Source organism: Squalius cephalus (genome assembly GCF_949319135.1).
Source record: "Squalius cephalus genome assembly, chromosome: 6".
In the NCBI taxonomy this organism is placed as follows: domain Eukaryota; kingdom Metazoa; phylum Chordata; class Actinopteri; order Cypriniformes; family Leuciscidae; genus Squalius; species Squalius cephalus.
In genome coordinates, this window is record NC_137127.1 from 8,309,209 (window position 1) to 8,370,156 (window position 60,948).

Below are 60,948 nucleotides of genomic sequence, written 5' to 3' on the forward strand. Positions count from 1 at the left end.
GAAATATTAGGGGTGTGCAGTCATTGTCTCTTTACAGTATATATGTGACCCTGGATCACAAAACCAGTCTTATGTTGCACGGGTATATTTGTGGCAATAGCCAACAAAACATTGTATGGGTCAAAATTATAGATTTTTCTTTTATGCTAAAAATCATTAGGATATTAAGTAAAGATCATGTTCCATGAAGATATTTTGTAAATTTCCCACCTTAAATATATAAAACATTTATTTTTGTGAATGGATGCAGCACTATCGCCAATAGAAATGGACAACTTTAAAGGCGGTTTTCTCAATATTTCGATTTTTCTGTACCCTCAGAATCCAGATTTTCAAATAGTTGTATCTTGACCAAATATTGTCCTATCCTAACAAACCATACGTCAATGGAAAGATTATGTATTCAGCTTTCAGATGGTGTATAAATCTCAATTTAAAAAAATTTACACATAAGACTGGTTTTGTGGTCCAGGGTCACATATGTGAAACGTTATTAGCAAGAAACGTTATTAGCAGGATGGTAGAAATCTGCACATTTCTTGTCTGTTCCACCCACTGCCACTTATACCAACGACGTAAATAAGCGCAGTTACAATAGCTTAATATTTGTGGGAGAGCGTTGCTATAGAGAGTGACGATATTGTATTGCAATAGGTAGCACTTCAAAGTCAATACCAAATCAAAACTATTTAGCACATTACTTGTGATTGAAAACGTTTAATGACAAAATATGGTTATGGTTACACTTAAAATAGTTACAAAATAGATGTATGAGATGACGATAACTTATACCATTAATCTTACCCAGCATGTAAATGTTACCTGAGAGAGAGAGAGAGGGAGGGAGGGAGAGAGAGAGAGAGAGAGAGGGAGAGAGAGAGAGAGAGGGAGAGAGAGAGAGAGAGAGAGAGAGAGAGAGAGAGAGAGAGAGAGAGAGAGAGAGGAGGATGTAAAGAGAGAGAGCCCCAAGAAAGGGAGAGCCAGAATATCAAAAGACAGCTACAGTTTCAATCTTCTTTTATCCTTTCCCTGACCATGAGACTAAAACCCAAATGTGAGTCATTTAAACTGACCAATCAGATAATTACACTTCCCCACCGTACTAAAGGTGTGACAATTCATCGACCCCCAAAGTACACACAGGCCTAGATCACTGTAAGCCCCTTTCACATAGCGCGATGATCCCGGAAAATTGCCCGAACGCCTTCTGTGTGAACGCAAACACGACCCGGGATTGATGCCGGCATGGATGCCGAGTTGGGGACCTAGTAACATTGCCGTGTTCAGTCCCGGAACGCGCGCTGTGTGAACAAAAGCCGTAATAATGCCGTGTCGTAGTGATGACGCTGAAGCCGGGATCGTTCGCCAGCTGTGAAACGGTACGTAATGCGCAAGTTTATGATCGAATCAGAGAAAAAAATGCACAATTCAAGCGTGATTTCTCGAGAGAGAATTCGCTGCTCATAAGCAAACTTAAGACGCTGCTGAGACATTACAAGTCACGTCGATGTCACGTGTCTTTAAGGGATTTTTACGGTTGTGTGTGAACCGTAAAATCACTCTGATTCCGGAAAATCACTGTCAGTGTGAATGAACCTAAAATCAAACGAACCCGGGTCAAATCCTGGGTCACTTTATCCGTGTATTTTCCGGAATCTCTGTGTGAAAGGGGCTTATCAGAAACCTCTGTGCCTTTAGGAACTCCAAATGGTCCTTGTGGTAGAAAGAGGGGGTGGAAACAGTAAAGAAAATATCTTGGATTATTTTCAATCCTACATTAGTACAATTATAGCACAATCTTTAACCATTAAATGAATGAAAGTTTCGCCAATCATTATTATATATTCTAGCACGGATGAATGTCTACCTGTCGCGATAATATAAAACTCTCCTGATATTGTAAGAATTACAGAAGAGTAAAATAAAACATATTTTGTTACCTTTTTGGAGCTTGGAATGGATCAGTTTGAGCAGATGTTTTAGGGGAGCGCGGGGCACAACCTAACGCGGGGTTAAATGTAACATGGACCTTTTACGTAGTTAGTCAGGGTCAAGCAGGTTGTGTTTCCGCTTATTTTCTCTCGCTTTCTCCCGCGGATTTGTGGAAAGTTTTGATAAGATTTCATGAAGATTCTGGACAAAGAGTGTTTTGACACCATGCAAGTAAATTTTTTCATCATACATTTTTTTTCGGTTTCTGAGTTGGTATAGGTCACCAAATCTAACTTTATATTACCTTAATCACTGTCTTGGCTAAAACATAGACCATTTTGAAACATCAGCAACTACTAGCAAATGTTAGCTAGGCTTAAAATATTTTTCACACAGCGGGATAGTTGTAGCACAGTGTTAACAACTAAGCCGCCAAACGATAATGAAATGAAAACAGGGAGCCACACAACTTTTCAGGTTTGAGTATTTATTTATATATTTATTTTGCCACATTTAACTTTCTTGGACTTTCACAAACAATGTTGGAATTTAAATGTCAAAGTATTTTTTTTTTCCACATTTGTTTACTATGCATTGATCACTTGTTTATTTCTCTTATTTCTCTATTTAATTTAATACTATTTAATTTTGCATGCAGCTGCCACACACAAATATAATTAAATTGCAATTACAATATTTGATGATTTTTATTTATTTATTTCAAAGCTGTGCTGCCCTATCCATGATATTGATCCATAAAAGAAGGATGATTTGATGAGGGATGGATGTATGGATATCTATATACAGATGTACAAACAATATCAAACTATACAGATAAAAAAGTACTGAATCATGTGTGTTACACACAACCCCTCTGTCTGTTACAATTAACCCCGCATATAAGTTGTAAGTTGTAACATTTGCACTTCTGTCACTTTCAGTGCAACTGTGCGAAAATGGTAGGTCCTAGAAAAAAAACTTTAAGTGTTCATTTGTAGCAGAGATGTTGCTTGTGTAAAAAAAAAAAAAAGATTAATCTAACTTAATTATTTTTTTAATAATTGAGCCAAAATAAAATGTGTTAGGTTGTGCCCCGCTCTCCCCTATACCATCATCACTGTCCTCGTCAGAGCTCATTTCCCAGTACATTCAGAATCTGGCTCACATTCACGATCTCAAACATATTCTCAAAACTATCATTTGCAACATCTTCAAAATCAATATTTTGATCGCTGACAGCTTCTACACCAGATCCACCATCAAGTGACAGAGACACTAATATTTGATTGCGTTCAGTACTTGCTAAATCGCTAAGCCATTTCAAGTTTTGCTGATACTTCCTATTCTTTTGTTTTCTGCCGAGATGAGTGAAACGTCACTTCATACTTGGGTTTTAGACATTGCCACCTTACGGAATAAAGGTGAATTGCACTTATTCATTCATCAGAGATTTAATTATTGTTGTGCAGAAAAAATATACTTACACTGTTACACACCTCCGTGGTTAGCGACTCTAAACAATTGTTTTTTTCTTACAAAAAAATGAATGGGAAAACAGGCATTCTTTTATCATTTTATTATTATTTTTTCTTGTTATATTGTTTATAATGCACTGATTGAGGAATACTAAGATGGTTGATGACTAACTTTAAAAAATGAATGAGGAGGAGTGTAGTGAACAACGTCCCGGGTCACTAAAGACCCGAGTTATGCATTTAAGGGTTAAAAAAGTTTAGTTTGTTCTGAAAATATAATGTGCAGCTAGAAATGTGCAATGTATATTATGATTTTTAAACCTTAAAAATAGCACAATATGGCCACTTTAAAACTTTTACAAAGACATTTTCCACAAAAGGTGGAAAATATATATGATATAGAATCTTTATTGTTACTCTCGAAAAGTTAGATCCACACAATAAAAGGAGATGCAATGTGCCATCTGATTTGAATTTTGCACATTTTCAATCATGATGACTCAAGATTGCCTATTCAGAGACATAATTTTAAAAATATTGCTTTGTCCTTGTGCTTGTTGGATAATTAGTCATACTGTATATGTGCCGTATAACACCCCTGGAGGGAAAAAGTATTTTTTTTTAGGATAAACTACCAAAAGGACCCTAATGTTGTAATCCAATGCAAAGTACTTTAAACGTCTAAACAGTCAGATCTCGCCAAGCACTTTGCACATAATCAGAAACTATAAAGAAAAGAAAGAAAGAAACAATCTGTTCCAGTATGTTCCCAGACAACCTTTCTCCAACAGAACATGAGATGTTCCACTGTAACAAATTCCTTGTGGTTGGCTGGGCTACAGAAGACCATTGTACCAGCACTGTGGCCAAATATCTACTATCTGCCACCTGTAAAACCCATATTGAAGCAACATGTGGTCAAAAACTCAACTTTTCATTTCATGCCATGGTTGCCTGAAGGGATGATAAACATTACACAAAAAGCAGTATTCCCTTTGTGATTTAAGGCTCTTTCCTCAGTCCCTCTGTGTGATTATTCCCTGAAAACAGCCTTTGTGCTTGATTCCCACACATGATATAAATAATATATCTGTGCTTACTTTAGGTGACACAGTATGAACATACCGCTAATGGGGAACTTTCAGAGAAAACAAAAAGGAAGGTCATAGAGCAACACAAAACGGCAACTTAGCTACTATTATGGGTTCTGAGGCCAGCCTCAGTGGATTACATCATTCCATTGTTGTTATGAGCGGGACACATATGATCACCGTTCATTTCAAAAGGATGTGTGTCCGAGCCAAAACACAGTCTTGTTCCATATGCATCCTGTTGGATCCATGTGTCCTTCGTATCATCTCTCATTCACTTTGTTCCCCAGCCACTTAATGTCGATATAGCATTCAAGGTTCAATCCATTCACTATTACTATAGCTGTTAGCAGAGAGATGGTTCTCATATCCTGCTTGGACTCTGTTGAAGGAGCGAAAGGGTTAGGGGTATTATTTAGCATGGGTGAATTTAGAATGGTGAACAATGGCAAGTCTTTTGGCTTGTACTTAAAAGCAAAATCTATAGATCCATCACAAATAGAACTTGGAATTAAAGGAATATTACGGGTGCAGTACAAGTTCAGCTCAGTCAACAGAATTTGTGGCTTAATGTTGATTAACACAAATGTACACAGCACTTACAATGGAATGTAAATGGGGCCATAATTTAAATATTTGATCAATTATCCCACAAAATTGGCCCGATTTACTTCAATAGTAAGTGCCTCAATGTAACACTGAAATAAAATCAAATATAAAATTAGATGAAAAACTTAAACTTAAAAAAAGTTAACTTATTTTATTTTTAGTTGGTTACCAATGGTAAATGTAAACTTTTTGTTTAATTACTTAAACTAAAAATAAATAAATCTAAATAGAAATATATATATTTTTAAACTAATAAAAATGACAAAATTGCTTAAACTAAAATTAAAATGATAACTGAAGATAAAAGCTAAAGATAAAATAAGACAGGGATACTTGATGAAAATGAAAATTTTGTCATTTATTCCTCTTCCAAACCTACTGTATAAGACTTTCTTCTGCGGAAGACAAAAGAAGATATTTTCAAAATATCTTTTCATCTATGAGTAAATGTGGCTTTTGTGTGGTAGAAAAGTGGAGGAGGACAAGAAAGGACACAAATGAAGAGAGAATCCCAATCAGAAACATGATGAAAGGCAGAAAAGAGGACGCACTAGAGGACAGTGGGGCAGACGTGGTAGAGGGCATCAGTCTCCTTTACGGCGCGATCACATTTCGGCATACACAGGATGAGTAGCCCTTCAGGTGAGCGCGGTTGTCAACAGAGACAAACTGCAGCTCTTGGGACTGCCCCAGATCTGACAAATTATCCCCCTACATCAGTCACCTCATTTGATTCTACGAAGCAGCCTGCGCCCTGCTCAGGGTCACACCAAGCAGCAACCACAAGCTGTTCATCTCCAGGTGTCCATTAATGATGTTCTCCTTGATGCCACTCTCAAGCACTATACAGTGAAGTGTAATGCCTCACTCTGCTAATTACGAGCGAGAGGACAGGAAGTGTGAAATTCACTAATGCTCCGCTAAATGTCAAACAGTAAACCGCTGACTCTTTATTTGTTGTCGAGGCGTCTCATTTCGCTCGAGAACTGGTGTTGGCTTAATGCAAATGCTGCGGGAAAGTACGTGTAGGAACGTCTTTGAAGTCCAGGGCTGTAGGGATAGTTGACAAGGACAGGAAGATGGAGGCGGAGTGAGGGGGAAACTGCTGAAAAGCTCCACCCCTATTAGCATATCAGACTCATTAGCATCCCACAGGCAAAGACCCCTGGGAGAAAATGAAGCCATCTTACTGTGAAATCTTATCCTCCCAATCTAAGCGCACTCTCCATATCCTTCCCTTCAGCTGCACAAAGTAGGGCGACCTGTAGCACGCTTCAGAGCAAAGCTCCCTGCGTTTTGCATGAGTAACTGCCCCCCTCTCCATTAAGCTGTTAAGCCGCACAGTCAATTATCCTGGCTCAGGGAGGCAGCGGTTCATCCAGAGCCGGAGAAAACGATATGCTTTGGTGGACGAGCAATGAGAGGGGAGGGTGCCGTGAAACTGCATGTGTACTCGGGCCAAGTGATTTCTCACGAGGAGAAGGTAAGGCAATTAGATGCTTCATTGCCTCTGGTGTTACATAAAATCTAAGGAGGATAAAAATGAAAGGCCATAATAGGGACATTTTGAACTATTATCACTTGGCTGTCAGATTTAGTGCCATGGCGAAGGAGCACAGTTCCCCTTATAGGTCTGCCCTTAAAAACCTGGGTATTGCCACTTGCAAAGTAAGACATCAAGGGAATAGTTCACACAAAACGACCCTGACGTCATACCAAAATTTCCGTTATTCCGTGGAAATATATGTATCCGATGTTGCTCTTTTCCAAACAAAAACAATAAAAAATAAACAAGGGTTGAAAGCTCATAAACAAGCTCAAAAATGCACCAGAAATATCCATAACAATATTATTATTGTTAACAAAAACTAGAACAAAATTGAATGAAAACTATTTTGTTAACTGAAATATGATTAAAAAACTAACTGGGAAAAACTGAAACTAAACTAAAATACATGACTCCAAGACTCCAAAAATTTGCCCACAAATTAATTTTAGTTTTTGATAGACTGTATATTATAATGCTTGAAACCTTACGACATTAAAAATGAAAATGGCACTAAATTGCAGTGAGACATTTTACCTTTTTTCTTTACATAATAAAAGTTAGCACAATAACTTTGGCAGCCCTAAAATACAAAACCAAAAAAATCTAAACCTAACAGTGAAACCTAACAAAATTGAAAAAGCTTGAGAGCTTACATTGAAGAAAAAAAACTTCAAAACAATAACAGATACATTTTCCAAGTCAGTTTGAATATGCAAAAGCGGCAATATGTTCTGTGAATAATTATTATTTGGCATGTTTTTCTTTCAAAAGTATTGTATAGCTTCAGATACAATACTTTTGAAAGAGAAACATGCCAAATAATAACTATTCACAGAACATATTGCCGCTTTTGCATATTCAAACTTGGCATGGCATCTTTTGCAAGACATGTAAGAGCCAATGTCACTTGGGATCACTGCCATCAAATCTGAATTTATGCAAAACGAATTGGTATCTTATGGCTTTATGGCTTCAGACAGATATAAAGAAATAGGTTATAGCTTGCATGGAGTGCTTTTTTGAGCTGTGTGAACATGTGGGGTAAAAATAACAACAAAAACATTTTAATATGTAACACTCACTTTGTGTGGCATAGAGAAAACCAAAATCTACAAAGCTCCTATTCAACCCTTGCTCTGTTAAACAACCTGTGATGCACATCTGGACAGGAAGAGGTATGATTATTTAACAACAGGCGGAAGCTGTCCATCTCTGTGGAGACGACTCGGAGCACAAACCACAAATGGCCTTTTTTTTCATGTGGCGACTGTGAAAAACGCCACTCACATCTGAAACATTTCCATTTTCCCTTTCTACAGCAGACATCTATGCCACTCAAAGCCGCCGTTTCCCTGGGCTATGACCAGCAGCTACTGGTCCCATTCTTACAAAACACTACTTCTTCACCCCATACCATTAGCATATGCCATCCACATGGCTGCCAGGAAACAAAAACTGCACTGTAGTCGACTCGTGCTTTTGTTTGAAGCTGCTTCAAAAGGAATGAGTGTGGATTTAGAGTACAATGTGGAAGCAACCCATTTAACAAGCTTCCCCTTGAGAATAGAATAGAAGGGGAAAACGTCATAGCCAGAAAATCTCCTAACCCCTGTACGCAGAAGAGACCTTCAGAGTAAATAGATTTACTAGAGTGCGCCGGCTCACCATTATGCGAATGTGTATGCTTTGGAAGTGCGGGGAAGCATGCAAACACCACGTGAAAAGAAAGTTATTTAACATTTCTCAAATATATGTACCTCAGATTTTGCTGTAATTTCACAATCTGCAAACCCTATACTTAGCCTAATGCAAAAAGTGGTTGTGGGTTCTTAAAAGGCAGCAATGTTTTCCCAGGATGTCGCAGATAGCCCAGCGCATAGATAATCAGCCTGGAGCAGTTACTGTAGAGAAATCAAGACAGATTTGAGAGATTAAATGTGAACCTAAAGAAGAAGAAAAAACAATCGTAATCACAAGTGAAAGAAAGAGCCATTAAATGGTAACCTTTTGAGCACATAACTACAATGCTGATGTATAATAATGAGAGCGTCTAAAGGTGGGCGTTTAAATGAGTGAGCGCTGTCTAAATCAATAGGGTCTCATCTTAATCAATAGGTCTTCAGAAGCAGAAACGCTGTGAAGATGAGATCACAGCCACAAACAGTTGCATCCCTGTGTGGAGAGAAAACGCTTGAAGTCAAGATCTGGACATGACCCCGCAGAGGTCCGTACACTGGGGGCCTATGTCACATGTGTTAATGTCAGCTTAGCTTACGATAAGATCATCTTAGGCTACAAGCTCCTCGGTAGAACTAGAACTACATGTGACTCGCAGCTTCACGCCAAGCAAAGGGCAGCCATGCACATGTTTCGAAGGGGAAGAGAGTTGAATACATTTACACCTTGAGCAGACTGAGAGAGAAATAGTAAGTGAATTGGAAGGAGATTTGTTACGGTTTGCCAATTTTGAGCAAAGATCATGAATGCTTATGTTACAGGATAATTCTGAAAAGTCCCTTCAGGTTACTCTTTCCAACTGAGGAAATGACTTTCTATAATCATAAATACACAACTTTAGTACTTTAGAAGGATTGTTTTTTTAGTAGGGGAGAACGGGGATGGTTGTAATATGGGCGAGTTTTAACACTTTCTTAATTTAGCCACTTAGAAATTAAATTAGTAGGGGTGTGACGATATCTCTTGCCACGAGATCTCACGAGATTAAAATGTGACGAGATTTCTCGTCAAGGTGAAAATCTGTCTCGTGATATTGCCATGATGGAGTGTGAAGGTGAAGTTAGGATAGAATATGTCACAGCTACATTTACATTATGCCTCCACTGTCATTTTGCTTTTTATAGAAATAGAAACCCAGACAGCAACATAGTGTCGGCCCAGATCTGGACCACATCTGGTGCATGTGGATTCAACGCGTGGGCCGGATCTGGGTCGACGCTATGTTGCTGTCTGGGAACCATTTAATTCAGTTGGATAACGGTTGCTTCAATTCCATCCAGCTCATCCAACACGGGCTGCAGAGTTGTATGGCGGAGGATTCGTTGTACAATAGAGCTTAAGCATCTGACACCTTATCTTGTTAAATGCTCCCTATTCACAGATAAGCGCGATCATGAAAACGCGAGCGCATTCCAACGCTATTTCAATACCCCGCATTTTGAAAGCGGCTCCCTGATGCATGCGAATATCTCCCAATATGAAAGCTAACTTAGGGTGGGCTGTGTAGTTGTAACCATCTCTTACTGTAGCTCTGTATCATACTTGAAGAATGAGTCTCTATTTGCTCTTTGAATATTGAGATTTTGAGTACTTGATTATGGTTGCAATTATTGTTTGCACTTAATGAGACTTAGATAAAACTTATTTTTTGTTTTATTTATACTGTTTTTATTTCTATGATCAATTTGAGGAAAGGAGTTCAGTTAGGAGGTCAAAAGTTGTAGAAGCTCATAAATCATTTACAGTTCTAAGGTCTGAAGAGACTCATGTGAAATCATACAGGAGAAAAGCCTGTCAGTTGGGTTTGTGGCAAAACCTTTTAAAGTGCTTGTATATTGTTGTCTTTTACTGCATATGATAATTCATTCTCAGAAAGTAGAACTGAAATGACATCCATTACAAGATGATTTGTTAAAAACATTTCAAATGCACCTGCAGACTATTTTTCTAGTCATGTATTTCGTCATTGAGGATTTCTTAAAAAATACTGTGTAAAAATCTCTCCTCGTCCCATTCTCGTGAACTCAATCTCGTGTCTCGTCTCGTGAGCTAACTGTCTTGTCACACCCCTAAAAATTAGGTACAGGGATGAAATCGCTATATTGCTTGACCACAGATACTTGTAAGTTTCTGTGTACAAATACAAATAATTCAGAGTAGAAAATCAAAATTTCACTTCAGGGACATTAAATGGCAGAACTGATGTCATCTGAATTGGTTTTATCATTTATATAATATTTACTCAAACCTTTCACCTCAATGCTAAAACAAACCAGAAATATCCTGTCTGAGCAGAAAGGGAAGGATGTAACATTACTTTCTGTATTTACTTCTGCAGGACAAAGATTAAAATATTTAACACATTTTTTCAATTAAAATGAAAAAAATAAAATAATCTAAAACAGCAAACTAGTTGGAAAAGTTGGGGGAGGGATTAATGGTGGTTAGTAAAAAAAAATATATATAAAAATAAAAAAGGGAAGTTTCATTAACAAAATGAACGCATGTACAAAATGTTAACAACGGGACTCTTTGAACCACACATAAATTCACACTATTTAGAGATATATTGTAGAAGTGTTACAACCATCCATTGGTCTCCACCATTGCAGTTATTATTTCATACCGAAAGCTTCTCAAAAGCGCAAGTGAGCATTTATAAGATGCCTCAGAAACGCTATTGGGTATCAGGCCTTTTTCAAGAGGCGCTCTAATCAATCAGACTGGGTTTGCCCTTCTGGAAAGACAAGCCCAGTTTCCCTGCACTCATCCGTCACAGACAGCCTCTGCTTGTCTACTTGGCTCTTTTCACACCATTTCTCTTTCTCCTCCGCTACATGATGACTTATTATGTTTTCCACCGGCTCGATTTCCCCCTTCTCGTTGTTTTCACTTTCCCTCTTCTTGATGGAGAGTAACGATAGCCTTCTCTCTGATTTTTCCATCTCAATAGCAGGAGAACGAGCTCCAAATGTCTGGCATAGACTCAACCGGCAAAGAAACCTCAAGAGCTCGGCACACAGAGGGCTTTTAATCCTAATTTCTCCCTCCAATAGGCCTCTTCCGTAATATTCATCCCGACAGAAAAACATCTGCCTCATCAAAACACCTCTAGAGATGGAGGAATCAGTTACATTCAAGGGTGTTTTTGTTGAAGCTAACAGTGGGTGAGGAAAGGCACTTCTCAGCGGTTTCACACACAATTATCCATCCAAAAACTGTGAGGCACGCTTGAGCGAAGACAGCGACTGCCTTCTAAGATGTGCAAAAGGAACAGAGGTAATATTACAATGACGGTGAGAAGATTCTTTACTACTGAGAGATAGTAGTAAGAGCATAACAAGACATTTTTTTAGAAAGCAAACAGTAGAAACCACAGAGTTCACGTCGTTTCCATGGAGAATCTGCATCGCCTGGTTGATGTATATGATGTATATTAATCTTATTCTGATGCGTACTGGCATATGCAGAGATACGGTTCAGTCATTTATCTGAACATTTTGCGTGGGAACAAAAGAACAAAACAGTGATGAGAAGGGACTAGTGAAAATACTAGTGAGTCATATGTTAACAAAAAGTTACCTTATACTCAACAGAGCAAATGTAAAGCTCTGATCTGGATGGTAGCCTACGCCGTGCGCCGTGGACAAAAACAGAGAAAGGTTGAACGCTGAGGGTCCATAAGTTCTTTTTGGCGATGCTCAATCTTGTTCCTGCAGATCTTCTGTTTTGTACATTTTTCGATCACACCTTAATCAAACAATCATTCATTAAAACAAAATTGCAGGCAGGCATGTTAGTGCAGGCTGAAGGAAGGTGGATCTCTGAGAACATCAGTTGATGTGTCAGTTACTCTGCATAGTTACAATGTACACACAACTAAATATTTGAGCGTTGCACCATTAAATAAACGTAACTCATATACATACTTGTGGAATTCTACAACCAAATAATTAACATAAATTGATTTATTATATCTAAAATTTTACATTTCATTATTAAATTCATTTATTTTATTTTATTTTTATTTGATTAAAAAAATATATTTTAAAACGTTTAGAAATTAATACATTAATACATTCTATTTTTAATAAATTTTGCTTATAAAAACTAAATGCAGCCTTCATGAGCATAAGTACCACATATTAAGTAAAACTAAATAAAAATAATACAAATAAACATAATTTCCAGTTTTTCGATACCTTTCTTGAATTCTTCTTATTTAAATAATAATTTACATTAAATATGCTAACTAGATTATATACAATGCGCCAAAACATTACTGTAACATGTCTGGTCTTTTCTGTGTTTTCATTGTGTTTTTAGTTCTGCCCTCTGTGACCTAGTTTCCCTGTTGTTGATTAGTTAAATTGTCGTGAGAGTTTCTATTATCTGTTACGTGACAGAAGAATGGACCTAAAACAGTTTCTTTGGGGAGTCTTTCCTTTCTGCTTTGTTTAGATTTTTGTTTTCCCATGGACCTTCCCGCAGTCCAGCTTCACTGCTTGGAGCAGGGAGACCGTTCACTGGAAGAACACTTCAACCATCTGGCGTGCCTTATGCACTACCCTGATCGCTCTGTGTTTTTTACCACGCCAGCTTGAGCGAGTGATCGAAGGCCATGATGGACTAGCTCGAACCGAGGAAGAGGTCGGAAGCCCCGGAGCCCGTTCCACATCACGTGTCTGACCAGGTGACCTGGATCCACCTCTAGCCTCTGGGCCCATTGCTCCACCTCGGCCTGTCGACACTTCGGCTTCGCCCTGGCTCCTCCATCCCTCGGCTACACCAGAAACCATCAGCCATACGGCTCCACCGGGCTCCCTCGTCCCTCTAGCCTCGCCTTGGTCGGACATTGTCCTGCCTGCGCCTTCGGCTCTGTCTGGCTCCGCCCTCCCTACGGCTCCGCCTTCATCCTCAGTCACACCAGCTCCGCCTCTGTCCTCTGGTTATCCAGCCCCACCTGTTGTTTATTAGTTAATTCATTTCTATTCAAGTTTTTATTATCTGTTACGTGACAATTATGACCTGTCTTAGGTGAAACGAATATCATTGATCACCTTACAAGGCCACATATTAAGGTCTGGGTAGATTAGATGGTGAGTAAACAATTCTCATAATAAATATGTTGGATGCAGGAAAAATGGAAAGGAATAAAGATCTAAGCGACTTTGACAAGAGCCTAATTGATTTGGCAAGGCGACTGGGTATCTCTGAAACGGCAAGGCTTGTGGATTGCTACTGGTCCACAATGATGAGAATCATTCTCTCTGCTCTGAGCCAACAGAAGGTCTGCTGTGGCACAAGTCACACAAAATGTTAATAATGGTTACGGGACGAATGTATCACATCAACAGTGCTTCGCAGTCTGCTGCGTATGGGGCTGCATAACTGCAAACCAATCAGAGTGCCTATGATGACCCCTGTCCACCATTGAAAGCGCCTACAATGGGCATGCGAGCATCGGAACTGGACCTTGGAGCAGTGAAAGAAGGTCGCCTCTTCCAATGAGTCCCATTTTGTTTTACATCAGGTGGAAGGCCATGTATGTGTGCACCATTGACCTGGGGAAGTGATGACAATAGGCAATGTTCTGGTGGCAAACCCTGGGTTCAGCCATTCATGAGGTAGTAAATTTGACACATTCCTCCTACCTAAAAATTTTTGTAGACCAGGTACACCCCTTCATGACAATGGTGTTCCCTGGTGGAAGTGGCCTCTTTCGGCCTTCAGGGGTCTTCAGAGTCTATGCTTCGGCGGGTCAGCACTGTTTTGGCAGCATGTTACGTAGGTGTTCATGATGTTTTGGCTCATCTGTGTATGTATTGTCTTTGAATGGAAATTTCGATTATTTATTATTTAAGGAAAAATAAGTCTGAAACTCCAACTGTTCAACATACACCACAATAAAGGCAGAAATGATTTTCTACAACTACACATTATTTTACAAAAACTTGTTTGTCTTGAATGCAGACTATACCATTACAATGCACCTCTGGCTCTTTAGATGTTACCTCACTTATACAATGTGATGAAACCATATCAGATACAGACACATTTTCCATGGAAGTTTCATGGTTTGCCGCTGGCTGATCCCCAGTCGGTCCTGTATCAGACAATCAGATGGCTAACAAAGCCCACAGCAGAAAGCCAAATGCAAATCAAAATAGAGAATAGCACATATGAGGAAAAAGCAGCGCAAAGGAACCGACCAACAGAAGGATCAACAAGCGTCTCTCTAGGAAGGCCCTGCAGGTTTGTCATGCCCAGGAAAACAAGGGTAACGTGAAGGTCGTTTAAAGAGCGCCAGGCTGTGTGGTGCTGGAGGGGAGCTGGGGGAGTGTGTGCGGGGAGCCTGGCTGTGAATGTGTGACGCTGGGTCTGGTGCTCGGGCGCTCTCCCTGGTGCTCCTCATCAATCTCTCCCCGTCCGTAGAGAGCCTCTCCTGACCCACATAGCAGCCCTACAGCAGGGATGCCCCTTTTTTCTATTATTGATACCTCTGCATCACACAACTCCAGCGTACATCCAGCACCACAGCAGAGGAGTCTCAAAGGTCAGAGAACCCCATGCAGACTTTTAGCCTGAAAGTCTCGCCCATTGGCTATGTGACGTACGAGAATCAGACGGAAACATCACGTCATATCTGCACATTGTCTACTCAAAGAGAAGTATTCCTTAAAAATGGATTGTTTAGTGATTGTTTAGGTCAATAAAGCATCAGTTACATCACGACACACTTCGTTTTTCATACAATGGCAGTCAATAATCACCAAAACTTTTCAAAATACCTTATGGCTACACCAACTTTTCTTGAAGTAGTTTTTTCAAAAACCATATGAAACAAAAGTGAATACAAAGATTACATTGCTGTGAATGTGACACATATGTTATACTAGTCTTAAAAGATTTTCTTTTCTTTATCATGTACACTCCTATTTCTAAGTCCTAAAGGTGTGCTCCACAAGTGATGCTACTTCAAAAATGGCATCTGCAATGCTTAGAACAGCATGCTTCTTTTTAAAAGATAGATAGTTGTCTAGGTTTTCTCTCACCAGTCATTCAATCTGGCATATTAGGTAAAAAAAAAAAAAGCATGCAGTTTTCGCCAAGGTAACAAATTAACCCAGCCTCTCGAGAACGCTCAATTTCCTTGGTAACACCATGCAGTTGCGACTCTGCTCTGTTGCCACGCATAGGAGGTCCTAATCTCACCTTTCCCTCAGATCTTGTTAAACAAACTGACTGTAAAACTAAACCAGTTGCTGAATGTTTTCCAAAGAGAAATGAGGGGAGAAGAAAAAAGATATTTTTTTGCGCCTAAGAGAATTCCAGCACATTTCCATGGCCGAGGCAAAGCAAACAAAGTTCTATGAGCCAGCCTGATGGTGTGGCACAAGTACAATAAACTGCAAATTCCTGGTTCCTTCAGCCTCACTCACATCTGTCTGTGGCTAACACCACAATGACACAAGGCCACGAGGACACAAGGACACAGAACTCACCGGCCCGGTCCTGGACGTCTGCCTCGACGGGGATTCAGATAGAACAAACACTCAAAGATGAAGAGCTCCTTGCTCTGCTGATGTTGCTGTTAGACTTGCCTGAGGTGTAGAATCAGCTGGCTGGCTCTCTCAACAAAGCCCTGCTTCAGTAAACAAGCTTCTACTTGCTGACAAGATGTTCACATGTGCACTCCTCCAAGCATGTTAAAAGTATTTTTTTTACAAAAGCATTTACATACAGAGAGAGAACAAAACACAGTGGCTGGTTTATTGCGCCATTGTTGCCGTACAGGAAGACAATGGCACCTTGAAAGCTTGTGCTAATCTTCCATTCTGACACGAACCAAGAGATGGAGTTAGGAGCTTTGGTTTGGAAACAATTGGGTATTTGTTCTCTGCTTATATTTCAAAATTTAGGATATGGTTTTAGGAGATAAACAGAACTCGAAGATTCGGGAAACGCAAAAAAACAAATGGAGTTTGAATGTCGAACTATTGCAAAGCTTTAAAGCTGGAATGGAATTCTGGCTTTGCGTGGATAAAAACACAGCTTATCTCATTGTAGCTATCACAACCATTACTGCGAGCAGCCTGGCAGGGTTGGTGATTTTGTTCCTCTTAACTACCTCTTCACTTGCACAAACACCTTGTTTAAAACATAGGGTAAAATGTTGCACGCTTGCTCTGTGAATAGCAGTCTTTATCAGAAGTGCAGCAGCTGTGAATGCATTAGCATTCGTGCTGTGAGTCAGAATAAGCCACCTTTGTTGAAGTGTTAAACCACTTATGCAATTTTACAGCCAACTAACTGTGCTCTCGTTCCAAAATTTGGTTGCAGTTCATTATGAATAATCATAAGATTGAGATCGAGGAATCGTGGAGTGATACGAGGTCAGTGCATTTCACAGTCCTCGCTTTTGTTTCGCTTTAGGCCAGAAAATATTTTCTGTAGTGCGGATGGCTTTGCTTCTGTTGAAATTCTAAATTCCATACATTTTGTAAAACTAAACGGCCTCATGAGGGCGAAATAAAATAACATGTTACATTTCAATAAAATTAGTTACAACAATGTATGTTCTATGATGTTACAATATGACCGAGTACACTAAAATCTTAGAAGCCTAGAAATTTCTTCTCATAAAAGAATACTGCTATACAGTACATACAGTAAAACCTAAATATTTCTTATTCATAATAACAACAACATATAGAACTGCAATAAAATAAATCAAAATAAACAGACATAAAGCTTCAATATACAGTAAGCCTCTTTACAGTCTTGATGTACATAATACTAATAACATAGAAATTTAATGCGAATAAATGAAATAAAATTCAGAAATAAAGCTTAAAGGAGAACTCCGGTCAATTTTAACATTGAGCTCATTTTTTTATAAATTTGGAGTGCTGTCAGTACAGAGAACAACGACAAAAATCGGTGTTGCCTACACCGTGTTATCCTCTTTTTAAAATTTGCACCCTGTTGACTTCAATGGGGCAAGTTTTAAACCTGCTTTTAGCCTCTTAACATCCTTGATGTGTCATTACAAGTGCACAGCCACGTGAGTGATTCCTTCAGAGTGAACACGGGTGAATCTGACTGCAGTAGATGAGAACGATATGAATAAAAGTGAAGTTAATTCAGCCAGCGCACATACCTGTATTTACTTCCTGTTTTCGGTCAAAGTCCATAGTAGTCGATTGTCGAGTTCACGCGCATGATAGGTAACTAAGCAACAGTGGAGAACTCGACAATCGACTACTGTGGACTTCGACCGAAAACAGGAAGTAAATACAGGTATGAGCGCTGGCCGAATTAACTTCATTTTTATTCATATCTTTCACATCTACTGCAGTCAGATTCACCCGTGTTCACTCTGAAGGAATCACTCACATGGCTGGGCACTTGTAATGACACATCAAGGATGTTAAGAGGCTAAAAGCAGGTTTAAAACTTGCCCCATTGAAGTCAACAGGGTGCAAATTTTAAAAAGAGGATAACACGGTGTAGGCAACACCGATTTTTGTCGTTGTTCTCTGTACTGACAGCACTCCAAATTTACAAAAAAATGAGCTCAATGTTAAAATTGACCGGAGTTCTCCTTTAAGTTTACGCCTCTTTACAGTCTTGCTGTTCATTACCTGTCTATGTTTATTGTACTACTAGGCTCTATATCTCACACTTCAGTATCAAGTTCCTTGTTATTTGTCTATTAAATGTTTGTGCCCTAATGAAAATTAGGAACAGATCTGTGATTATTATTATATTACTAAGGTGAACTGTTGAAACACGAATAATCTTCAGCCACATAATATCGGGCCAATTACTTAAGAACATAAATGTGGATAATTAACACAGAGTACTTCTGTTCAAACAAACTCGAGAATACCCATCCACCAGTATCCCTAGGCACAATGCATTTCTAGTATAATATTTCTAATATATATTAGAAATTAAACACAGCTAAGTTATTACATCCATACAGATGGTTTATGAACACCATCTAAAGTAGCATTTAATGTCTTTGTTGGGTAGGTTAGTTAGCCTTTGTCATGCTTTTTAGTAAAATACAGCACTTGAAGACTTTGAAACTTTGAAGCAAATTTGAGACTGTGACCAGACTACTGTGTGGCATGTCAAACCACACGTTTATCACTATCTATGCCTCGATCAAAGTCATCATGTAAAGACTGGGTTTCAATTTGAATCCAAAGATGTAGGTAAAATGTGTGTAACTTAAGTAGGCAGTGTGTCTAAGAGACTTAGACACACTGGGGGAGTCTGTAGAAATGTCCCCTTAACTCACTGCCACGTGAAGCTACATAAAGCATCAACACTTATCCACAGTCCTCATAGTTTCTGTAATGTCATAATGTCAGAAAAAGCCAGAAATGCTTTTTTTCCCCTTGGCCCTGTTGTCAAAGTGGCATTTGTTAAAGAAAATAATCTGTCATTATTTACTCATCTTCATGTCTTTCTTTGTGGAAAATGTGAAAATGGTTTTGGAAGAATGTCTTGGCGACTTACACCTGTTATTAAGGCCTCTTTTACACCTGTATTAAGATGAGGTTGGGTCAATCGGATCACAAGTGGACAACGATAAATACAGGTGTAAATGGGGTCTAAAACGTTTTGAGCTTGTCAAATCGGTAACACTAATACACTAATACTAATAAACGGCCAATGTCCTAATATGCATGATAATAGCGATTATTGGACCCTATAGACTAAAGTGTTACCATTAATTTAAGGACAAACTATTTCTTAAAAGATAAACAACACAGAAGGCCATCTAGTTCAGTGAGATTACATCATGATCACCCACTCTTGAAGATGACCTCACTCTGCTCACACTAGCTGCCCAGGTCAATGAATCAATTACCACATATCAAGGCAACAACACACTGACACAATGACAGAAGAGGCAAAAATCGAACGAATTAATGGAAGCATCTTCCAAACAAATAAGGTTGAAGGTCAAAGGTCAAGATGATCGTATCCAGCAAAAAACACACAGAGAATAACTTAATTGTTGTCTGCTCCTCATAAGATGCATGATTCAGGTTGTCTGGATTCCGAACGGTATAACCTCTTGAGCACAGTCAAGAGTCTTGAGGTATGAAGGGGGCTCCTGAGAGCCTGTGTCAGCTGCTGGTCTCCTCCATCGTCTCACGGCTGTGCAGACACGAGCAGATGACTCAGAGCCCCCAGACACAGCCAAGCCTGAGGTCTCAGACAGACCAACCAACACACATCCTTCCTGAGAAAGACCTGTACACACACACACACACATTTCTGCAAACAAGGCTGGGCAAATAGGCATGCACATGTATGCATGCACACGCTCTGGCACCCAACATCGCCCCTCGCCCTTTTTGTAGTCTTCGTATATCTGGTTCTGCCTTTAAAAACATGATGCACAGAAGCACCTCTATACATGTGGATTTCACATTGTGCAAAGCTGCTAACTTTAAATGCATCTCTTCCATTCTCCTGACAATCTCCATTTTCGAACAGCAGCTGTTGATCAACACTTAACTACACATCTGCACGAAAGATCAAGACTGATTTGTTCACTTTCATCTGAAGAACATATTTGCAAATAAGGCTATTTGCTATTTTGCTCCTCATGTTGTCTTCATTAGTAAGGACAGGTTTGGGACTGGGACAGAGACAGACAGAGACCCCTAACATGTGACAGGAGTGTGAAATGAGACAAGAACTGTTAGGTGTGAGGAACACAAAGCTGTCGTGCCCAGTAAGGAGGAAGAATTCTCCTGTTATAGTTCATATGTGTTTTGTTCCTACAGATATATACATATAAATTGTGGTCACTAAAATGTATTACAAAGATTTATATATAAAAAAAAAACTTTTATTTAGCAAGGATGCATTAAATACTATAAATACTTTTAAATTGTTACAAAAAAATGATAAAAATACTTCAAATAAATGCTGTTCTTTTTAACTTTTTATTCCGTAAAAGGATCCTTAGCATCATATTCTCCACAAAAATATTAAGCAGCAAAACAGTTTTCAACACTGATAATAAAAATAAATGTTTCTTGAGCACCATTAGCATATTAGAATGATTTCTGAAGGATCATCTGGAGTAATTCAGCTTTGCCATCACAGGAATACATGCATTTTAAAACACATTACAAAAGAAAAAGGTTATTTTAAATTGTTATAATAATTCACAATATTTGTTTTTATTTTTATCAAATAAATGTAGCCCTGGTAAGCATAAGAGATTTTTTTTTTTTTTTTAAATGAACGGTAGTGTATATAAAATATATTTTTAAATATTTTAAATTGTTGTGAATACATAATTCATTTCATAATACAATTCAAATTCTGGATTTGTCAGTATTTGGTGTGTCCAATTTTGCTTTAATGACACCAGCACTCTTCAAAATTGATTTATTTCACATCATAATGTTTCTTTGTTTAATTTTTCAGAATCCTACAACTTTTCAAGTTTAAATTAGAATTAGAATTTTCAGACCTTTATAAATGAGTTCCATTAGTGTAAGCTAACAGTGTTGGGGGAAAGTTACTTTTAAAAAGTAAAAGTACAGTATTGCGTTACTCCCTAAAAGTAATTGTGCTACTTAATTTCTTTTTATAGAAAGTAATGTGTTATGAATAAGCCTCAGGCTGAAGGAAATGCAAATTCACATCTGTACAGGAGAGGGTGCAGCTCAAAAAAAAAAAACCTTTCAGCTGTGCTGCCTTTCTGGATTGCTGAAAAATAGGAGTTCAACACTCTTACATTAACAATAAAAACGTAAAGTGAAACCAAATGTAGAGGAATTTTTACTCATTTGTATGGCTGAAGGTCAGCACTGTTAATAAAGTGAGATTAAATACATAAAGTATATTTGTGTAATTTAGCATATTTAATTATTGCAGGATTGTATAATATTCTGAGTTTGCGTTTCACTGTTTTAATTCATTTTGAGGAATTCTGAATCTGTTTTTGTGCAAGTGAGATTTTGTGCATGCTCACATTTACTCCTGATTTCTCTCAACATGGGGACAGGAGAGCTGTCAGTTACAAAGTAAATTGCGTTACTTATTAGAAAAATAATAATAAACTCAGATATTTTGTTATAAATTTAAAAATAATGCGCTACTAGTACTTTCTTTAATCTGATTACGTAACTCGGATTACTTGTAATGCATTACACCCAACACTGGTAGTGAGGTAGTTACATATTGTTGTTTAATAATTCGATTCAAAACTGTTTTATGACTATAACAACCTCTGTGCTATAGAACGCGAGTGCTGTGCTGTGGTTTTGCTGTTCATTGCCATCTTCTGGAAAGCCTGATCCTTTATCACCCCCCCCCCCCACCCCCTCTCTCTCTATCTCTCTCTCTCTCTCTCCCACTCGCCCCTTTTGGACGGCAGCCTGACATACCAGACCCTGTTCGTTAGCGCATATTTTTACCCGCCGTTACTAAATTAGGAAGCCAGTGAGCGAGAACTATGGGTGTCTGCCAAGAGGAGAATAAGCAGGGTCTGCTGAGGGCCTTGCCAGCCCAGCCACCAGCATCAAGAGCCACTTAGAGCTCTCCGAAACAAGAGCCCTGCAGGAACGAAGGCCAAGCAAAGCTCCAGGATATCCTGGCCAAAAGACCAACCAGAACAAACAAACAAGTATGCTGCACTTTAATGAACACCTTTTCCACTGTCAAGGATGGTCATTATAACAAGACAAAGAGCTAGAGTTGGTCACAGACTATTTGAATATTAAAGTATTTATGATAAGCAGACAAACTCATTTAAATATTTTATTTCTAAGGACACTAATTTGAGTGCTTTCATAAATATTTCTAAGCCAAACACACTGAAGTAAACACCATTCACTGACAGCAAAAATGCCCCCTCTTACAGAGGAGTCTAAACTTTGACACAGCCATACACACATCTACACGCCAACAAGTAACAAAGCGTTATAAGTGGACCTCATTACCATTCGGCCAAACAGTTCATGGTCATTATATAAGGTGGAGGTCTGGTTGAAAAATTAGGCCTTGACCCTTTTATTCCCAAAGAGCTGAAAACAAGTTCCCTCTCATCTCGTTCTTTCTCTGTATCTCTCTCCCGGTGTGTGTGGGCGGCTCTCTTCAGTGCAAATCAATACTTCTTCACTTCCCATAAAACACTCACTCCCTACAGGTAAGACAGCCTTGTCTTTAAGGCCTTTGGAGGCGGTATAGACGAGACTCGGTGCATGTACAGGAATGACCGGGATCGAGACCTCGCGACCTGAAATAATCATAAAATAAAATCAATAAAACATGATGAATATAAAAGAATAGATGATAAGATTTATGAAAATGTATGTCTTTACACAATGTATGCTTGTTTTATCAATGAATGTTGGGACTAATGGTATATTACACTGAATATAGTATGAATATATACAGATAAAATGATTATTCATAGAGAAAAGGAGAAAGAATGGACAGATGGAGAGTGAGAGAGCAGTTCTCTTCTCCTGTCCTAGGACTATGTCACTTTGCTGTTGGGTAACAAAATGCTATTGTGAATCAAGGAGGACAGGACAAAATAGACTCCACTGTGATCTATAAATATCCAAAGAGCCAGGTCTAGTCCATGGATCTGCTTAATGGATCAATCAGGAGTATTGTACACTATATAAATAACAGCCACTCATTCCTGCTGGGCTGATCACTTCTTCATCGCTGCTAATACACTGACATCTAGTGGTATATAGAGTTATGCAACTCATGTCATGCCTGAATGTTACACTGAAAAAATGGTAACAGATGATACATAAACATTTAAACCAACAAAATTCATTTTTATTGGTTAAATCAGGTAGAAGTAGTTCTTTATGGCTTTGTACAATTGCAGTGTGTTCATACATTTTCTTTTAATGTTAAGATACAGAGAAGACACACACAGTATAATATAAAAATATATACTTGGGTTGGGTTTTCATGTTTTATGGGGACAATGATTTTTATACTGTACAAACCGTATCCCTAACCCTAAACATAAACCTACCCAGCACAGAAAACTTTATCATGTTTAGATTAAATAATAATAATAATAATAATAATAATTTCATAGTCATTTACATTCATGCATTTATAGTCCTTCTGGAATTTGAAAAAAGTTAGATATTTTTCTGGCTGCCCTCAAAGTACAGTGCTGCACAAACGAAGATAATAATCACACCAAACAATTAATAATATTGCATGATTGGGTGCTTGCCTTGCATATACATATTTTCTGAATCCTTGAAATGATTCCTTTCACTGCCTTTCACTAGCACAGTGGCTACAGTGAAATGAGAACATAATAAAATAAAGATGAGCTGATTTTGCATCTCTGTTTTGCTGCTTTATTATTTTTATTTACAAATATCCATCTCAAAAGACTTTTTTTTTTTATTCTTTTATACCTTTTTTTTGTTTTTCTGTATGAATACAGTGTGATGGCAGCATGACTACTGTCTTTTAGAGAAGAGGTCAGGATGACTGCAGGCAATGAAGTGGCTGGAAAAAAAAAAAGAGTTCCAGTCCATAAAAACAATTATTACTGTTTTTGTAAGAGCCAAAGATCAAAGAATCAAAAGCTTCTGTTCCCATTTGCAATATTTACTGCCTAAAAGCTTTGTCAGATGAAGAGTGCACAAATCACATTGGTTCAAAGAGACTAAAGATCAAGCAAGTTTGTTGACAAAGACTATTAATAAGATGAAGATACTCTCCTCAGATCAAAAACATGGAACCATAACATACTTTAAGATAGTATCCATATGAAAAATACCATCTATTGATAAAGCGTTCATCTTCTAAAATCTATATGTATCGCAAACTTACTAAACTTGTGACACAGAGAGTGTTTTGATGCTGTGTCTGTGTGGATGCTTGACTGAACAGTCGGATTCCTTCAGGCAGGTTGTGGAGTGTAGATAAGAAACAGCTCCTTAAAACAGTTGAAGCTTACAGCCACAGTCCCGGGTGAAGAGATCTCTATTAGAATTGGAAATCTGACTGGGCCAGTCAAGGCTTGACCCAGATAAACAACAGTGTGCTTACAAGAACACAAATGTCTCCAATAAGACCCTATAATACAAAATTGAATAAGACGATTTTACTATTTTATGTATCCAGGGGATTTATTAAATAAACATCATCACTGCTCTAGTCAGGTGCATACAGACTTCAAAACTTTATCATTCAACGGAACATCAATCATTTTTTATGCATTTGAAAAGAGTTTCTATATTGAGAAAGCGAGACTTTATAACATCAAAGTTATGCGTTCATTGAAGTTAATAAAGAAAGTTGTAGCATTTTACCTCATACCGGAGGCTGACAAGAAATGTTACGTTAGAGTAAAAGAGTTTTCTCACATCAGAGTTTCCTCTATTTTTGCAAAGGCACAGGAGCATCTAATGGGAGTCGTAGACTTTTAAGATATAGGCAAGGCAAATCCCAAATGGTGTTTTGTGCTCTTGAAAGGCATTTCGAGAATGTTTCAAACGTGTGTATATTCAACTACAGTAAGTGAACTCTAACTGAATCCCTTCACAAAGGGTCCTACAAATCTGTGAGCGAAGGATACATGCGATGTTCACTTCAAGGAAGTAATTGGGCCAGAGAAATCAAGTTTATATTGTGGTTGAACTTCCGTTTTTGCGGTAGCTCTGTATATTTCAATGGCATCGCTGTCGAAGAGTACCTGTAATTTGCTGGTGAAGTGGATTTACTTATTTTAGAGTTAACGAAAGTTATTGTAATGTTTGAAGTGGATGTCATAACAAATGTCAGTTAGACCGGGAAGATTTTAAAACGAGCGGATCATTCATAAATCCGTAAGATCTTACCTTCATGCTGTGGAAATACGCTATGAATAAGTTCCTGTTGTACGTACAGCTAATAGACCTTATTCAGAGCGGCGCCATGACAGGTATGAAAGTGAGGCAGTGAGGGATAGACCTAATGTGTTTTCAATGGCATCTGCTGTAAAAAGCTCCTAGATCACTTAGAATTTTCCACATATTTTTTTGTCTACTGAAATTTCTTCAAAAGATTTTTTCCAGTGTTTCGTCAGCAGAACAATCCAATAACACATTAAATAACAGTACAACACTGAAGACATGTATGTCTATCCCTCACAACCCTTACAAATCATAGATGACGCTGCTGTAAATTATAGGTCTATGGGGTGATGGGCGCCATTGTCATGGTAACATTCCAGGTGAAGATAATTAGGAAATTATGTTGTCTTTAATTGCTCCCTTCACCAAGTACGTACGTTCCAAACGGATTCATAGGGTGCTTCTCGATACTCAAATGCTGCATCCGAGGCTTCGTCCTTTGAAGGGTGCATTTGAATTGCACATCATTATTTACAGCAGATTCTCATGATTAAAATTAGTCAACAATATTGACATTTATTTTCTAAAAAGTTTTCTGTCAAATGATACCTACCTTTTGACTCTTAGTGGAGCGGCTAAGTGCTTATGTTTCGTTCAGTTTATGATACAAGCGTGAAAATTGGCATGAGCAAGTCTCCATGGGTCACTTGACAAGAAAATTGTCCGAGCCACTTGAAATTTCAAGATGGCGGCCATTTTTCAAGATGGCCGACACCTTAGTGGAGCAGTTAAGTGATATAGTGGTTTATTTGGTGATACAAGCATGAAAATTGGCATGAGCAGTCTCTGTGGGTCACTTGACAATAAGCCACCTACAGCTACTTGAAATTTCAAGATGGCGGACATTTTTCAAGATGGCCACCACCTTAGTGGAGCAATTAGGCTTAAGAAATCATTTAGTTGGTGATACAAACATGAAAATTGCCATGAACCTAATTGCTCCACTAAGGTGGTGGCCATCTTGAAAAATGGCCGCCATCTTGAAATTTCAAGTAGCTGTGGGTGGCTTATTGTCTAGTGACCCACAGAGACTGCTCATGCCAATTTTCATGCTTGTATCACCAAATAAACCACTATATCATTTAACTGCTCCACTAAGGTGTCGGCCATCTTGAAAAATGAAAAATCTTGAAATTTCAAGTGGCTCGGACAATTTTCTTGTCAAGTGACCCATGGAGACTGCTCATGCCAATTTTCATGCTTATATCATAAACTGAACGATTATATCACTTAGCCGCTCCACTATCTCCTTGCTTTAGTTTTGGAGTTATGAGTCTTTACTTTTGTGTATGTCACTCAGAAAAAACAACTCTAAAAATGCCTTCAGGACTTTAGGGGTTAATGAATAATACTAAATAACTGTATTTGAAAATGTGTTTTTAAAATGTAATAATAATAAATACAAAATTTTGCCATTGGACTGCACACAAACACACACACTACAATGAGCGAGAATACGGTTTGTAACAAGTTTATTAAGAAACAAATCAAACATAACACTTCAGTTAACAGTCCTCCTCGCTTAAAATTAAAAACAGAAAAAGAGCTAAAACCAAAGACCATATAAAAGCATTCCCAGTTCCTTAAGGGGCCAAGGGGAAAATGAAAGCAATATCAATACAGAAATACACATTTCATCATAGCGGAACCTGATAATGAAACAAAGGTATACCTGCATCAATAACTTAAAACAATTAAGAAAATAAACATTTTATTTTATTAATTCATTACAAAAAAAGAGCCATCCACTACCTGGTGTGTATTTTGCCTTAATGCCAGCATTAAGTAAAGGGATGAGAGAGAAACTAATAGAAGGCCAGCAAAGGGTATTTCTCTGATAGCATAAGACACACCTAGAAAGCAGAGAGTTGATCTGCAGGATTCAATTAAAGCAGGATTCTGTTTTGTGGACTCTGGTTTGGCATCTTCAAAATATATCCAGACCTCAATAACCTCCTGGTGCCCAGTCTCTGACCATTGTGTGGTATAAAAGCCCACTCCAACTATATAAAGCTTTAACGTTCTACTAAACCAGCATTAGCTTTCCCTCAACACTCAGACAACATGAACCTGCTCTTTATAAATAAGCTCTCATTTGTGTATATTTGGTTTAAGCTAGAGGTAGGCCGTACCGTCTGACTTCAGCATCCCTCCCAAATAATAATTCTTGACCCATAAATGCGTACCCCACTGACTGTGGTAAATAAAACAAAAAACATACACATGAAATGACGAAATTATGTTAAACATTGATTATACAAAATCAATTGTCAGAAGAGGTCAATTTACGATTGCTTCCATTTGTTGTTCATTTATGATAAAGAGTACCTTGAGCAATTGGTTTCTAACCTGCATGTCTTTCCTTTCCTACTTACTTTTCAGTTCATCAGAAACTTTCCCTTAAGAAATAACATCTAGGCAACCCACACATACACATGACTGTCCCAAAACACTACATCATCTCAAACAGGGCTTTCGTCAGGGAGGGGGCAAAACCGGGACCTTCCAACAAGGGGACGCACTAAGGTCCTCTATCTGACCTGGTGGAAAATAACATTCTGTCACAGGATCTGTGAATTCATGATTATATTTACTTGCATATACAGTACAACAGTTAATGTTCAGGAGCTTTAGATCTGTCTGGAAGTGACTGATATATGATTTACAAATATCACTGTCATTTATTCTTTGGGTCTCCTAGGGTCATATCTGGCATATATTGCAAATGCATTGTTTATAATGACAAACAACTGCCTAAATTCCCCAGGTGGTTTTATATTAATGAAAGGAGTTTTCATGTCAAAATATCACTAAAATCCAATGAAAAAAAGAAATTTAAATAATGAAGAAGAAGTGATATTTGGTGAAATGAAACTTTCTCCATTTTGGAGAATCATTTGAATTTTTTTTTTATTCATTTTTAAGAAGTCCAGAGTAATATGTAACAAAACACTATGAAAAGCCTGCTTAAAACGAACTAAATGTGTCGAATATTGACATTAATGACAGAACAAGCAGATGTAGGGTGAAAAACTCTCATTCTTTTTGTGTAGAGCGCACTAACACTGACCTCAATATTCACTTCCTGCTGTTTGAAGCATGTTTAAACCGACTGTCACAGGAAGAGAGTGGAAGATAGAGCACATGGAGAAGAAAAGACCTCCTCATCCACAACATCAGCAGCCTCTTTCTAGATTTTTCTTTATAGACATCAAAAAAGTTCTATTCTACTGCACAAATCTACCTAGCAACATTTACTAGCTTCTCCTACGTACAGTAGCACAAAGACGGACATGTTTATATAGAGAGGAAATGAAAATACAAAAAGTAAACATCCTGACTTTCACACACAATACGAATAAAATAATTGAAAATGCCATTTCATTACAATAGGACAAAATAAGATGCCTTGCATAGGGGGGGGGGGCGAGAGCAAACATAGGTAGGAAAACCATGCATACCGAAAGGCGATATGGGGGACTTAAACTGAACGTATCACATAGTGCAAAAATCCCAAGAAGAAACGAGGGACTGAATCAAATGCGAATGAATCTCTGAGCCCAGCCCAACCCACCCAGCCCCTTCACCAGGCCGTTTCCCCAAACATCCCCACCGGTGTGGACTTTGGTCTGTCCTGTGATAAACAAGGCATCAGGAGATGAGATTGCTGTGGTGATGGAGGTCTTGTGACCCCATCCCTGCCCACTTTGGTGAATGCCGCTAGCGCATCTTGTGATCATCAGTGTTGCCCATGTTGGAGCCAGGGCTGGGGTCCTGCTGTCGCCTGGGCTGGGTCACACACACAATCACACATGCAAATACGTGCACAAACACCCACGCACCCCAACAAACAAACCGAGACAGAGACAGAAATATAGTTAAAATGGTTGTGCTGCGATTGACCGGCTGACACGTTGGTTCTCAAACTAGAAACACGATCAGAGTAAATGGTTGCAGCCCACATGCAACTGCATATACAATAACAGAGTCAGATATTAAAAGTTTAGGATCTTTAGATCTGTCTGGAAATTATAAATATATGATTTACAAACATTACTTTCTTTTAATATTGCCATTTATTTTTCAGGTTGAAAATTTTTTATTAGTCATTTATACAGTGATTTTATATTGAATAAAGGGAGTTTTATGTCAAAATCTAATCAAAAAGGGAAATTTTTGAAACTTTAAATGATCGAAAAATGTAGGGTATTAATTTGAAGAATCCCAGAGTAAATTAGAAAATGTAGCAAAACACTGTGAAAAGCCTGCTTAACACACACACACACACACACACACACACACACACACACACACCAGGACAGAGACAGAGTACAGTTATTTTCTGACAAACACAGGATGAGTAGAAAAGTTTGCAGCCACGTGTAATTGCTTTCCGTGTCCAGCAGAGGACGGCAGAGATCAACTTCAGTCTGGACACTAAAAATTGAGCTGCTTTTTTTGGTTGAAGTGGCAGACATTAGTCATTAGTCAGGGGGAAGTCTTCAAATCACTAGCTTTAAAAATAAAGATATGACTGATGGCCTTGTCACAGATACATATGTTTATGTGCCTATGTCTAAATCTCTCCCTGACATAGATGTCTGAGCACAGACAGAGCAGACGGACAGACAGACAGGCAGACGGTGAGAGAAAGATAGACGAAGAGGCAGACATAGTGTATCTCACATAGTGTGAGGTCATCATCCATGGAAGCGGCGATTATAGCACGCTCTAACCCTTGAGCTACGCAATGCTGTTTTTACTCGACCCGACGCCTGGGAATCCCATCTTTAAGCGTATCCATTAACAGATCAAGCTGTTATAGCTGTCATACGCACCGCACAAAGCAGTCTGGTGTAAATAATAAGCATTATCTAGCTGTTGACAATTTTGGTGAACTGCACAATTAAACGTATTTGTCTCTGCTTGTTATTTATCCACTAAGTTTGCAGTCAATTAGATATATTTGTTAAAGAAATTAATACTTTTATTCAACAAGGACATTAAATTGAGTGTGACAGTAAAGACATTTACAATGTTTCAAAAGATTTCTATTTCAAATAAATGCCGTTCTTTTGAACTTTTTATTCATCAAAGAATCCTGAAAAAAAAAAAGATCACGATTTTCATTAAAAAAAATAAAAAATTAAGCAGCACAACTGTTTTCAACATTGATGTTTTAATTGTTATTTTAAATTGTAACAATAATAACAATTCACATTATTATAGTTTTTACTGTAGTTTTGATCCCAAAACAATCACAAACATTACTATATAAATAATAATAAATATAAATAATATAAAAATATTTATAACACTGTATTATTTTTACTGCTGTCAGATCAATTAATCACAATTAATCGAATCTAACATAAGTTTGTGCTTACATAATATATGTGTGTATGTATATATATATATATATATGTAAATATAATATATTATATATATATGTGTGAGTGTCAGTGTATATATACATATACACACACATATACACATATATATATATATATGTATATGTATAAATATGTGTATACAGTATATACACACATAGACATTTACGCATATAAAATATATATAAAATAATATATATAAACACAAACTTTTATGTTATATGCGATTAAGTAAAATGTACCTATTTGACAGCACTAATTATTTGATATGGTTTTTTATATTTTTAAACAAATGTGAAAGGTGACACAACAATGCTTCACAAAGCTTAAACCAACATAAGCTGGTTTGTTGGTCTTAGCTGATTTCAACTGGTCTCTTAAGTTGTTTAGCTGGGTGGCCAGATGGTCTACCACCTTAACCAGCTGAAAAATACCAGTCATCACACCAGGCTGACCAGACCAGGCTGGACCAACAAACCAGTTTAGGTCTGAGTTTAAGATGTTGTTTTCAGCAGGGCAATAAATAATCTAAATGCTGCGCAAAAATAAGAGCACAAATCAAACTGTAGAAGATGTCACATATATCTTTAGGGCTTTATAAAGCACAAAAAGCATTTTTATGTTTGCTGCTTAGTATTTAAGCTTTGAAAAAGCACGTTTGTGTGGATGAGAGGACGAAGCATCGATCATACGGAGCCCAGCTGAAGCACTCTCCTGTACCACAAGTCAATAGTGCTTAGATTCTGCTGGGCAGACAGCGCTGCTAATGAAAAAGATCAATACTAATGATATATTAATACTTTCACTGGCCCAACATCACTCATCCTCTAATCCCACCTGCAGTAAAGGCCTGGGTTTCATGAAAAATGGCCTATCTATTTTTCATCCATCTCTTTACCATCTATCACGCAGAAGGCCATTACCCTCTTCGATATCTTTCAGCTTTGATTCGCCCCCTTGGACTCGCTGCGTACACAAACAGTGACGGAACCGCATTAAGACGGAGGACAAATAAGTGCGTACGCAGAGCGAATGTTCCCCTTTGTCTCTTTTCCAGTGAGGTCGTAAGTGATTTTGAAGTCTCTAAATGCATTGTTCGCCTTTTAAAACAAACCTGGCCCACTTTCCCAGAAAACACTGTCATTCCGTAGATCCAGACTGCTATTTTTCTGGTTTTTATCCAATTACAGATGATGGAGTTTGACCACAGCTATGCGTGAAGCGTCGTATGTAGCGTGAAGGCTCGAGGTTCGATCCATGCACAAGGATTATTCGCTTTCCAAAAAAAAGCAGTTGAAAAACAAGCTCCGAGCGAGGATCAGACTCCACACTGCTGGGATGAGAAAGCATGAATTATAGAATAATTACAGGGTTTCATTTTCCACCGCTCACAGTGACTTTGAGCTTTGAGGGAAAAATATTTGGCCCGTGAGTCACAGATCGCCTGACTGCAATGAGTAAGAAATTTGATTTTCATAAGCAGCCAGATCTATTTAAAAAAGAGACCTTGGCGTGATTGATTTTGGAAGAGAGGATGAAGAGTGTGTAAAGGAACGCCTGAGGGTGTAGATTAGGAGGGAGGAATATAAAGGCGGCGGTTCATAAGGGGAATCTTTCTGGTCATGTGCTGCCAAGCTGTGCCTGAGAGCTCCCAGAGGGCTTTGCAGCAGGGGAGTGGGTGGGCGGGGCAGTGAGGAATCTTGGGATGGAAGTCTGGTCTCCATTACAGAGGTCTGAGAAGAGCGAGCTGGGGGTCTCTCACGCCGGTAGTGTTTTTTGCACTTACAGTATAAGACCAACTTTGGTTGCTTATAGAAGCCCGAATTCCCACTTACACACACCTACATGTAGGCTACCTACTAACACATATAGACACAGTAAGTAAATACACACACACACACACACACACACACACACACAGAAGAATGCATAAAGACACAGAGGTGCTCTTTCATGCACATGCTCTTGTGAAATACACACTCATGTTCACACACTTACAGACACAGACACGGTTTAGTGCATGACACAAGGATAGAGAGAAGCAGAGGAGACAGACCCTGGTCCTTGAAGGCCATCAGTCCCAGATTTTTGATGCCACAGGGTCCTAAAAAACACAATTTGGTTTTCATCTTAAGAGCGCAGTTTTGATTGATTGTAGAATGATTATATTTGAAGACTTACAATGCAAAGACACTTCATGCACTAAGCCATGAGCAAACAAGTAAAGGACTTCAATAGCTTACACGTACACAAACTCACATGGAGTACATTTATGCATGCATACATACAAAATACTAAGAAACACACATGCCCTCCTTCATTATGCTTTTGTTCTGAAAAATGTATAGTAAACAGAAAATCAAGGCAGCAGTTCACTACATAAAATCCTAAATTGTTGTCTTACCTCCTGAGTTATTAAATGACTGAGCTGTGCCATCGGCATCTGCTAAATGACAAGTGATCAAATCAGTATTACCCCAGACAAGCTGTTTAGCTACGTCAAGAGCACTCAAAACATGCAGGGAACAGGGAACAGACAGAAATGATGTGAGGTGGCACTTATTTACCTGTTCCTGCAGTGCAATTTTGAAAGGAAACAGAATTTGCAACTACCTTTTTTGACGTACAAATTCCAAAGTAAAATAATTTTACAGACAGTAACTTTCATGATAAAATGCTTTTTTTAGCAATTTCTTTTAGAATTAATTCAATTCTTTAGGTTTAATAAAAAAAAATGAAAAGGTCAAAAACAAGATCAGGAACAAAAAAAAAAAAAAAGAAGAAATTCATGAAAATTAAAGCTACAATATGTAATTTGGGTCGCTAACCTCTTACAATAACAAAGGCGTAGGTTGATGACGCAGTGATAAGCGGAATGATGGGACTTGCTGTTGGATCTAATAATGTTTATGGATGAGTGAAAACATTCATGTTTTTTAACATGACTGAGGTATGAAGCAGGTCGCGATTGCTAATAAGAGACAGATATCCGCGGAGTCCAGCGGATATAAAGGAATAAGGACATTTAATTCTACCGAACTACACGCAACTGCTGAATTAATACTCACACAGGTCAGTTTATTTGACGAATTAAACTTGTGAGGTGACGCAGCACTGTTTCACTTTGGTCTAACGTTACACTATCATACTAAACAGCATTTGAGAGTGTTGAAAGTTATAATGTTATTCTATGAGTTAGTTTGTTGCCTATATGAGACTAGCAGTAAGCTAGATCAACATTAGAATAACATACTGATCATATTCTAACATTTCATCAAGTTGAGCTATATAACATTGATTTGTTTTATGTGCATTTGCTAACCTGTCTAATAAAGTACATAAGAGCGGCGTCCCTGTCAAGTCGTGACTCGTGAAGCTCTGTCAAGTCCAAGTTAGTCGCGGATGTGGAGCTCTCAGCATCTTGAAAAACGCCACGCTGATATTGATCCTCGTTTTAGTTCTCCTTTTGTCCCAAAGTCTGCTTGCAATGATCCATAATGTTTGAACGAAACATCAACAGCGTGCCGCTAGACGTTACGCACTACGCAGTTGTCCACGTCTGTCGCCATAGTTACTATGGCGTAAACCAGGGATAACGTGGATATTACTTAGTTGACAGGCGACAAGTGAACAGGGACGGGCACTTTTTAAAATTGTGAATCTCTCTGAATTTTCACATTTTTGGAAACATTTAGGATAATGGAAGTACACAATTGAAAGAAATATATAACACTGTGCAAGTGGTTTTTGGATATTTTGATACAAAGTTCTTACATATTGTACCTTTAAGTACATAATAATATAAAAAATATATATATTTCCATTACTGTAATGTGGAAAAATGCATAATAAATAAAGTTTAATTAATAAAAATACATTATATGTTTATTTGCTCTGCCTTTATGATTTTCATTTGATTAAAAACACTGCCCTACAATAGTTCATAAAAATATTACTTACTGAAATCATCATCGAGAATAATAAGAATTACAACAAACAACAACAACAACAACCTCAAAAGTAAAATGTCCGGATACATTACAATAATGACATATTTTGGGGAAAATGTGCTCTTGTCATGAATAAATAATGTGGCAATGCAGAAATGTCCTAATAATAGGCCTCATTTTCAGGTTTTTCTATTATTCGATGAAATCTGATCTAGACATGATTTTGTGAGATTCACTCTACCACTGGCTTGACCCATAAGAAAAGATGCCGGTGGCACCACTTTATCATCTCTCGGCTCAGGAGATACTAAAACATTTTTTAGTGAACTGCTCCTTAAAGCATCATATATTTTGGTAGTGGCTGTCAATCAAAATATTAGCAAGAGGAATTAGGTAAAGATTATGCAAAAAAGCACATACAGAAGTATTGTACATGCACAAGTGGAAAACACATGTACACATTCACGCGCAGACACACACAAACTAGGCCCTACTGAGCTCCGTTACAACAACAACAAAAAAACGATTTTAAGCATGCACTAACTGATCGAAACTTCACACACTCATACTGTACACACATCCTCACTCACTCCAGCTCTCACCTCCAAGTCCTCACGGTGCGAGCGATCCCTGTCCTCAAAATCACGAGTCCTTCTGCGGGCTTCCTCAAATGCTGCTTGGGCGAGAGCATCCTCCTGCTGTATAAACACACAAAAAGACAGGAAGCCAGGCGGCGGTCAGTCATTTCTGATGCACATTTGAGGCAGTTTGACAACACAAGGTGGTTTATCTGTACCTGTGCTCTCTCATCATCATATTCCAGACAACCCATCCCATCCAGACGCTGAAGATCAATCCATCCTTTCCAGATCACACACACTCCATTCAGGATCATAGGAGCCTTCAGGTACACCTGCACACACGCACACACACTTAGTTATTATGGGTATTATGACATACACACACCAGCACAATAACAACAACGATAAAAAGAAAAATGAGATGGAATCTGTAGAATGTGTTGCATTTTCTGAGCAGATTTAGAAGGGGAATTGGAAGAATTTTGGAAAATGTCCTAATTGCAGAGAGACATCTCATTTGTTTAGTCTGGATCTATTAACTTGATTAAGTATTCAATTTACGATTCATTCTTTTATTAAAATAATGAAATTCTTGAGGGGGAAAAACATATTGAGTAGTATGGCACAATGCTTTATTATTTATTATTTCAATAATAATATTATTATTATTATCATTAAATGTAAACTTTTGTTGAAAATGGAACTTGGCGCATGCATTTTAAACTTGGCTTTTAAAAGATCTTTTCTTTTCTCTTTTTGTGCCACTGATTCATCTAACAACTACAAGACACTACAGATATAATTAACTCTCCAGTAAATCCATCTTCTCCACCTACACAGACACAACAAGCGCTTGGAACAGGTGAAATGCTATAACCACCTACTCCACAGTTGTATCCGCTTATGAAAACCCCCTCTCAACGTCACACCTGGCTGTGCAATGGTTCATTTGAATTGTAAAACACTTTGTGAGCTTTTCAGTGGAAGTCACTGCTGGAAACGGCCTCAAAACTGGACATACATATATAAACATTTAACCATTCCAATTTTTTCCGCCTCTTCCTGTCCTATCTCAGTCTCGGCCCAGCCAATGTCTGTAGGGCAGCCTCCAATGTTTGCTTCCTGCGATGAGAGTGTTTATTTATAGAGGCCAGCGTAGTAGAGAGTAAGGGTACACCGATGCAGAGACAGGCAAAGCCTGTCTGAATTTATTTATACTGAGCATGGCCAACGAGTGCACACGGCAGCGCAGGCGAGCACATGATTGCATCCGTGTGTGAGACTCAGATGATGGGTGGGACTATGAATAAGACAAGGTGGACAAAGAGTGAGAGAGATGTTGAGAATGTGGAGACAGGGGTATATGACTGTCTGTCTGGCTCGGAGCCACAGGAATATCACATCTCTGCCACTGAGGAATCCAGGCTGAGACAAAAGTGTGCAGTCTGTCGGTCTGTGGGTGCTGTTTATTTCTGTAACTGCAGTGAAAGAGGCCAGCTATAAATGCATACGCATATGCACGTATCCTCAGCGTTACCCGCCAAAACCAGCGAGCCACCCGAGTCACCAAATAAGAGCGAAGTTCCACCGTGCTGCTCCAGAAAAGTCGAGAAACACAGGAACACTGCGGTGTGTTGTTGGATACTCAAAGTCCCCCGCTGGGCGCTGGTGACTGCTGGAGCGACCTGCCAGACAAACACACTCCGCCAAAGCAGACACAACATGAGCTTTGTCGGACTTTACTGCCGTCCTTTAAGCATCTGTGTGTGTGGAGGAACTGCTTTTGGAGTCAGTTCAGAGGGTAAACTGCTGTCTGCCCTGGTTTCATACCCACTAAATTCACCACATCGATGTGAATGTCGTCTGGCATAAATATAGCTCACCAATTCATTTATCAAACACTAACTTTCCTATTTGAGAAAAAAGGTACATGGTTTAATAAATACACACCACACAAAGAAGTCTCTTATTATCACTAATTCTGAATTTATATGATCAAAACTACAATAAAAACAATAATACTGTGAATTATTATTACGATTTAAAATAACCGTGTTGTATTTTTTTCCTGTCAAATCGATTAATCGTGATTAATCGCATAACATAAAAGTTTTTGTTTACATAATATGTGTATGTTTATATATTATTATTTTTATGTATATCTAATATATAATATTTATGTGTGTGTGTGTGTGTGTGTGTGTGTGTGTGTGTGTGTGTGTGTGTGTGTGTGTGTGTGTGGCTGTGTATATATACATATTAGGGCTATCAAACGATTAATCGCGATTAATCGCATCCAAAATAAAAGTTTGTTTTTACATAATATATGTGTGTGTATGGTGTATAATTATTTTCTATATATAAATACACACACATGCATGTATATATTTAAGAAAAATTTGTTATTTATATATAAAATATTTATATATAATATAAATTATATATAATATAAATATATATACACAGTATATACATGCAAATATTTGAATGTGAATAGCCTATTTAATCATATCATTGTCACAGTTGTTGCAGTTCATCAAAGTGCTTAGACTCTTACAGAATTGATGTTATATAAACGTGAGTCGGTCATGTGTCAACGTGATGGTTGCATCAATGATGATATCTGAACGATCCATGTTTTCAGATTAGTTTCCATAAATGATCTGGGTCTGCTCATGTTATTTCTATCCTGAATCCCATGTTAGTGACGAGAGAAGATTATTAAGAATATTAAGGCATCATTAAAGCTGTTACTCATGTTAACTAAATTGACTAAAACAACTACATTTTGTCAAATATCCAAGTCTAGTCACCACAGATGTTTAAAAAAAAAACGCCAGTGAAGCTCTTGCCTGAAGATGTTTGCTGTTGTACAACCACTAAAAGGCCACTATTATGAATTACACCACCACTACTACGTGGGTACATGTTCACGGCACATTAAAACCCTTCTTGTGCCCCAGCCCCTAATACAAAATCCAGCTTATTATTTATTTATTTTTTATTATTATTATGGCTGCTTAGATTAAGCAAGGATTAGGTCTTAGTTCAATTAGGACATTTAAGTAGCTTTTATAAACGCGCCTTGGGACAAAACAATGACAGTGCCATATTTTAAGATATATGGGACTAGGCTTAAGCCTCGTCTGTGAAACCGGGCATCAATCTTTTTAAAAGTATTTCCATGTGTATATCCACCTCAGATGTAAAAACATCAGTCCAAAAAAAGTGATATGAAAAAACATGTGAGTATTTTCACACCTGAGGAAACGGCTGCTTTCCTGTCAGCAGTGAAGGGCTTTTCTGACTATGTTCCCTTTCTAAAAACCTCTCTGGAACCGTTTCCCAAGCACAGCTCTGTGTGCCTCTTCCACCCCCACCTGCCCTCCTGAAACTCCTTCCCCATGTTTCCTTACAGGATGTGCCATCGGCTGTGATCTGTGTCCCCCTCAGCAGTAAAACACAGGTAGGAAAAATAAAGCCTGCTCAGTTCTGCAGCAGTTTATCTAAACATCAGTGAAGCCCACGAGTCAACGGTCTGACTGAAATCATATCCTGTGATTTTAACTTAAAAGATGCCGGGTCATGAATACTCATGTAGAGATAATGCTAGGAAATGTTTACAGTATAATTAAAGAGCAAATTCAAAACAAAGTGCTAAGGAATCAAAAAAAGCATACTATTCCAAACATAGCTGAAATATAATATCTCAGAGGGATGAAAGAAAAATCATCCATTTCTGAGAAGCGTGGTACAATGGGCCATACATCTGAAATAAATGCTGAATATGAATCTGAACCTACATGTATTTTTATCATTTCGGATTCTTTTTTCTCTCGTATGTCCAACTCAAACAGTTTCTTCCCCAACAAATACAGGCCGTATAGCCATTAAAAACAAATTTAAAAAGCCTTCCTGGGCTTCATCCAGAAAGAACATTCATAACTCCATCAGCCTAAACACACAGTTTTCATTGGAGCCAAACCAACAATGCAGACATATGAGAAAAGCAGTTCTCCTGCTCTCTTCCTCTGCTGTTTTTCATTGGGTATTTCTAGGAGGTGATGAGTTGTCAAGCCACCCCCGGAGGATCAGTGAAGACCCAGGTAAAAGAGCTGGGATGGATGGGTAGTTACACTCAGGTCATGGTTCACTTGTGTGTGTGTGTGTGTGAACTGTTTATGCGTTAGGGATGTTTTGGTCCTAAAGTAGTTCCCCTAGGAAGACTGCTCTTTCATTCATAGTTAAAGTCAACATGAATTGCCATTTGCAACCTATTTTACTTGTGTAAAATTTTTACTTTCAACGTGATGTATGTTGGGTGGGACTTGATTTTTATCCGTCGGGAATTGATTAGATTGGGAAAAGTGGGAGATGCATACCAGATTTGAGCCAGATCGAAAGAAAGATTGCAGCAGAAACATCCATTCAGAAGAAGAGCAAGGTATTTTTTTATTTTATTTTTAAAACATATATGTAAATATTCATACACTACTTTTCAAAAGTTTGGGGTTGGAAAGATTTGTAATGCTTTTGAAAGAAGTCTCGTATGCTCACCAAGGCTGCAATTGTTTGATTAAAAATATAGTAAAAACAGTTATTACAACAAATGTTGTTTTCTTTTGTAATATATTTGAAATGTAATTTATTCCTGTGATTACCATTACTCTGGTCTTTAGTGCTGCTTAATATTTTTGTATAAACCGTGATACATTTTTTTTCAGGATTTTTTGATGAATAGTAAGCTTAAAAGAATGGCACTTATTCATAAATAGATATTTTTTTTAACTATGTAAAAGTCTTTACTGTCACTTTTTTCATTTTAAAATCTTATTAAGCCCAAACATTAGTGTACATCTTTCAGAGCTTCATGTTGCGCATTATCACCAACTAAAATGTTATTTTCATCTACTAAAACATCCCATTATAGTAAAATTTCCTCAAATCTGTGAATATGAAGACTCTTTTTTTTTTTCTGTGGAATAACATGCACTGATTTATTTACACTAAGTTCAGGAATATGTATTAGCAAAGTAAATGGGGTTAATTTTTAGTTCAGGAAACACTACAACCACCTTCTAAAGTCTACAATCTGTGCTCTCTGAAGACCATGGGCCATATTTAACAAATAAACGTGTGAGAGATATCAAATGGGAAAGACTGGAGGTACGGTAGACGACGGTGCAGGGTGGGGCAGCTGTAAGGATAAGACACAGAGGATCTGTGTGTGTTTGTGGAGCTGAGCAGAGGCGGGAGGGGGTGCGAGAGAGCGAGTAAACACTGGGATTGAATTTAGCCACGGAGGCTTTTGATTCAGACAGCCAAAACAATCCCGGGACCTTCACACAGCCTATAGGCCCCAGACAAGACAGACGGGTTTACATGCATCTGTTCATCAACCTCTTTCTCTCCTGCCCTCTATATCGCTCTCTTTTCCTCTGTGTCTGCCTCTCTTTGCAATTCTTAGATTAAGTAAACAGTCCTCATACCTGTAGCGCTTAAAAAATGTGGGTCTCACTGATGTCTTTTGTCTGTGTCACTGTGCCTTGACTGAGTCAGAGCGACATCAAAGTCTTTCTCTTTCTTACAAACACAATAGCGCAGTCAGAGAGAGCGGTCTGAACATGTTCTTCCCCCTGAGTTTACATGTGCGGATCAGTGTGTTGAGACATGAGGGAGATATGCACAATGCACAGCAAATTAAGTTTACTAACTACAAATACACACACTTCTCACTGTGCTAGAGCAAAATCTTTAAGTAGCGAGTGTCTGTGTGAACTGATTTCTCTAATGTGTTTATCATATCTATGATACAAATGTTAGTTAGTCGAGTGTTCAGTCACTCCCAGCATTCAAATATAATGTATTTGCATATTTATCCACTCAAGTGACCAAGACCAGGAATAGGAATTAAACAAAGATTAAGCTAAAAGCAATTCAGGAAGTTTATACAAAATTATACACCCGTGTTTGGTGTAGGTAAGATTTTATATGTTTTTGTAGGAAGTCTCATATGCTCATATGAGACTTAATTTACAGTATTTGCTTAAAATACAGTAGAAACAGTAATATTGTGAAAAATGATTAAAAAAAATTAAAATGTACTTTATTCCTGTGATGTCAAATGGCATTTATTCCTGTGCGGCGCCACGCACACCAATTGGTCTATGACATCAAAGTACTGTGCGAGCGTTTAGAGAGCAGACGGCTCAGTATGGTTTTGAATCGCTCTCGTGGTACTTTGATTTCATAGACCAATCGGTCTTCAATCAAACATATCTTAATTCAGGAACAAAACCAACAAACGAGTCACTGAATTATTTATTGAACTGATTTGAGACGTGCAACGGCTCTTCGGTGGCTTTGTTCAAAATAACCAGCAATATTGTTTAAGTTATTCAATATTAACTTCTTGTTTACTTTTCCTTACTGAACTGTTGTATCACAGCCATGCGGAAATACAGCACTTTTGTTGTATGATGAGATATTGCTTAATTATTCTGAAATGACTATTTTTGTAAAATTTAGTAAAACTAATGAATATGACATGACAAAATTGCCAGTGATATTAAGTGCTCTAGTCTGTTTATTTATAAAAAAAAATTATTGCTGTCAGAAATCTTTAAACATTTGTTTAGTAGACCTACTGCAAACAAAATAGCTTCAACATATGGAGTTTAAACCAAAAGTTCGGAAGATGTCAATCAACACAAAAATATAGAAGCGGCTCTGTTCTTCCTCGCATGACTGTTTCTTCGCCATCCCACAACCACTCCATCTCCACCTTTATTTTTAATTTTGACTAAATATTAACCAACTTTAAGTATCCTGGGGGTTATGTAGAGGCATGCAGCAAATTCATTTGTGATTTCACAGCCAAATATCTGCATGCTGACTCATATAAAACCTGTCAGCAGGGAACAACTGACAGACAAGGCTCGTAATGTGGGTCTAAAATTATATAGAGAGTGTGTCCTGGTTATCAGGAGCCCCCCCACTGACTGCTTTTGCCGAATGTGACATCAACCCAGCAGGGATAGCTCTACCTGGAGGTTTAATCACTGTGGGAGTCTGCATTAAACAGGTCATTAAAAGACAAAATTAGACTATCAATGATAAGACAAAAACAGAGATACAGAGACTGAGAAAACAGGAAGTGCAAAGTCGAGACATGCCACCTAGTGGGTGACATCCTGTTTCCCACCATGCACCTCTCCAGGGAGCAAGGGCTTAGGAGGAGGAGGACAAAGACGCAGGGGGGAAGGGACACATCAGTGGCAGATGTGCAGCCAACAACCATGTGGAAATGATCAATGCGACCAATTAGAGGCACACACAGCACTCCTCAATCCAGTGTGCATGCGAGTGCGTATGCTTGTGCACTACTTAGGCAACACCTCATGTGCGTTTCCAGCCAGTAGAGTTCTGTCTTTACCACTCGAAAGTATTTTTGCAGAGGTAAACAAATAATCCAGAATAAATTAGAAAATGAAAACAGGAGCTGAAAGGCGTTGTCAGATGTGGGGCGAGTTTGTTTTTCTGCTAGATACATAAGCGGTCCCACGTTCTTGCAGTTTTGCAGGGCTATTTCTAGCCTGACTAGCACAGGGGTTTCATTTACGAGCAGGCCAAACCCAAGGCCTTCCCAGGGTGCTTTGGGGCAAGGGGAGGCTTCTGCACGCTCTCATATGGACCTGAATCCCACGCTTCACAAACGAAGCCCTGCCTCCCACACACACACTCTCCTCTAAAATGATTTCCACATCTGTAGAGACGGCCAGAGTTTTTTTAAGTGCAGCTACATGGAGAAGGAAAAAAAGTGGAGGGGAGCGTAGAAAACGGTTTGACCACAGACTTCCTCCTCAAAAATGAAACGTCAGCTCCCACATCCCCTACACCCTGGCGTATGACACTCAAAAACGCACGCACTGCCAGCCCCCTGTGTGCATACATGCGTCCCTTACGAATAAAATATCGGAACATAGCATAGCAAGCTAAAACGAGATTTTGAAGTGAATAAACGAACTCACTAACTCCTAGCATAACATTCTAATGTTATTATACTAAAGTCACATAGTGCTACTGATTCAGGCTACTTCATTGTCCTCACATCTACGCAGGAAATGAGATGAAACCAGCAGAACGTTACTTGCGCAGCAGCCAATAGTGGCAGCCAAGAACCTTCCTCTCTTCAGAGAGAAAAAGAAAGTGAAATGGATAGAGAGAAGTGTGGCCTACACTTCTTCATTAGAAGTGTAGGCCACACACAGCACACCATCAGATCTACTGGGACTATTTAAGCACGCGCACACACACACATTGCTGGTAGGCCTAAACAAATGCCTTTAATTGGAAGGCACTAATTGAAAGGAGAGTTTAAAAGAACTTTGAAGAGAAAAACCCTGATTGGGAATTTGTTTACCACAACTACAGTACAGCTTCTGCTGTAGACTAAAAAGAAATGTATTGAGAGTTAAAGTACAGACAGGGATCTGCCAACACACAGAAACAAGACCGACTGTCTTCTATTAGTTCCACTTTCATATTTTTCATAGAAAACTTAGGTCTAGACAGTGTTTTACTGTCATTTTATTAGAATTTGGGCTTGAAAATAAAAGCCAGTTTTTGCAAATTGCAAATTATACCCTAAAACAGTAGTATTTTGAACAGTAGTGTAGCTCACTAGTTTGGTCTTGGAAAAATCTTGAGAAATATTTGGGTTCAAATACAAATTTCTGAGTGAAAACCCTGAAATGAAGTATGAATTGCTCTGCATTTAATCTCCTTGCCGCAGAAACAACTGGGATATTATAGTCTCACTTCAATTCTAAAGACAGATTACAGATTCAGTTGTGACTCATATGCATCTAAACTAAAATGGATTTGAAATTAACTGAATTAAAATGGATCTGAAAGTGAGAGTTCTGTTGAATTAAAATAATATGAGCTGTAATGAATTGGGCAAAAGTGAACTGAATTAAATAACCCAGTGCTGTGGTAAGGTGTGTGACTGGCGCACTGGCAGGCTGTCCCTCTTTCAGACACGTGCCAGGCCATCATCAGCAGATTTGCAACATGCGAGGGAAAAGAAAACCAGCAGAGGAGCGTTTGAAGCCAAGAGAGGAGGAAGCCGGTTCTGTATGAGGGGGGCAGAACACACACACACAAACTTACACAAACGCTGACAGAGGGGCATTGTGTCCCCACACCTCATGAGTGGAGCTTTTTGTGAGGAAGAGAGTGTGTGTTTGTGTGTGATCCCACATGAGTGCTAATTATGCAGCAGTTGCTGATCACTGGATTATTCACACATACTGACATAATGTGTCTGACAAAACTGCGTCTGTGTGTGTGTGTGCGCGTGCATTTCTCAGACATCTCTATATGTGTGAGTCAGTGCCCTCAAAAGGCCTTTCCTGGACTTTCCCTCTTTTTGTTCAGTAAAAGAGAAAGACGACCCACGAGAGCTTTATTTCACATGTCACAGTAAGTGCTGTATCAGCTCTGTGACTCAAATATGATTTGTCACAGAACAGTGGTAAAACAACAAAAACAAGTTGTCACTGTGACCCACTGCCCATATCTTATGTTCTGCTTATCCTGTGACAGTAAGACACATTGCCCATGTCTTAGAACTAAGCTACTGAGGAAAAGGAAGTGACAGAACATCCCATTGCCCAGTTCCATGTCAAATGCTACACATTTCTAGACGAGCATGAAAGTCTACAGTGGTCCAGGCTTGTTTGTGCTGGTTGGTACCTGTCTAGATGGTGGACCAGCATAGCCATGCTGTTAAGTTGGTTGACCAGTATGTTCTTTCTGTGTGAAGGTGGTTCACCAAAGTAATATTTGGTTAACATAATTAAGGTGTTCGGCACACCAGCACGAGCGTGAAGGCGCATGCGACAAAAAAGACGTCATTAGGCGGTCGTGCGCGAAACCCTATTTCGCATGGCGGTATGCACTGCATTTTTTGTAACTTTGCGCATGACTCCACTTCCAAAGATGCACGACTTCAATTAATTGTCTAAATTAATTGCTTACATTTATAAAACAAAATATTTAAGAGATTGTTGTTTAATTTAGTTTTATGCATATGTCCTCATATCCATATATTTTGTTCCAATGTCACAAGTAAAAATCTCAAGGATTACTGGATTACACGATTCTTTAGTTCTTTTGTAGCGTGGGTTTGGTGAAGTGTAATAAAAACAAACATCGTCACGTGTGTACCTTACTTCTTCTCACCGCTGCTTCCTGATGGTTTAGAGGACAATTACTCCAAGTCGCCCCCTGTCGTTTCAAAGAACAACAGCAAGAGCGTCAAGTATAAACGCTTCGTTCGTTTGGGGAGGAGCGTGCGCAGTTAGCGGAGGCTCACGGTGCAGAGCCAGGCGAAAGTACAAACAAGGCTTAAGAGCCCTCCTGCCGTCCATCCTAGTTGTCATTACACTTGCTTGACTCATGGCCCTGAAATCAGGATCCTCCTCCTCAACAAAGACATGACATACGACTCTCCATGCACTCAGAGAGACAGTCATATCTGTGCGTGTATGAGTAAGAGCAAAAGGCAGCTGTCCTTTCAATAAAGAGATACTAACAGGCCCCAAGGACACACACACACAAACAGAAACACAGCAGAGCTACAACACGTAGAAAAGAGAGGGAGTGAAGGTTAACATTTAAGTGGGAGGTATAGTTACAATCCTGATATTTTACTAAACTGACACACTAATCCATCTCAAGTTCTCACTCAATACATGTAGGTATATCTATCCATCCACATATCCATCTGTTAGCCACTTTAAAGTCTTCCAGACTAGGTGACACAAGCAGACACAAACAGCAGCAGACACAAACATGCTGGAAGTGTCAGTGAAGTTGCAGTTGAGCTCCTACACACACACACACACACACACTCACACACACACACACAAAACAGGTGCGGCCCGGTGCAGGTGTTGAGCACGCCTAGGCAAAGCAGCCGGAGAGATAAAGCATGCTTCTCTGTGTAATCAGAGAAGGGCAGAAACTAAACGTTTGCAGTATTGTTTCAGCGACACACGCTCCAGACACTCCCACACGCACATATCCAAATTAACCGACAAAAGCCATCTTTTGTTAATGCACTCGCACAGAGGAAGGCAGAAGCCCCACAGGCCTGAAGTTCTCTGCCCACGCCACCTGCCACAAACACAAAGACAAAGGGGTGTCCGTCCATTAGGGTCGTTCTGGCTCTCCGTCTCCACCCACAAATCCCTACAACCTACAATTAGGCTACACCTTTCTTCATCTGGATAACCCCCCTTTGGCTAGCTCTGATACATACTGTACCACACACAAACACAATTGTTTTAGCAAACATAAGCATAAAAAACAAACTACTTAGGCTCATTTAAGGGAGTAATGTTTATTCGAACATACATTTTCAGCAGCCATAAGTCATAGTCTTTAGTGTCACATGAATCATTTGCTGATGTTGAAAACAGTTGTTCTTAATACTTTTGTGATACCTTTTATCAAGATTCTTTGATGAATAGAAAGTTCAAATAAACTAAAGAAATATATTTTAACAATGTAAAATAAAAGTATTATTTAAAAAAAGATCTTGTATATCAGATCAAATAAAAATATATAGAATAAAATCATAAAAAAAAGAAAAAAGAAAAATGAAAAAAAAAAAAAAAGTTTGAGGGACATTGTCCACGTAACTGCTTTAAAATGACACTTGGGAATCAAATGGTGGCTGGCTTTGTCTGTTCAAGTCTCCAAACAATACAGTTTCTGCTGACACTGATGGTCGTGATTGTAAAAGTGAATCTTGGAAAGAAAAGGCCAGACCTTGGCAACGTGTCCCAGCCACACTGTCTCTGTCTGTGCTTTCTTTTCTGTCCTCTCAAAATAAGAGTTTTGAGATTGAATTTAACTTTAGAAACTTATTTACAGATTGGACAGATGCATTGGAAAAATACACTGCAATTTTAACGTAATTCAATTACACTTGTACTACAGTAAAGGCATTTGTTTCCAATTATCTATATGATCTATGTGAATCTTAATGCTATATGATAGATGTAGATATTGAATGGAAAACAAATTGTACTTTAGATGCAGGACATTTTATTCTAATCATATGCTGCCATAGCCTATGTTTAAAAGCTATTTAAGCACCAAAACCAATTTTCAAAATCATTTCATTGTTGATGGAAAAAAATAACTGCATAAAGTGTGTGTCTGCTTGGGTGAAACATGCAAACTGAAATAAGTATGCACGTCACAACATGAGTGCAGAGAGATGTGAGTGGACACTGACCGCGCCGGTCGCCCACCTGTGTCCTGAGAGGAGGCTCTTTCCTGGAATCAGCCAACAGGAATGAAAAACCACACAGAGCTGCTGTATTTCTCACCTGGACCTTTCTACAAGTGAAGAATAAAATAACCTCAACCCCCAAAAAAGATCTGGCCCAGTCAACAGCACTGTCAAAGACAGAGTCAAGAACAAAAGGCTCTCACAAAGACTCAAGGTACCACCAACACTTAGGCTACAGCCCTGGACTGCCATTCCCATACACTCTAACATTACAAGAACTATGATTCCGTCTTTGGTTGTTCATCTTTTCTCAATTCTTGTTGTTGCATGCCTTAAAATCTATATATGTAATGGATAATCCACAGCTAGGTGTGCATTACACGATTCTAATGCATGATGTAGAGGCAAAGAACCACCTGATGCAAAGCATAGTGAGTTAAAATCGCGTAATACACACCTAGCTGTGGATTATCCCACTTATACCATAGTTACTTTCCAACACTGACACTTTAATGACAGCAGTGCATTAATATAGAATGGTGATTAAACTGACTGGAACTAGCTGTGCATTACACAATTTGAACGCACACCTTCTAGCCAATCAGAATGAAGCATTCCAACAGACCATATATAAATATATATAATACGCTGATTTCACGCAGCCATTATTTTATTATATTATGTACATACATTTCTTTAATACTTTAGACTATATACAGTGAAATTCATTTATAAATAAAATATTTTTTTTATATAATTCAGAAAGTAAAAAAAGAAGCAGGAATGAACTACCGGTATATACATATCCTATATTGGATATTAACATCCCAAAGTGTAAATCGCGGCAGCAGCTTCAGGTTGGTAGTCCAAAGGCATTGTTGTTTATCTTTACTTCCGGGGTTTTTCCCACCGGAGCCTCACTTTCGATTTAAAAATGGAGGCTGCGTGAAATCAGCGTATAGGCTATATTTTGCTCTAGATATTCTCTAGATAATTACTGCAATTCATCTCAATGGGGCACATTGTGGATAACTTTTAGCTTTTTCCAATTTTGCTTTACATCCAGAAATTGGAAAATCTTTTTTTTTCTTTCTTTCTCTCTCTCTCTCTCTCTCTCCTTCTCACTTTCCTACAATGATCCAACCCAAACAGCAAAACTGGGTTTCTGAGCAGACCTCCATGTTTCCGAAGGAAAAGAGATGGACCGTGTTCAAAGAATAACAAAACAGACGAGTTCTACCGCACACACCTCAGTAGTAACAAATTATCTATATAGCAGTTGAAAAGGTCACTCAGAAATGTAGCAAGCCTGTAAAAACCTCTGTACCATGTCACACTTCCAAGATGACAAAAGCTGTGATAGATCACACAGTTCAGAGCTGTCAGACAGTTATGAGCTGTGACGGAACTCTGGATGTTGTAGATTTTATGCGAACATATATGCAATGCGAAGCAAATATTGTGATGTAACGTGTCAGGGGTAATTAGACATTTAGTCGCTTGCTCTCAGCATGTTACTACTGCTTTTAACAGTCTCGTGTCATTAATTCATCAAAAACCTTGCAGTTTTAAGCAATTACTCAAAAAGATACACACAAAGATGGTGCAAATGTTTGGAGTTAAATTGCCTGTCTGCTTGGTTGAAGACTGAACATATTTAGTTGTGTATCTCTAGTTGTGACAATCACTGACAATCATCTAGAAAAAACAGTGAGTGTGATACGTGAGCAGAACAGAGGGAACCTGGCCATACTAAATGGGTTCAGAGAGAACAACGTGATGATGATGATGTGCGGTCTTCCTGCAGAGCTTACTGATCAGAGGGGTGTGACTGGAAGGCCGAGAGACGGGCCTGAGAAATCCGAGCTGGGCACTATAATTGAATCCCTATGGGGAAAGGCAAGAATATGATGGACAAAGCCTCAACCCTCTGATTGCATCCTTCTCTGCATCTCCTCTCAATCTGTTCAGAGTTTTGCTACTGGCTTTTCGTGAAGATCTTGCTTAAGGGAATGTTGCATGGCCAAACACAAAGGGGCCATTTTTCCCTCCAACTTCAAACAAATTGGGATCAGATCAGAGGCACGTGAGATGGAAGCAGCAGGAATCAATTAGTGCGCACGCTTTGATGATGTCATTGACAAGCAATCGGTGAACAGACCAGCTTCCGTTTGAGATCGCAGGAAACATGAGCCTCCACCGCAACCCTCCGCATTTTTACGGAAACCATAGTTTATCATCCTGCATGTGTCTACAAACTCAGGTCAGATCTCACAAAAGCCTCATTAGAGTCCTGACATAGTTGAACTGAAAAGCATCAAATTGGATACCAACAATGAAACAGCTGAAACAGTATGCACTGAATAATTGAATTGAAGAGTCTGAATCATCTAGTTAATTTGTTCATTTTAAAGAATCACTTAAAAAATAATTCACTGATTCATTTGGGTCATCACTCAAGACATGGTCCCAGAAATCCCCATCTTTACATTTACATTCTCAGTTAAATAACTGTTAATCAATGATTTCATTTAGACTGTGATATCGTTTTGTTTATGGTTCCAAAATGTCGCCCATCTCATTAACAAAAGCTGAAAACTGAATTATTACTAAAAAATTATTCAAATACAACAAGCACAAGAGGCAAGAAAATATTTGGTACAATGAAAACACTTTTGAGGTGCGATACGGGTAACGTTAAGGGACAGGTTTGGTATGGTTTGGTTTAAAGGGTGGGTAAAGGCGTAAGAGAAGGGTCAACAGTGTAAATATAGATGTAATTACAGATATTAATTACAGCTGTAATTACATGCAGGTATTTTTTTACATACAAGTACAATGTAAAAACATGTATGTACGCAATAAATGCATTGTATCAAATTATTAATTTAAATGTTAGTACACAGTATTAAAGACACTGGGACCGAGTAAAATCTGAGCATAATCACTGTAACACACAAACTCGACTGGTAATTGCTTTTATAAATCAGCAGCAAAAGCACTATGATAAAAGCACCAATCTTCACTAGTATGTATGTAGTGTAATATGTAATGTAAGCGGTTTGTGGTGGCTAAGCAATGTTGTAGCTTGCCACATTAATATCAAAGCAGCTTTACAGTGATCACAGGAAAATGATGCATTGATACATTTTGTATTTGCATTTATAAGATGAGGCTCATTAAATTAGAATTTAGAACTATCCGTTTTAAACTATTTGTTTAGTTTAGACTACATGTCTGATTTAAGATTGGAAAAGTACTAAGTAATAAGGAACGTTCCACCTCAGCTGATGGAATAAGGAGAGATGAAGATGAGAGACCCTTGTCAGCTCCTCGCTTGATTCCTTCAGTGAGCATCGGCAGCTGTGTGTGGCTCCATGAGTGTGAACCCCCCACCACCACCCCCGTGTGTTCTGCCTTGGAGTTAACTGTCAAACTGGCGCCATGCAGCTCCACAACATGTTCTGTGGTACATGACTAGTCATGAATATGGAGATGCGCTTGCTAAGCGTAGCATGTAAACACGCACACATATAGGAAAATGTATGAAAACAGACACGCATACAGATTAATGAATAGTCACCAAACCCACATAAACACACACAATAATACAAATAGGGCTGCAGAATGAAGCATACACCCACACTGAATGTGAGTCAGAGACGGCATCTCGATACACACACTCACATCAGACTTGGAAACATGCTTAATAGTTTTGGAAACGCAAAACTATTAAAACACCAATTCCTGTGGTGAGGCCTCAGACTACAGCCCCTTTCATAATGGAGTCATTTACTTCGATTCTTCCTCGTGCTATCTGCCCCCGAGCGAACATTTTTACACACACAGACATGCAGAAGATTTATAATGTCTGAGAGAGAAAAACAGCACGCCTCAGTGTGGCTCCGACACAGGGGCCTGCACACTGGCACCGAATCAGAGATACACTCGTACTGTTGCATTTTTCATCACAGTTCTTTCTTTGTGCTTTTCAAATAAACTCACAGGCATACAATCGCAGATTCCTTCAAAGGCACAGCTCTTTATTTAATTGATTGAGTAATTGTTCTGCACCAGATATTTTGACCAGTAAAAACACTATTCGAAAGAAAAAAATGATTTAAGTATTAATTACTATTTTTAAGGTTTCGTTTTCAAAATAAAAGCAAAGGTTGTTTGAAGTTTTTTAACTGATGTAATGTTCGTACATTTTACAAAATACATACATTTCATCGTTTTTCTTTTTTTAATTGATTCATTATTTTTTATGTGTTAGTGTTATCAAATCTAACACATACAAGTGACTCATAGGTCTGCATATTTGGGAGAAAAAATACATAAAATATACCATATTATGAAATATGTTACAGTAATACAAAATGCATCAGAATGCCATATCCGTCTGTCACCCTCAGAGTTCCGATAGCCCACCAACCAGTGCTCTGCGGAGGGTCTTGGGCAAAAGCTGGCTGCCATTGGAATCTTTTTGGCCAATCAGTTTACTACTCTCTTGCTGCTCTCCCTCTCGAAGTGGAATGACAAACCAAAGCCTCTTGGCATGGCCCGAGCAGACGGACCCAATTTCTGCTTTGCATAAAAAAAGTCAAAACCACACACGAGCACTACGAATGAACAGAGGAAAGAAGGAGGAGAGGAGGAAGCAGCGCCAAGCATCAGATCTCCTTAAAGCCTTACAGCTGAAGCCTCCATCTCAGAGGAGATCACATTTCAACAAGATTGAGTTTAAGTGGTGGAGACAGAAGCTGCATGAAAGGGAGGGAGGGAGAGAGTTCCTTGCTCTAGTAATAGTAGAGCAGGAAAAATGGCACAATATAGTTTACAGAGAGCCAAAAGCTACTAGACTAAACTCTAGTGTTGAGCACTGCTCATATGAACCATTTGCATCAAATAAAAAAAGCTAATACTCAAAGGCTTAATCAAGTTTCCTTCAATGAAGCATGGTTAATGATCCACTAGGATAAAATGGAATTCCCTTTACTTCCCATTTGCCTTCTGATGGACCGTGCATCATATTTTATCTTGTCATATGGTCAATAAAGTACTTATTTGGGCTATTTTGGGCTGATGGAATACCTGACTCGGTCTAAAGGTTGATGCACAGGGAATGCTGCTGTCGGAGCTTCTGAGGAGCTCTGGCTGGGACAGGGTTAAGGTCTCCTCCCTGGGGCTGTGCTTGCTACCGCTAAAATTAAACCTCCCCCACAGCTGGTTCCCATTAGCCTGCAGTGACACTAGGAGCCTGTACTTAAGCTGTGCTGCGGGGCCTCCGCCGCCCCACTCAGATAATACTGTCCCCTGCCACAGGCCAAGTTTAAACTGGCCCTGTACAGCTTTTGCTGGCAACCACTGTGTTTTCAAACCAGGAGAAAAGAAGAGGAGAGAAAGGTGAGAGTTATGGAGGGAGAACACAGCCCGTATCGGTATCATATCAGTTTTTTATTTATTTATTGTTATGAGTGGATATTTCATTTTACATGCTAATTTCATCATCTTCTTTAAAAGCATTATTAATTTAATAACACTGATGCAATTTTTAGTCAATCTCAAAATGAATGTTCATTTTTCATTCCGTAAATTATGCCCAAATTCACTTGTGGCATTTAAGACAATTAATTGTAGTGTTTTATTTTTAATTGAATTATGCACAATGGTATAGAAGTTTACTATCACACATATATTGGTTATTGGTCATAACATGAAAATAATGATCATCTTTTCGATATCTGCCAGAATTTTAATATCAATGCATGTCTAGAAATAAAAGGTATGTGATCTTAACAAAATGCCTAGTGGCACATTTCAAAGTGTATTTAATGATTTGTTTTTCTTTTTATCAGGCATATCATCAGGTGGTTGCTTGTAAAGACATATAATTAAGGTGCTCTTACTGTACCTCGCTGTTTTTCACATATTCTTTACAGCTCTGCTTTTACAGTTTGGGAATCTGGCAGCAAAACACAGCGAGCGGCATTGTGAGTAACAAGTGAGACGTTGATGACTGATTTATGGCGTGAGAAATAAACCAATCGGCAGTCTTGTAAGGACACCTCAGCCAATAGGCAGACTGCGATCGCACATTCCTGATGACAGGCAGCACATATCTCACATGGTTTTGCATGTTAGGATCAACTGCGAGTCTGAGCGCTTTCCGGTTAGGGTAATATTTTAGCTGTAGTCTATTAAAACCATAGCTCTTTAGAGGGATCTGTTTGTAGAAAAGGTTAACAATCAGTTTAATTAGGAGCAGAGGCTGGGGCGCACGCATGAACTCTCCCGGTCTGACACGCACCGCTCTACAGGGAATTCACCATGACAGACGTTCACCGTGTGTGTGTGTGTGTGTAGATGAGAAAAAGAGAGATAAAATTAAAGGATAAAAGAAAAACAGAGGGCATGTAAGTGAAGAGGAGGAACAAAGTAAGAAATGAAGGGAGGACAGACCTTATCAGCTAAGTTTGTCCATTCAGGATTTCCTTCCAAAGAAAAGAGAAAGGAAACTCCAACTCTCAAATGTGTTACACGGATATAAATCTGTCAAGAGCACTAGTTAAGATCATTGTTTTTTCAAGCTTTTTCCAACAATTTCTTAAGGTGATTTAAAACAATGACTAGGATGCACAAGACATAAATTGCACAGTTTGTTGCAACAACAACAGACAATTTCTACCCAATTGGTCCCTTAAAATGACTTTCACTCATGCAACCAAATGAAGGTAGGTAGACTAATTCACTCAGTTTTTAAAATGTGACATTATAACACACACACAAAACATACATGGTATTACTGTGGTTTTTGGACATGCACAAGGGTAATACCTTGTTTTTGGACATGCCCCTTAAATTTAGACTGATTTCTTTTGATAGATAGATAGATAGATAGATGAACCAAATGGCCGATGCATTAAAATGACCCAACTTACAAGCCTTCCAACTCAAATCAACTCAAGTACAAATTGCAAAATTGCCTTCGAAAACATGTAAATAGTACAAAACAGGTAGTCGTGACAATCGAACACGCACCGCTATGGGTTTGTGTGTCAGGTAGGTAACTAGAAAGTGTAGGGGTATGTATCGCGTGGGCTGTATTTTGAAGGCAGACGGTGTGAGGCTCATTAAAGCTGCATGGATCTGAGTTCTGGCAGAGGTGACAGACAGGTGGATAGGATTACCAGTGAGCCCAGGCTCAGAAACACGCATGCTCAGCTGCCCGTCAGCACGGGGATCGACGCACACACCCTTCACACCTTTTTAAATAATTAACAGCCAAAGATTAGTCCGTCAGCCTCGGGGCCAAAAGGTCCATTGATTTCTTACGGATGCATTTTTAATGAGTGCATCTCAGTGAGGCAGTGTCCGTGAAGAGAGGCTTCCTTGTCCAACACGGCACAAGAAACACCAGCAGCTTTGCAAGGGGCTTGTGGTAAAAACACAAACAAAGCCAGTAAGTGCCTCTCTAATGTCTCGCACTAACGTTCTTCTACACAGAGGCTTGAAGGGAAAGGCCTCAGGGGTGACCTTAAAAGAACCTATGGCAAAATGCTATTTAATCCGGCCCAAGCTTTTCCTTTAATTGGTCTTGTGCGACCATCCATAAAGCTGTTGTGCCGACGGCATAATCAGCCTTTATGAACTGTAAACATCTCGGCACCAGACTCTTTAAAGTGTTAGATGACTTGAATTAAATTTGTATCGCATTTGGTAAGTGTGACTGACACACTAAGAAAGTGATCGCTGCATCTGCGGACAGCGCGACTGACGGTGTCAATTACGTATTTCCCTTTCTTCACAGTCTAAAGTATCACATGAGATACAATAAGGGACAAATCAACCTGAGAATCTGATTTTCTGTACGCTGAGCAAGATTAAATGAACATGGAGAAGCTTGAATGAAAACTGTCATCATTCGCTCACCCTTAAGTCTCTTTCTTTCTTTTAGACCCCGCTGACATTCATTGTATGGACAAATTAAACCACTGACATTTTTTAAAGTATCTTCTTTTGTGTTTCATAAAAGAAAGTAAGTCATACAGGTTTAGTACAACATGAGGATGAGTACATTTCATTTTTGGGTGAACTATCCCTTTAATGTCACAGCATTTCAGACAAAGTGTGCTGAATGAATGCCCTTTTTAAAAGTGACCTTACAGTGGTGACATGGGGTAGAACTTATGGTTATAGGCCTCTGACAGGCACGGACAGCCTTGACTAGAATAACAGAAATAAATACGGAGTTTAATAGTGGTTATAAATGGAACGAAGACAGTGCAGTGGAGTATGGTTTTATTTTACGTTCTTATGGGTTTAGGGAGGCTATGCATTCCTTAAATCCAGAGAAACAAGAGGGAGTTGTTGAAAGACCAATTCTAAAACCGATGAGCGTGTCTGAAATAATACTGCTACAGAAATAAAATTGAAAGTTTAAACATAAAATGGAAACCCGTGCCATGTTTCATTCAAGAGGGATTGTTTTTCTTGCTGTCTGCAGTGTAATATTTCAAGGGTTCATTTTTCCTTGAGATGTGTGAGAGGGAAACGTATCATTATGGAAAATCAAGGCTTTTGCCCATCTAACCCTTGGATGCGTCTGGTTTGAAAAAGCGACACACTTCCTCTGCTGTGTGTAAAGGAAGGAAAAGACGAAAGAGAAACAGAAATGACTTCTTCAATCATTCCTCAGATTTCATGAATCATGCATGTGGCTTTTCATGAAAGTGTTGCATGTTACTATTATCACAACTCAACTTTACACATTTGAATGAGAGTGTGTATATGTTTATGATCTGATTTGTTTTTGAAGGGGGAGATGAGCGGAGCAAGTGAGAGTTTAAATGGGGCGGGGGGGGGGGGGGGGGGGGGTAATTGCAAATACAGAGAAAGAGTGTCAGAACTACCTTTCCTGTCTCCCGGTCGAAGTCCACATACTCTCGGGTGGGCGCCTGCCGCTGGTCCCCATGAAGGTTGGCTGGGAAGAACTGCAGCGAGAGGTTGGTGCCGGTCGCCACAAAAGCCTTTTAGAGGGAAATCAATACAAACAGGATAAGAAAGCCAGGCCCGAGCATAAATTATGCAGCCCGTCATTTCTGTTTTCACATCAGAGAGGAGAGGAGAATGCCTGGAGCCAAGGCCAGCGCTCAAAACATCAGGAAAAAAAAGGGAGGAGGGGATGAAGGGTGAAAGAAAAAAGAAAAAAAAACAAGTCATCATTTTCTCTATTTGAGGTATTGAGTTACACACATCTGATTCTATTTTACCAACGCTCATTGCTGGCAAACTGGTCTGCACCAAAACTGAGTTTGAGAGAAGACAGAATGCAGGAGTGAAAGAGTGACAGAGAGATAGCAGAGAAAGGGAGGAGTACAAAATCAATAATTGTTTTAAATGCAGCCCCTCACTTACATTAATAGCAGCAGGACTGCTGTAACGGTTTTGAATTATGGTGCAATAATTCAATAAAGTTCTCAAGGAACATAAGCAAAAACAAACAAAAAACGGGATTGTATATTAAACTGCCTTGCAGAATTGTCTCGCGTTTTAATTATGTTTCTAAAAATATATATTCAAATCAAACATCTGATTCACTCTCACTCATATGCTCAAACAACAATACTATAATAAATTATATGAATCAATACTCATTGCCATTGCCCTGGAATACAAAGACGTAAAGAGACGAGGAACGTTGCTCTCTGCTTTGTAATAGATCTGTGAACCTCAGCATTTAATCTACTGTTGAAGTTAGGGGCAAATATGACCACATCTTACTGATTAAAGAACTAAAGTGCACATCATGCACGTCACAACACAGCAAAACTGCATAAGACAGCATGGTGAGAAAACAAAACACGTAGAAATGATACAAACACAATCAAATAATTTCATTTCAGGTACCACTTTATTTTACAGTGTCCTTGTTGTATATGTTACATGTACTTACCATAGTAATAACAGTAAATTAAGCATAATTACATGCAACTAACCCTCCACCAAATCCTAAACCTTACCCTAAACCTATAATAAGTACATGTTGTTAATTAATATTACTCTACTTATATATAATTACACTGTAACAATAACACCTTAAAATGAAGTGTAACCTAATTTCCATTTCTCAGTAAACTATCAACTATGTATAAGGTTTTGTAAATTGATGTTTATGATTAAATTTTGCCTGTAAAATCTAGAAAAAAGTGACATCAAACAGAAAATATATTGTCTGTAATTTTATAATAAACAGAATTTAAAAAATCTGAATTATCGTAACAGTCGTCTCATCTATTCTTGGCAATATTATGGGTAGCTAAATCTATCTCAAACAGCCCTGCAGACATGAGATACAAATAAAGAGATAAACAAGCCTGTCTATGTTATCAAACCAGCCAAAAAAAAAAAAAAAAAAAAAAAAGTAGCATATGACACAAAGCCAGTCTAGTGCAAAACATCTTTAAATAGGCCAATATGAAATAAAATAAAATTGTACAATAAATAAAAATAATACAGGAGATGGTCTCTAAATAATTACATGCAGTCTCGAGGTATTTTTAAAGAGACGTCCGGGTTCATCTGCATCCGTGAGACGCGCTTCTGACGGTAATTAAACGAAGCGGAGAGGCACTCTGTTTCAGCATTGTTTAATTATTGTAGTTCTGATAATTAAGTGAATTACATACATCAACTTTACCGATAGGTCAGTATAACAGGATATGGTTCATAAATGTGAATTCTCTGCGGTGTTTGGCGCTCATTAAGAGGAAGTAGGCTATTTTGAACATGTCGTGACAGTTCACGTTATGTGTTTAAATACTGAATTGCCAGCAATGATGCGAGGGTCAGTGAAAGTGACCGGTGCGTGTACTCACTATCTCTGAGCGGCCGTCACGGCACGCGTTCTGGAAGCGCGCCTGCCTCTCCTCGTGCGGCCGGTCGCGGAAACCGGTGTATTTAATCTGTGAACAGGGATGAAAGAATAACAAAAGAGAGAGTCTTATTATTAAAGATCTTCAAGAGAGTGCACTGTAAAATATTTTCACCATTATAATAACATCTTTATCTTCCTCCATTTAACTTGTCACAATAATTTCTGTCCTTCCTTGCTCAGTTTTGATTTTCCAACGCGATTTTTTTCCTTATATGAATTGTATTCTTGCAGGATTTGACTTTGATTCCAATTTGAATCGGCATTTACTTTTAGTGGTTCGGATTTTATAGGGTACATGTGGCCTGGGGTGATTTATTTATTTATTTATTTAGATTATACCCAAATTATGAACTTTGCAGACTATAAGAAAAAGTTGGGAAAAAAAGAACAAATTTTGCACATTTGCAATGCAAATTGCCTGGTGGTATTCTTAAATTTGCATTAGAAGTAAACGAACCTATAATTATTATACCAGAGTTAAAAGGTGAGGTGCAAAGGTGCGTCTTTCTTTCAGGTATTACGCTACATCTTTCTTTTTCTTGAGGTAGGCTTGCAATGTCCTATATAAAACGTAATTTTGTAACTACCGTGAACGGAAGGTTAAAACTTTCCTCAGCAGTGAGCATTAGAGGTCTCTACACAGAGGCTGTTAAAGAAAGCTACGATGACACGCTTGTTTTTATGTCACACGAGAGGTGCAACTTTGTTTCCGCCACTTTATCGAATGTCTCGGATGAATCGCGCTCACCTCGCACTCGCGGCTGAGTTTCCTGAAGAACTCCTCGTTCTCGAACTTGCTCCTCTGATCCGGGACCACCCGAGGCATCTTGAACGCGTTTTGATCAATTTTGTTAATTGTATTTGCCTAAACTTGCAAAGAGAGTGAAGCGCTGCCTTGAAACTCGCCAGTCCCGCTCTTATTTCCTTCCGTCTTTTTCTTCTTCTAATGATGGAGTGTGTTGCAGTGAGCTTCGTGTTCTTTTAAAAAATAAAACCTTCTTCGGATTTCGCCTCTTGTGAGGTGTGTGATCTGTACTGCACTGGATTTGGCAGTTATTTGCCGTTGGCTTCTTGTTGTTCTTCCTCACTCTCGCGCGTGTGATCTCCGACTGCTGACAACAGACGCTCGCTCGCGCTACTTTACCCGTCGCATGAGCTGCATGGCTCACAGTTACTTCCTGGCTCCTCTGAGTCCGACTTATGACTGTACACCCAAAATACTCCCCCCATTCACAATTCTCTCCACTACGGACCGTGTGTGCGCAGGCGTTAAATACACCACAACTTCATTGCGCGAGATGCTCGGTCGTTTTCTTTCTCGTTTTCTTAATAGGCACAGAGAGGTTAAAGTTGTTACCTGTGAGAGAGATGGTGCAGCGTGGTATTTATAAACATATCATGTTAAGTGATTTTCTCAGAAACTAAATGACATGTGCTCTCACTAGACATGATGTTCACACTGTTATACAGATGTAAAATATTACAGGCCTATATTATTTTAATATATAAATCCATTTAGAGACATCCACATCTGTTCGTACTCCACCCAAGATAAACAAATATGCACAGAAAGATACTATTCAAATAAATGATCTTCTCACTTTATAGATAGAAAGATAGACAGATACATGATAGACAGACAGACAGAAGAGTAGACAGATAGACTTATAGACAGATCGCTAGATAGATAGACAGACAGACAGACAGACACATTAGATAGACAGACAGCAGACATACACGGTATACAGACATACAGATAGATAGATAGATAGATAGATAGATAGATAGATAGATAGATAGATAGATAGATAGATAGATAGATAGATAGATAGATAGATAGATAGACAGACAGACAGACAGACAGACAGATACATTAGTAGATAGACAGACAGCAGACATACACGGTATACAGACATACAGATAGATAGATAGATAGATAGATAGATAGATAGATAGATAGATAGATAGATAGATAGATAGATAGATAGATAGATAGATAGATAGATAGATAGATAGATAGATAGATAGATAGATAGATAGATTTCTATTAGGATTTTATGATCTCGCGAAGATGAGTGTATTACAACATCTGTGGTAAATATTTGTGTGTTGAGACATATCTTTCTTTATTGAGCATGTTTTGAAGCTGCAACTTCCCTCAGGACAGAGGGGGAGGTAGAGAAAAGAGACTGAGAATGGGGAAGTGAACAGTATCAGAAACATCCAAAGGCCTCCAAGCCCTGTCAGATCTAGCAGACAGATTGCATCACTTTTGTGCGGCTTACCACAGCTATAGTGTGCGACTTTTTCAAAAATGTTTTAAGAGCTTCAACTGTGAGAATATCACGGCATGTATGACATTACAGTTAACTATAGGATGTTGAGCAGAGAATCTTCTATCTTCACAGGGCAAAGGATTTGTTGCTTGTTCATTTTGAACTCAGCCTGGATTCT

The 60,948-nt window shown here is 38.6% G+C and overlaps 1 protein-coding gene across 8 annotated transcripts; it reads right to left on the minus strand.

The window, feature by feature from the left end:
* Nucleotides 1–27,966: 27,966 nt before the first annotated feature.
* cbfb (core-binding factor subunit beta) lies at nucleotides 27,967–59,702 on the minus strand. 8 transcript variants are annotated; one of them, XM_079874951.1, is made up of 8 exons: nucleotides 59,243–59,702; nucleotides 58,436–58,522; nucleotides 56,471–56,587; nucleotides 35,464–35,580; nucleotides 35,270–35,365; nucleotides 33,122–33,160; nucleotides 32,774–32,821; nucleotides 27,967–29,116 (listed from the first exon to the last, which is right to left on the minus strand). In XM_079874951.1, the coding sequence occupies exons 1-7, from the start codon at nucleotides 59,318–59,320 to the stop codon at nucleotides 32,792–32,794; spliced, it is 564 nt and encodes a 187-aa protein (XP_079731077.1). In that variant the 5' UTR covers nucleotides 59,321–59,702; the 3' UTR covers nucleotides 27,967–29,116; nucleotides 32,774–32,791. The 8 variants fall into 8 exon arrangements, 7 of the variants coding, with proteins under 7 accessions (XP_079731077.1, XP_079731078.1, XP_079731082.1 ...); XM_079874952.1 differs by having other exon boundaries at nucleotides 27,967–29,111; nucleotides 59,243–59,645; XM_079874956.1 differs by having other exon boundaries at nucleotides 27,967–29,111; nucleotides 33,122–33,163; nucleotides 35,254–35,365; nucleotides 59,243–59,645.
* Between the last annotated feature and the right edge of the window lie 1,246 nt (nucleotides 59,703–60,948).

What these genes read in the sequence shown, in the direction of transcription:
- cbfb (XM_079874956.1), bottom strand. Translation starts at nt 59,320, where the DNA reads ATGCCTCGGGTGGTCCCGGATCAGAGGAGCAAGTTCGAGAACGAGGAG. An exon ending in TCGACCGGGAGACAGGAAAG is followed by an intron (nt 35,581 to 56,470) that starts GTAGTTCTGACA and finishes GCGTGTGTGCAG; the next exon opens with GTGTACCTGAAGGCTCCTAT. An exon ending in ATGATGATGAGAGAGCACAG is followed by an intron (nt 35,366 to 35,463) that starts GTACAGATAAAC and finishes GTGTTTATACAG; the next exon opens with CAGGAGGATGCTCTCGCCCA.